This window comes from Populus nigra, chromosome 5 (assembly GCF_951802175.1).
Source record: "Populus nigra chromosome 5, ddPopNigr1.1, whole genome shotgun sequence".
In the NCBI taxonomy this organism is placed as follows: Eukaryota; Viridiplantae; Streptophyta; class Magnoliopsida; order Malpighiales; family Salicaceae; genus Populus; species Populus nigra.
In genome coordinates, this window is record NC_084856.1 from 6,070,559 (window position 1) to 6,137,584 (window position 67,026).

At 33.2% G+C, this 67,026-nt stretch overlaps 6 protein-coding genes across 10 annotated transcripts; 4 read left to right on the forward strand and 2 right to left on the reverse strand.

The window, feature by feature from the left end:
- The first annotated feature begins 14 nt into the window (after positions 1-14).
- Positions 15-2,664, forward strand: LOC133693681 (agamous-like MADS-box protein MADS9). Of its 2 annotated transcripts, XM_062114947.1 has the most exons (7): positions 15-388; positions 563-629; positions 1,250-1,311; positions 1,396-1,495; positions 1,641-1,670; positions 1,839-1,883; positions 2,393-2,664. In XM_062114947.1, the coding sequence occupies exons 1-7, from the start codon at positions 201-203 to the stop codon at positions 2,534-2,536; spliced, it is 636 nt and encodes a 211-aa protein (XP_061970931.1). In that variant the 5' UTR covers positions 15-200; the 3' UTR covers positions 2,537-2,664. The 2 variants fall into 2 exon arrangements, with proteins under 2 accessions (XP_061970931.1, XP_061970932.1); XM_062114948.1 differs by lacking the exon at positions 1,641-1,670 and having other exon boundaries at positions 1,396-1,525.
- An 11,480-nt stretch (positions 2,665-14,144) lies between these two features.
- Positions 14,145-31,841, forward strand: LOC133693923 (histone-lysine N-methyltransferase ASHH2). 2 transcript variants are annotated; one of them, XM_062115304.1, is made up of 19 exons: positions 14,145-14,380; positions 14,521-18,252; positions 18,378-18,570; positions 19,881-20,041; positions 20,166-20,245; positions 21,698-21,829; positions 21,927-22,043; positions 22,468-22,560; positions 23,216-23,293; positions 25,091-25,147; positions 26,036-26,822; positions 26,905-26,960; positions 27,348-27,427; positions 27,606-27,688; positions 27,807-27,886; positions 28,322-28,401; positions 29,655-29,700; positions 30,220-30,589; positions 30,626-31,841. In XM_062115304.1, exons 2-19 carry the CDS (start codon positions 14,775-14,777, stop codon positions 31,399-31,401), a joined length of 6,747 nt encoding a protein of 2,248 aa, XP_061971288.1. In that variant the 5' UTR covers positions 14,145-14,380; positions 14,521-14,774; the 3' UTR covers positions 31,402-31,841. The 2 variants fall into 2 exon arrangements, with proteins under 2 accessions (XP_061971288.1, XP_061971287.1); XM_062115303.1 differs by having other exon boundaries at positions 30,220-31,841.
- A 1,450-nt stretch (positions 31,842-33,291) lies between these two features.
- LOC133693925 (glutathione S-transferase TCHQD) lies at positions 33,292-36,099 on the reverse strand. Of its 2 annotated transcripts, none has more exons than XM_062115305.1 (3): positions 35,594-36,099; positions 34,376-34,707; positions 33,292-34,067 (listed from the first exon to the last, which is right to left on the reverse strand). In XM_062115305.1, exons 2-3 carry the CDS (start codon positions 34,582-34,584, stop codon positions 33,473-33,475), a joined length of 804 nt encoding a protein of 267 aa, XP_061971289.1. In that variant the 5' UTR covers positions 34,585-34,707; positions 35,594-36,099; the 3' UTR covers positions 33,292-33,472. The 2 variants fall into 2 exon arrangements, with proteins under 2 accessions (XP_061971289.1, XP_061971290.1); XM_062115306.1 differs by lacking the exon at positions 35,594-36,099 and adding an exon at positions 35,213-35,555.
- Positions 36,100-41,575: 5,476 nt separating this feature from the next.
- LOC133693494 (pentatricopeptide repeat-containing protein At1g77360, mitochondrial) lies at positions 41,576-44,847 on the forward strand. Its single transcript, XM_062114715.1, has 3 exons — positions 41,576-41,780; positions 41,959-43,516; positions 44,487-44,847. The coding sequence occupies exon 2, from the start codon at positions 41,981-41,983 to the stop codon at positions 43,415-43,417; it is 1,437 nt and encodes a 478-aa protein (XP_061970699.1). The 5' UTR covers positions 41,576-41,780; positions 41,959-41,980; the 3' UTR covers positions 43,418-43,516; positions 44,487-44,847.
- On the reverse strand, positions 44,797-46,886 carry LOC133693493 (probable receptor-like protein kinase At1g11050). Its single transcript, XM_062114714.1, has one exon. It carries the CDS (start codon positions 46,865-46,867, stop codon positions 44,996-44,998), a length of 1,872 nt encoding a protein of 623 aa, XP_061970698.1. The 5' UTR covers positions 46,868-46,886; the 3' UTR covers positions 44,797-44,995.
- A 4,885-nt stretch (positions 46,887-51,771) lies between these two features.
- Positions 51,772-56,884, forward strand: LOC133695066 (auxilin-related protein 2-like). Of its 2 annotated transcripts, XR_009842356.1 has the most exons (10): positions 51,772-52,811; positions 53,294-53,505; positions 53,610-53,800; positions 53,881-54,019; positions 54,118-54,215; positions 54,772-54,837; positions 55,188-55,277; positions 56,008-56,184; positions 56,341-56,451; positions 56,641-56,884. XR_009842356.1 is itself a non-coding variant. In XM_062116836.1 (9 exons), exons 1-9 carry the CDS (start codon positions 52,216-52,218, stop codon positions 56,377-56,379), a joined length of 1,608 nt encoding a protein of 535 aa, XP_061972820.1. In that variant the 5' UTR covers positions 51,773-52,215; the 3' UTR covers positions 56,380-56,884. The 2 variants fall into 2 exon arrangements, 1 of the variants encoding a protein (XP_061972820.1); XM_062116836.1 differs by having other exon boundaries at positions 51,773-52,811; positions 56,341-56,884.
- Positions 56,885-67,026: the final 10,142 nt, after the last annotated feature.

Below are 67,026 nucleotides of genomic sequence, written 5' to 3' on the forward strand. Positions count from 1 at the left end.
CTTATCGGGTTCTCCCTTCGTGCCACTCGAAAGTCTTGTATCCTCTAACTCGTAATAGTAAGCTCCTCTATTGCTTTGCCTTATTTCTGTGATCTCTCTTTAACTCCTAGCTCTACTCTACCTCCTCACACCTTCAATTTCAATTCAAGAAAAAGAAACAAAAAGAAGAGAAAGGGCTTCTCTGTGTGTGGTGGTGCGAAATGGGGAGAGGTAAGATTGAGATCAAGAGGATTGAGAACGCAAGCAACAGGCAGGTGACCTACTCTAAGAGGAAAAATGGGATTATAAAAAAAGCTAAGGAGATCACAGTTTTATGCGATGCTCAAGTTTCTCTTGTCATCTTTGCTAGTTCTGGAAGGATGCATGAGTACTGCAGCCCTTCCACTACGTATGTAGTTCCAGTTTGTTTCTTCCTCGTTTGTCTAGGTCTTTTGTGAATCTTACGGTTCTCATTTTTTCTCTCTTGTTTTTTTTTTGTTAACTTCTTACTGATTTTTTATATATATATTTTTTGTTAATTTTGACGTTTTCTCTGAGTTAAATTATATTTTTGATGGTGAAGGGTGGTCGATCTGTTGGACAAGTATCACAAGCAGTCTGGTAAGAGGCTGTGGGACGCTAAACATGAGGTGGTGTTTAATTCTCTTCTCTCCTCTTCTGTCTCTTTCCGCTTCCTAATATCCGATCCAATACCTTTTGTCCATTGTTTTTACCTTCGAAAGCATCTTGTTATTCCAATAGAAAATGAGATGAAGTCTATATATTTTGCTAAAATCATGACAAGCTAGAAACATGAACTTTGAATTCTATGAACAGATCTACAAAAGGGATATTGCAGTCTATTATAATATTGTTTTTATAAAAGAAAACTAAAAATCTATAGTATTATGAACAGATCTAGTAAAAATTGTTTTCTCAATGACTTCCTTTTCCTTGCTAAAATTGAAAGATCACTAAAAAGGTGTTAGCTAGACCACAAGGAAATGAAAATTGTTTCCAGAAATAGATCTAAGCAGTTGATCAAATTTACTCCTCGTTACAGGCTTCACAGGGACGCCACTAGAACACTTGTTTTTTGGAATATAAACCCATTTATCTGTCATGTAATACAAGTTTTGTGGGCCGATCTGCTCATTACCTGTCTCTCTTTTCGGTAATTTCTATCGTTTATGTTCATGTGCCGGTGAAGAAAATTTTAACACGTAGGGTTTCTATATATATATATATATCAAAAAAAAAAAAAAAACAGAACCTCAGCAAAGAGATTGACAGAATCAAGAAAGAGAATGACAGCATGCAGATTGAGCTGAGGTAAAATATCCTTCCTCTCTCTATGATCCTTGATTTCTCTTTCTGTCTCTCACTCTGATCATGTCAAAATATGTGAGTTTCCAGGCACCTGAAAGGGGAAGATATCTCATCCTTGCACCACACAGAGTTGATGGCCATAGAGGAAGCCCTCGATGCTGGCCTTGCCGCTGTCCGTAAAAAGCAGGCCAGTACAATATTTTATAGTAACAAAAATGTTTATATTTGTTTGCTAATTAGAAGCGATCCTGACATATATATATCTATAGAAGGATTAATCTTTCTGCACTCCTTTTTTTTTTAATGTTCATTTTTGGGTTTCCTTTCGGCAGATGGAGTACCACAGCATGTTGGAGCAAAATGTATGTAGATTACAAACTGTTTCTTCATATCGTGACTGACAGGATATTATTGCTTCGATTTTGTTGGCCTCTTCTTATCATCTTCGCTTCTTCTTTTTCCCCCAGAATAAAACTAGTGAAAGTCCTGCTTTATGTCTAACTATTTTCCTTCTTACTGAAAATTTTCAGGACAAGATGTTGGATGAGGAGTTCAAGCGCCTCCAGTTCGTTCTGGTATAATTAGCTATCACCTTCACTCTGAACTTTATGTGTGCTTGTGTGTTTCATGCATGGAGAATTGGCTATGCCATGCACCACACCAATGTTCAAGAACCAACTAATTGTCTATCCAAAAAGCTAAAAGAAAGCTCTAACAGAAAATCAAGTGCGTACAACATAAGAAGAAAAAAGCAAAAATTAAATTATATATCCTCACGGCAGGCAGGCCCTCTTAATTCATCTTTGTTAATATAAGTAAATTTTGTTACTGAACTCGAGTATGTATCCTGATACCACAAAGTGAAAAATAAAATAAAATTGTCAAAATCAATCCATATATATATCTTGATTAATTGGTTTGATCAGTCATCCCATCAAACAATTAAGTAGATCATGACGACCCCGCCCGGTTCTCAATCTTACTATATATATATATATATATATATATATATATATATATATATATATATATATTCCTTATAAGTTTGTCAACACATATTCTCTTTATCTATATGTATTTGCAGCAGCAACAAGAGATGGCTATGGGAGAGAATGCAATGGAGATGGAAAATGCTTATCATCAACAAAGGATGAGGGACTATAATTTCCAGGTGCCTTTCGCATTCCGCGTGCAGCCTATCCAGCCAAATTTGCAAGAGAGAATGTAATTAATAGGGTCTTAGTTGGTATCCATAACCCTCATCTTCCTTTCTTAACTAACGTTTTCTGCATTCCAGTACTGTTTGTATTAATCAGATAAGATCCTAAGCTTAGACTGTGGAAAACAAGTTACTTGTGTGTGACTGCGTGTGCATTCAAAACCCTATGTTTATTTATACGCCTATCTGCTTTATAAATCAAGGCCATGTTTACTCCTCAAACATTTTTTTTCTTCTTTCTAAACGCTGGTATCCGAAAGCCCATTGAATTTCGAGCTGCGTCGACCTACTAAGAAATAAAGCTCTCCATATACAAAACTTGAATTCAAAATCTTATTTTAAAAACATAGATGTTAAATCACTTGAACTGTTGGTTTTGATACGGGAGTACCGATGCTGTGCTCCTCAAACACATTTCATGATTGAAAATGTCTCTTTTTGATCCGGACTGATGATCCTCAAAAAATTAATTCATCTTGAGTCGTCATTCAGCTCAGAAATCGTGGGTTGATCATCTTAAACTCCACTTTCTTCTCCAAAACCAAAATCGTCACCTGACATGAATATTAAAAAAAAATGCCTAAAGAGTGTCTACCTAAGGTTCAGGCACATGTTTTGCCCAGCAAAAATGAAGTCGGCATGTGATTGAAAATCCATCGTGATGACCTCCTACCAGCGAACCCCCAATTTTGCTTTCCCATGGTCAACGTGGGTGTTTTTGTAGTGTTCTTAGTCAAACAATTCTCTAATGACACTTCATCCACCCTCCCATACGAGGTCTATGTTTCACATTGAGTGTCGGTAACCAATAACTCAGGGAACACCTCGCGGTCAATTTTAATGTCAAACCTAAAAAAAAACACCCACGTTGGCTTGAAATGTTTTTGTGAAGCTTAAAACCGTCTATGCCACAAAGAAGAGATACAAGATTATCTTACAAGTTTATATAGTAGAAAGTTGAAGAGTAATAAATCAACCTAAACAAAGTATTATGAATTTAAGTAATACATATGCACTTGGCTTGACTTAGGCCACGAGCCTAGGATTTATTTATTTTTTTGCCTATTTATTTTGAACTTAGATTTGAGTTTATTACAAAATAATTCTTTTGTGCGTAAATAATTTTTTTTATCATCCCACTTATATATATACAACCCATGAATAGAGATTTTGGGTAGTCTTCTTCCTTCCTTCTGGATAGTTTATTTTCAAAGAAAAATGTTTGTTAATTTTTTAAGGCAAAAAGTTATATGGTTTTTTTTATGATAGGCAATTAAGAAAAATAACAGGAATTAATTTTGATAATTACCTAGAATGCATGCTGAGTTTCTTGTTTAATTCTATTTGAAGATCAATTAACTTGGTTAGATATAATTGCATGTTTATCTAAACTAAATGAACTACAAGAAAAGTGCATGTTATATAAACTAAACAATTATTATTTCTAGTCTTATCTATATCTCAAAACAAATAATCCTAAGGCTTTATTATTTTTTTAGTTTATACATCTAATTATCTGCAACAAGTTTTTTTAAAGCTGTTAACACAATTAATTTCAAGTTAAGTTTACTTTTAATTTAGTTTGGTATGTTCAATCAATTTTATTAATCTATACGCATAGTATATTGATATGATGCATGAATATCTTTTGAACTAAAAATTGTTAAATAGTGATTTTTATATAATATTGCATAGTTATAAGACTTTTGTTTATTAGTTTGTTTAGTATCTTGTGGTTGTTTTATATATATTTGTTTTATACTTGTATTTGATAAGCTAATTTTTAATTATAAAGTTTTGGTTATTATTTATTTAGAAATATACTATGACTTTTACTTAAGAAATGGTTACCACAACTAATGTTGTTTCGACAAATACTACTTTGGTAAGGAGGACTCCGCCATCATATTTCGTAGTGCATTGTGAAAAACCTGAAAAATTCAATGGATTGAACTTTAAGAGATGATAGCAAAAGATATTATCCAATTTGACTACCTTTAACTTGGCAAAGTTTGTTATTGAAAAAGTGTTAATGTTGTCAAATAAAGAATATAATCCTATAAGTATGGTAGTTGTAGATGCATGGAATTGCAATAATTTCTTGTGTACGAACTACATCTTAAATGGATTGGATAATACACTATATGATGTGTATAGTTTAATCACGAGCGCATAGATAATATTAGATAAAACTACAGATGTTGGCATGAAAAAGTTCGCAATCAATAAATTTATAGGCTTTAAAATGGTCGACTCAAAGACTATTATAAGTCAAGTTTAAGACTTTCAGATCATCTTACATGATATTCATACTAAAGATATGACTTTGAGTGAATTCTTCTACATGGCTATAATTGAAAATTTATCACTATCTTGGAAAGACTTTAAGAATTACTTTAAGCATGCGTAAGGAAATGGAATTTGAAGACCTCATTTTGAGGTTAAGAACATAAAAGGATAATAAGTTGTTCAAAAATAAAAATTAACTCTTTTGACATGGCTCGAAGATAAATATTATGGAAAAAGTGGCAAAGACCCATAATAAAACTAAAAGAAAAGGGCATGTTGTTAAATGGAAAGGGATTGCTAAAAGGTTTAATGGTGCATGCTTAATCTGCAATAAAGCCAAGCACTAAGCCAATAATTACATAAATAAAGGTTAGCAAGGAAACCATAAGAAAAATCTTACTCAATCCAACATCACTGAGGTTGATTACCTAATAAATAAAGATTCATAAATGAATCTATTTGTTGTTATTTATGATGTCAAATTAATCAACAATTCCAAGTAGTGTTGGGTTAATACTTGTGCAACAAGACATATATACGTCGAAAAGATGATGTTTTTCGCATATAAAAAAATGAATGATGAATACTTGTAAATGAGAAACTCTTCAACCTCCAACATAATAAGTGTTGGAAATGTCATATTGAAGATGACTTTTAAAAAGCTTCTTACCTTCAACAATGTGATCCATATTGTTGATATAAGGAAGAACTTAGTGTCTATCTTATTGTTAAGCAAATATTATTGTTAGATGGTCTTTGAGTGTAATAAATTTGTATTCTAAAACGAGACTGTTTGTAAGAAAAGAGTATATTAGTGATGACCTTCTCAAAATGAATATAATGATCATTCCAATCAGGGATGATGATGATGATGACGACGACGGTGATGTTTGTCATTGTCATTGTCATAATAATAATAATAATAATAATAATAATAATTTTTCTTTTTATTTTCTTGAGTCTTGTGATATGTGGCATGCATAAAAGGTTAGAATATGTGAATTATAATTATATACAAAGGTTAATTAACCTTGAATTATTATCAAGTATGGTTTTTTAGGGAAAAAAAACATAAGCATGAAATTTGTGTAGAATTAAAATTCACAAAGCATTCTTTTTCAAAAATTGAAAAAAAGTAGTAAACCTCTAAACTTAATTCACTTGGATATCGGTTATTTAAAATTTATGCAAACTATATATGGAAAAAAGCATTACATTAGTTTTATAAATGATTGCATAAGGTGTTGTTTTACCTATTTTTTTATAAGAAAAAATGAGGCTCTTAGAATATTTAAACATTACAAGAATAAATTTGAAAATTAACTTAATAAAAAAATTATTGTAATAATAAATGGTATATGTGAATAATACAAAGCTCTTTTTGGTGAATTTTGTTTTTAAAATGGTATTACCCACCAAGTCACTACTCTTTATTAACCTTAATGAAATGTCATTACAGAACATAAAAATAAAAATTTAAAGAAATAAAGAATATCATGTTGAAAAGTTTATAAGCACCTTATAACTCATAAGGGGAGACAATTATAACTACTAATTATATACTTAACAAATTATCTCATAAAAAATTAGAGAATAAACTATATAAATTGTGAAAAGATAGAAGACCTTTCTATAAATATCTCAAAGTGTGAAGGTGTCATGAAAAAATGGTTGTACCCGATCCTAAAAAGGTCAAGACATGACTTAAAACTATGGAATGTGTTTTTATTATATATGTTTATAACAATAGTGCATATCAATTTCTTGTACATAAGTTAAGTATTAAGGATATTCATCACAATACTATAAATGAATGTTATATTATTTGAAGATGTATTTCTATTAAAAGAAGCATAAGAAAATTATTAACTTAAGAGAACAATTGGGGTTGGCTTACGTAGTCATCATAATTTAAAAGATGATGAAGTTTAGCCTAGAAGAAGTAAAAAGAAAAAAATAACCAAAATGTTTGGTCCTAATTTCCTAACATACTTGTTAGAAAATAAACTTTGGATATACTTCAAGGCAATGTCATGCCTCGAAGCTTTCTTTTGAAAAAGGTGGTCAATAGTGGAATAAAATCTATTGCGAATAATTATAAATGGAAACTAATAGGTCTTCCACCTATCAGTAAATTATTAAGTCATTAGTGGATCTTTAGAAAACAAAAGATGAAAGCTGATGGAACCATTGACAAATACAAAGCAAGACTTATGGTTAAAAGATTCAAACAATAAGAAAGTACTAAAAAATCTGACACACATTTGCCTATGTCAAAAATAATTTTTATATGAATATTAATAGTCATCACAACTATTAACAAGCTTGAAATATATCAAATAGATGTAAGAATAACTTTCTTAAATGATGACATTAATGATGAGGTTTATATAGAACAACCTGAAGGGTTTGCTGTTAATGAGAAATTAAAAAAAAGTCTATAAGTTTGTGAAATTATTATATAGTTTGAAACAAGTAATAAATAATAGTATGAAAATTTTGATGAGGTTATTTTATCAAACGAGTTTAAAATTAATTAAGTTGATAAATATGTTTGTGTGAAAAACACAAATAAAGATTATGATCAAGTTTGCTAAGATAATGATAACTAGTAGGTTTGACAAGAAAGACATGAGTGTTACAAATATCATACTAAGAATAAAAAATATTAGGACATTTGATGGGTTGATATTGTCTTAATGTTATATTGATAAAATTCTCAATAAATTTTCTAAATATGATAATAGCACAATCAAAACACCAATGGACGTAAGTGTGTTTCTATCTAAAAATAAAGGAAAAGAAATAAATCAATTGAAATATTCTTGAACTATTGAGAGCTTGGTGAAGTTATAAATTACACAATATCTGATATTGCATACTCATTTAGCAAATTAATTAGATTTATCAGTAATCCGAGTATGAATAATTTAAAAGCAATAAATAGATAACTCAAATATTTAAGGTGTTATTTGGATCATAGGTTACACTAAAATGGTTATTCGAAGATACTAGAAGGGTACAATGGTATAAATTGGATATCGAACACTAAAGATTTAAAATTTACTAATAAATATGTCTTCATACTTGATGGAACATCTATGTCATATATATCCTCTTAGCAAATGTGTATCATAATATCTATGATGAAATCAGAGTTTATTGTTATTGACAAAGCTGGAAAGGAAGTTGATGACTTTATAATTTTTTAAAGGAGATTCTATGTTAGCAAAAATCAATGTCAGTAATTTGTGTTCATTGCAACAATCAGTCTATAATTGGAAGGGCACAAAGTAGTATGTATACTGGTAAGTTTAGACATATATGCCATACATATAATGCCATTAAACACTAACTCAAATGGAATTACTTGCATTGTTTATCCAAAGAAAAATATTATGGATTTGCTAACTAAAAGTTTGTTGATAGAGCTTGTACATAATCCATTAAAGAGAATAGACTTGCAACCTTTAAAAATGAAAAAGGTTGATAAGTATACCCCTATCTAGTTGATTGAAGATTCCAAGATTTAGGTTCAAAGAAAAAATTAAGTCACACAACATTCTTAAGCACTTGAAAATCAATTAATTTCTTCATTGTTTTAATGATAATAGAGGTGTTAGCTGTTACGTGATGAAGGATAAGTTATGCTCTGAATGATTTTTTTATCTTTGTATACTAAATAGAGTATAACAAAATATTTTTAAAAAAAGATCACCTATATGAGTGAAAAATATAGTTATTTCTTTGAGAATTAAAAAAAATAGAAAATTCTCTAAAGCACTCATGAATATAAGGTTACTCAGGTTTAAAATAAACACAATCGTGAGAACCAAATGAAATATTTAAATAGAGAACTATGTGAGTATTGTTATCATGGTCTACATAGAAAGCTGAATAGTCCAAGATATTATGTTCACTATTTAACCAAATAAATTTGATAGTATTTTACTAAAAAAGATTCAAAGTCAAAAGCTATCTATTATCATATAGTGATCCACTAAATCACTATCTCTCTATAAATCTTAAAGGCTTTTTCAACTAGTCAGATAATTTTCATTTATATAGGGAATTGTTAGTAAATTTGTTTCAAAACCATGGTTAATTGACAAATTTAAGGTTAAATGTCAAGTGTTTTCCACCCACTTTAATGGTTAAAACTTTATTAAAAATTATTTTTCAACATAAGTTCTTTAACAAGAAATATTAACATAATTAAAAAAAATATGGGTGAATAAAAAATTATTCTCAAATAATTTTTGGTTTGCATGTTTTTGTAAAACTAAAACTCTCTATATATAAAAAGAAAAATACAAGATTGTCTTATATTTTATATAACAGGAAGTTGAAGAGTCATAAATTAGTTTAAGCAAAGTAGTATGAGTTTGCAATAACCCTAATTATATAAACTCAAATTATATGATATATATTCGTGGTTACCAATATATATATATATATATATATATATATATATATATATATTAGTGAAATTTCGGCAGAGTTTTCTCTGTATTTTTTCAATACCAAGTTATTGACTTAATTATTTCTCAACCTGTAATATCAATCACAATTTTTATCTCATCATTTGGACTTTCAAAACTCAAACATATATCAATATCTCATTTTTTTTGTATAGAACAATATTTAAAGCTAATTAATTCATAGCATGCATTATTTGTGTTTTTTTTTTTTACATAATTGTTCTCAAATATGCAAACAACCAACCATAATTCAACCTAATAATAACAACATCATAAATTATATCATACATAAGTTAAGTTAAACATTACAATTCTTAAACATGAAAATGTATTACAACAAAATATTAGTTCTTTCAATTGCATCAATCACTTGACAAAATTATTTATCCATGCATCTACTTTTCGGTACGAGGGTGCGAAGTACCTAAAAACATGATCACGTTAAACATGATTAAAATTACACATTTCAACAAATAATTGATTAAGGAATAACTATTCACGTACGTTGAAGTAAATCTCACATCATTGAATGAATTATCATATCCTTAGAAATTTAATAATTTCATAAATTCTTTTCCAGATTAAAAGATAAAATTTAGAAAAAAAATATTACGAGTGTCTCCAACAAATCCACATATTTAACTTCAATATAAATCAATTAAATTTTACAATTTATTTATTACATCAAATAATTATCCCATTAACCTGGAAGTTAATTCTCTTAACATGTTCATTCATCAGAACATTATTTTCAGTAATTAGGAAATAATCTTCTTAACTCACCCATTTAACAGGGCATTATTTCCAGTAACCAGAAAATAATCCTCTTGACTTGCTCATTTAACAGGGCATTATTCCCAGTAACCAGAAAATAATCTTCTCGACTTAGCCATTCAACAGGGCATTATTTTGCCTTTCTCTTCTTTTTTTTTTTTTTAACTTTATGCTAAAATTACAATCTACAAAAATTTCTTCTACAATCATTTAAAGTAAGCTATTTAATTACTTCAAGGTGTCAAACACCTACCTAGTGTGTGCGCGCGTGAAGAGGTCCTTTGTTACTGATTAGGTCTTGCGGCTTTTTCTGTACCAACACAATTTACTATGTTATTATTCATTCATTTGAACCGCTAAAATTCTAAAACCAATTACATATTTATTGATTAAATCCAACACCCTTAATTAAGCTTAATTAAACTTTTAATTTGAGGAGGATAAAACCCTCTTTTTGAATTATTTATTTCCTTATTACAAAAGTCATTATTCAATTTAACATATCAACATCAATTATCTTTAATTTGGCAAGATTTCTCAATAATATTATCAAGACTCAATTTTCTATTTTTCTTCTTCTTTTAGCCGAAATTAACCTAAGGAAGAAAGTGAAGATTTTTCTTTTCTCTTTGAAAAATTCTTACTCCTTTCATATAATAACACTTATAAACCTATATCTTCCCACATTTTCCAAACAATTGTATTAAAACAATTGAAAAATTACTTATGAATTCATGATCACTATTCTTAATATCCTTCAAGCTCCTCACCTTCTTTATCTAAGGAATCAAATTTGTAATCTATCTCTACTTGTCTTTTATCATCATTTTTTTTATCTTCTATTTTCAATTTTACAATTCATCTCTGCATGCTTTTCATCACTAGTTTTTAAATGTCTCTTTCTCGAAGAAAAACCACTTCATCCCCTCATATATAAACACATCTTATTTTGCTATCTCTTTCAATCATTGTTATTCAAGTACACAATAAGCAAATAACATCTGAGATCATTAGGCTTTTATACTAACTAACACAAATAGAAGCAATATAAGAAAACATCAAGCTAGAAAAGGCAAATTGAAGCCAAATAAGGTTGTCACGTAGAAGCCTAATTTATAATTTTATTATTGAATATTTCTTTTTCAGCAGTCTTCTATTTAAAACGTTTATAATTCCTTAGATAAAACTAAAACCCAACCTAAACAAATTAGGTCCTAAAAGTAAAGGAAAGCAATAAGAGTCCTAAACAATCTAGGAAAAATAAAATTATTAAGCATAATATTTAATTTTCTAAACTAATAGAAAAAAATAAAAATATCTAAGAAAAAAATAACTTTTTTTCTAAAATATCCTTATGCATCAATTTCTCTAATGTTGTCACTTCACAATTGTTTTTTCAAATGCATTTTATTTCCTTAAACCAAACAAACAATCAATATTCAAATAACATAAATAGAGTGATTTTTCATAACTATATTCAAAACTTTTAATTAAAAACCCACAAATCTAGACCATGTCATGCTCTTTTATGTATAATGTATTTGTTGGGATGAAGTTAAGAAATATATCATAAGCATTTTTTTATTAAAAAATCCATAGATTTATCAAGATTTTTTCCATACTTTTGGAAACTCATTCTTAACAACTTCAATTTAATTTTTTACATTAGAGAGACCATTGCGGATTCATATATTGATTTATTTATTTATTTATCTTATTTTTCATTTTGTTCCTTTAATTCTCTATTCTTTTTATTTAGTCCTCTAACATTGCATGATTTGAGATTGATCTTGGTGATTTGTCTTTTATACTTGTGTTGGGAATCTCATGATGTCGATAAAATGTTTGGTCGCTTGGTTAATGCTTGGTTTATAAAAAAAAAATTTGATTTCATTCATTTAAAAGAATTAGAGCTTCAAGGACCAAATTCAAAGCTTAAACAAATGCTCAATGTCTTTTTTTGTTGCTAAAACTAAGAAAAAAATAAAAAAGATCAGAAATCTCTTATAGATTATAAGACATATCACTATGAATTCGCATAATATTTTATCTCTCTTTTTTAATCTTATTTATTTTATCCCTCAATTCTATTTACTTTTTATTTGGTCCTTTAACACTACTTTGATTTAGGATTGATTTTGGTGTTTTGTCTTTTATGCCCATGTATGGAATATTATGGTGTTGAGGAAATATATTGTCATTTGTTTTGGTAAAATAAAATTTAATTTCATTAATTTAAAAGAATTATACTTTAAAGGACCAAATTTAGAGCTTAAATAAATGTCGAATCTCTCTCTCTTTTTTAATTGTAGCCAGGGAATGATTTGCTCATTTTGAGGCAAATTTAATGTCCTTTTTATTTTTTTTGGTTACTCAATCTTTTTTTAACTTGATCATTTCACATTATCTTTATTTGAAATTTCACTTGATAGTATGTTTTGGTTGCTTGGGTAAGGGGATCCTGCAATATAATAGGGGAATCTTGGCTCTCGGTTAATGCTTGATTTGTAAAAATAGAATAAAATTATGTTGATGTGAAATAATGCCAAAATTAAAACTAAAACTAAAACAAATATGACAGGCTGAAATCAATGGGTAGGGCAACTTTGCTAGTGCTTGCAATATATGCGCTAGCTTGTGGACGCAAACTGTCATGTTTTGGCAGCGTTTACAACTTCCTCTAGCAATCAAATACTGATTTTCTTGGTGGTGTTAGAAGCAGCACAACGAGGACTTTTGGGAGAGGTGTAACATATTAGTCGGGCTTTGACGACATTTGTTTCTTCTTCTCTCCCCGGGATTCACACTAGCCTACCCAAAATCAAAAGGTATCTTGTCATTTTGTTTTTATATCAAATTTGATCCTTATTCTTTTCATTGCTATTTTTTTTTTGCTTTGGGTCCTTTTTAAAATTATTTCTTTTCAACTTTATCATTCAATATTTGATTGGTTATGAATTGATTTTCATGATTTTTTTAAGGGATGATCACGGTTTTATGATCGAGGTCACAAGTTTGAAAGGTTAGCCTATATTGACTTAAGTCCCTTTTTATATATTTTTTACATTGATTTTCTTTTCCAATTTCATCATTCAATATTCAGTCTGTTCTAAAATTGAGCTTTGTGATTTCCTTTGTTTTCCTTTCTATAGAGTTATTCAGGACTCATAACCTAAATCATAAGTTTAATGGGTTAGCCTGATTTAAATCAGGTTTATGTTTTGGGTCGCTTTTGTAAGATTGGATATTTTTTTTTTTCAGTTTTAACATTGAGTTGGTTTAAGAATTGAATTTTATAATTTAACCCGTTTGCCTTTTATTAAGTTATCATGTTCAGGGTTTGACAAACTTACCCATGTTTTTACTAGTGTGTTTTTTGGTACTTTTTATTATTTTTTTTAGTTTTATCTTTCTATATTTGGATAGTTGGAAATTGGCCATCATATTTTTTATTTGTTTGTTTTTTTTATAAAATTATTATGACCTCACAATCCATGTTATTTTATCTAGCCCATGGTTTAGCATGAATCACCTATTTAATATATAAACTAATTTTTTATTGGATACACAAACACCTATATATCTATATTTTTTCAAAAAATCTTAAATTTTCAAAGATAAATTTACATGGAATTGATGTTCTCCTATCAAATCAAATCGCTCATAAAATTAAATCTTGTTCACCTGGAATGACCATGGTAAAATAAATAACAAAACTTAGAACATGTTTGGAGCTTGTTTTTGTTTTAATAATTATTTTTAATAGTTTTAAATTATTTTGATATATTAATATTAAAAATAAATTTTAAATAATAATAAAAAATATTATTTAAAAAAATAAACAGTAGTCAATACTATTGGAATATACGCACCTAATTAATTCTTACATGGAACTAAATAAAAGGCACATGAATTCATCGATCTAACAAAATGACAAAAAAGCCACTTTCAATGACAAGTGTCGAAAAATCTCCACATAATATCTCATTTGTCACCAAACGCAGGCGAGTAGGGGTGAAACGGTTACTGCCAAGCCATTACAAAGCCAAACCATTATAAAAGAGAGAGAGAAAAAAAAAAGAAAGGAAAATCGATAACATTTTTTCCTCTCTCTATATTTCTCTCTCCGGCTCCCCCTCGCTTTTCTTCCCTGTGCGTCCTATTCCTCCTTTGACAACTCCATTAGCAATTCTCTCTGTTTCTTTCTCTCTCCGAAAAAAAAATATTTTTATTAAATAAAATAAAACAAAAAAACAACCCTTCTCTTTCAGTTCTTCAACGGCCCGATACCTCTCTTCTTCACACAGAGGTTTTTTTCGCTTCTCTAATAATCCTTGTTTCTGTGCTTCAAAAAATATATGGGTGCTAAATATTTATATACTCGTTAATTGTTTTTTTTTTATATCTGCATTATCCTTGGACTTATTATACAGGCTTTTGCTTTTGCAGAGAAGGTGGATTCTAGGGTTTTTCTCTTCTAGATTTTGACCAAGGTATTGTTTTGCCGGTTTTTGCTGCTTTTGTTTTGAGGGAGATGGTGAGTGAATGAAACAGAGGCTAGGTTTCTTTTTTTCCTTTTTGATTTGGGGGCGATTAGGGTCGTGCATTGTGGTTGGTTGCAATTTGGTGTAATTTTGGTTTATTTTTATTGTTGTCTTGGAGATGGGTGCGTCTTAATTGGGTTAAAAGAATTGGTATACTGAATGGGGGCGTGTGAGAATTCGTTTGAGCCACACGAGCCCTTGACTCTTGCTGCCACCGAGCAGCATTCGTGCTTGGAATTTATCAAGGATTCTGAGCAGCTGCCAGTCTTGGAGACTGCTCACAGTCTAATTGATACTAATGTGGAACCCTCTAGTGCGACTGATGGGTTTGTGGACTTGTCTCAGAAAGATAATGTTGTTTGTGCCAGCCACAGTGATGTTAAGGCTGTGTCAGCTGATATGGGAATTGGGTTGACGGGTGAGGGGGAGAGTGTGGTTGGTTTGACAGCAGGGGAATTATTGGAGGATGAATCTGGGGTTATTGGGGGTTGTTTGGATGAGAGGCAAAGTGGGATAGATGATTTTAATGGGGAAACGGATAGATCCCGGGAAGAAAAAGCAGGGCTTGGAGTCCAGAATGGTGAACCACTAGACTGTGAAAGGTCTTTGGAATTGCTGGAGAGAAATTGTGATCAACAGGATGGCCGAGTGGATGATAAGAAAACTGGTGTTCAAGGTGTTACAGAAGAGGAAAGTGATGGTTTAGTTACAGTAGAGGCTGATACTTCCGATGAAGTAGTGCCTTCAACCTCACGTGAAACATCTGTAGAATCGATACTTGCGAATGATATGACTAGAAATTGTGATCAACAAGATGACCAGAATGATCATGAGAGTGGCAGTGTTCAAGGGGTTATGGAAGAGAAAAATGATGGTTTAGCTGCAATAAAGATTGTTAATTCTGATGAAATAGTTCTTTCACTGGGCAGTGAGATGCCAACAGAATTAATGCAAGCTAAGGATTGGAGCAGAAATGGTGATCAACAAGATGACCAGAGGGATGATAAGAATGTCAGTGTTCAAGGGGTCATGGAACAACATAGTAGTGGCTTAGCTCCGATAGAGTTTGATGATATACATGATGAAATAGTGCTTTCATCGGGTCAAGGAATGCCTGCAGAACTACTACCAGAAAAAGGTTTGCCTAGTGATGGCAATGAACAGTACAAGCATGATTGTGGTACCTCTCAAGAAGCAGATATGGAAGAGAAAATTGACAATTTAACTGGGCTAGAGAATAGCGACCTTCAAGCTGTGATGGAACAGAAAAGAGATGGTTTAGTGGCAACAAAGACTGCTGATACTTGTGAAAACATATTGCCTTCATTGGGATATGAAATGCCCGCTGAGCGTTTGCCTAGAAATGGTGTTGAGAAGGACAAGCAGGACAGGAGCACCTCTATGGTGCTGACCATGGAAGAGAGAAACAATGATTTAGCTGGGATAGAGAGTATTAGTATGGAAGGGTTCATGGAAGAAAAAAGTGATGGTTTAGCTGCAATAGAGACTGCTACTCTTAATGAAATAGGACCTTTGTCAGGCTGTGAAATCCCTGCTGGATTAATTTCAGTGAATGGTTATGGTGTTGAACTGGACAAGCAGTATGATGGTACGTCTCCTACTGTGGTTCCAAAAGAAAGAAGTGTTCTTTTAACTAGGTTAGAGACTGATAATCAAGACCAAATATTGCCTTCACTTGATCATGGAATGCATTTGGAATCAACAACTGTTACATGTCCAACAAGCAAGTGTCTTCAGCCAGATGACCAGAAGGGTGATCAGATCATTAGCTGTCTCATTGCAGGAGGGGTTATGGAGGAAACAAGTGATGCTTTAGATGTGACAGATACTACTACTTCCAATTGGTTGTTGTCATCACAGGGCCTCGAGAGGACCTTGAAATTAGTGCCCATGACTGGTTTGCCAGAAGAAAGTGTTTATCATGATGAGCAGGAGCTGATACCAAGTGAACTAGATTCTAAGGTTGTCAATGTTCTAGCTATAGAGAGGGTTCCAGAGCAGGAAAGCGATGCCTCAGCCAGGATAGGAGCTGATATATATGCCCAGGTATCACCACATGGTGCTATTGACTCTAACAGTGCAGGTGACTGTTCTGGAGAGACGGTCAATGAAGCAAAGAATCATGTCAGCATTGATAGTGTTTCTGAAACCAAGTGTCATGACATTGCATCACCATCTTCACAAAGGAGCAATGGAGTACGGAAATCAAACCGGAAGGCCCAGACAAAAAGAGCTGCAAGGAAATCTAGAAATACAACCAAAGTCCCAAACCTTCATCTAGGTATTGAGACTGTCTTCAAAAGTGTGACAAGGAAGCGAAGCTGTCTCTCCAAACCAGCTCGGTCTTCTGCTTGGGGATTGTTGGGGAATATTACACATGCATTTACAATGATTGATGGTCCCAGACTTGATGAAATTGAGAATAATGGATCACAAAAAGCAAGGGGTGGCAGAGGAAGCAGAAAGCGGAATAATCATGCTGGTGGAAGGTCACAAAGGTCTAGCAAGAAAGGCTATGCTTCAGCTAGTTGCATTCGTTTGAAAGTTAAAGTGGGAAAAGAAGCTTGTCAAACTGAAGCTAATCCAAAGATTATGATCCCAGAGGTAATTGATACAAAAGCATCTGCTGAACTTGTAAGCAATTATGGGGTTGAGTCATATCAGGAAACCAGTTTTGAAATGTCAAAGTTAGTCCATTATGCTGAAGATAATGTGGCTGAAGAGGGAGCTGGAAAACAGCTTCAGTCTTTTGATATTAAGTTGAAGAAGGCAGAGTTACATTGCGATCCTTATGGCATGGATGTAAATCTTGCAAACAAAGATATGGAGGGCATGGTGATTTTTGAAAAGTCACCTGGAGATACTGTGGAAGATTATATTGGGGTTCCTCTTCATACAGAGGTTGAAGCACTGGTAGCAACAACTGAGAAGAGGTATACAGATCCTGGAACTTCACCAGATTCAGAAGTTATCAATTTAGTTGCCGAGGGCCAAGTGGATGCACGATGTCCAGAAGATTTTCATGATGCTGTTCTGTCTTCTTCTAAGGCTTTTGCTACAGATCAAGGGGGTAATGGTAAAAGGAGGGGAAAAAAGAAAGAAAGGCTCCCTCAAGCTGCTAACTGTTCACCTGCTGCGGCAAGCTTAAACAAAGTTAAATTGGCAAAGAAACGTGGGGGCAGGCAGAGAAAGGCTGATGGCCTTTCCTCTACTGAGATTCTTACTTCATCCAGCAGTGTGAATGGTTTGATCAACACACCAAGCAGTAAAGAATGTTCTGCAGAACAGGTACCTTTGTCAAGAGAGAATGAACTTGAAGTCTCTGGAGAGGTTTTGACAGAAGAAATCAGTGTGGAAACTAAAATATGTGTTGGTGGACTGGATGCTGAGCTTAGGTCATCAGGATCACAGATTTCAAAGAATCCTCTTCCTTCAACTAAATCCAGGGGAAATGGTGTGAACAAGGGAAGGTCCAAAGTCTCCGACTCTGCAAAAAGCCGGAGGGCAAATGGTTGCAAGGATAGAGGAAATGATAGGAAGTCAGTTAAAAAGAACAAAGCCAAGGGGAAGAGTGTTTGTGATCATGTTTTTTACAAAGTTGATGATCCAGAAATAGGTACTGAATTGTTTATGTTGCATGATTTGATTTTTTTATGCTTTTGCTCAATATACCCTTTTGCTATACCAAAGGTCAAGAAGCATTCTGCTCTGACATGAAGTATCGCTGTTATCATACTGCAGATGAAAATGGAAAAATTGATGCTGGCGAGGATACTGCTGTAGAAGAGGTAGCTGATTTGGACACGCCGTCAAGTGGTGTAATGGAGCAAAATTTATCCCCAGATAATGCTTGGGTTCGCTGTGATGATTGTCTTAAATGGCGGCGTATTCCAGTTCGACTTGTAGAATCTATTAGTCAAACACATTGCCAATGGTACTTTATCTTTCACCATACAAGTCATTTTATTTATCTTGCAGTTTTTTATCCTTTTCTGCTGCATGCACACCACTTTACATATCTATTCCTTTTATTTGCTTAAGAATTTTTTTTTATTAGCACGAGTTTAGGTTCAATGAAGAGGTTAAGAGCTCTTCCAAATTAGCATGAGAATCTTAATCCACAGGAGCCATCAAATCATTCTGAAAAAGAACTAAGGGTATTTAAATGTTCCAGAGCAGAACACCATGCAGAGGGCATGATTACCCTGTGATCCCAAAGACAATTGGTTGAATAATTGAAAAATTCTCTTGTTGACTCTTGCTGATTGTTTTTTTTGCATTTCTCTTCATTTGAGCTTCAATACAAACGCTGTACAAGTTCAAAAATCTTGCCATTTTTATCTCTTCCCTCAAACCTAGAAAACATATATATACAACAGCATTTCCATGGTTTTTGGACATACACAGTAATCGCTAATCGCAAAAGTCCTATTCCATGAACTCCTTGGGACAAAGCAGTGCAAAAAAAAAAAAAACCGGTGGACTGATGTTTTGCCACTACTAGGACACACAATACAGACATTCAAATGCAACTTTTATCAACTTTCATGCTTGCGACATGTATCTTCTGAAGGACAGTTGACCGAAAATGGCTTGACCTTACGGGCTCTTTAGCCTCTCAAATAGGGTTAGTTGTACAGGTAAAACAGATAAAAAAAGGACTTCTGAAATTTCCAAGGATATACAAGTATCAAATATCTTGGCTTGAGTCTCAACTATATGTTTCTTACCTGCTTGATTAAGTTTGCTTTGGTCAAGGGGAAAGATGGCCACTCTTTCAATCAATTTATTTCACCTTTTTGGGCATGAATCAACTATGCAATAATCCCATGGACCTTGTACTCAATCTTGCTTGACTAGGCTAGGAGTCCGTGTGTGCTCCAAACTTTCTTTTCTCAGCTTTGGTTCCAATGAAATTGATATTTGGGTACTGCTTCTTGAGGATGAATAGCTTCCATATTTCTTTTAAGGCCATGCAACTTACTGAGCTGGCAAGAATTAATGATATGTATGGTTTCTCTTATGATCTCAATTTGAAAGCTCAAGTCATCTTGTTTTGGTGTGAGTGCAAGAGGGAGCTGCCTTCCAGCATTACAAACATTTCTGCCAACTCCCTCCTTCCTCACTGCTTCCCTCTTCTGTTCCCTCCTTTCTAATTGTTTCCTTCTTCTGTTCCCTCCTTTCTCAGTCTCCTTTTCGATTCTCTAACATTGTCATCTGTTCTTTTTTCCTTTGATTTCTTAGGATCTGCAAGGACAACATGAATAAAGCCTTTGCTGATTGCTCCTTCCCCCAAGAGAAGTCAAATGCAGAAATAAATGCAGAGTTGGGCATATCAGATGTTGATGAGGATGGTTGCGATGCCCCTTCAAATTATATGGAATTGGAATGTAGACAGACATCAGGTATGAAGCATTTGGTAGGCATAGAAGAGAAGCAAGATCAAACACAAGCTTGAAGCCGGGCCTGTGCTTTGATTCATAAGGATTTCACCTTTTCACCTAACATGATATTTTACTTCTTTTATAGTTTCCAAGGAGTATGAATTTACACGCATCACTACCAATCAGTTTCTGCACCGTAGCCGTAAAACTCAAACTATTGATGAGGTCTGAATTTGAATCAATTTTATTTTTGCCTATCAATGTTACAATAATTATGCATTGCTGTGATCTGACTCACATTAGATTTTGAGAATTGAATCTTTTTGTTAAGTGGTAGCTGGCAGGAAGGACATGTGCTTTGTCTTTAGCAGCATGTGTGCACCTAATGTTGAGTTATGGCAAGTCAAACTCTATCTCAGATGTCTATGGGCTTGGTTTCTGGGATGTCTTGATGGCTATCATACATAATGGCTCACATTTAGACCTGGCTAGTTTAGTACTGTAACATGAAAGTGGTAATATTAGCAAGAAAATATGTTTATGAACTTGGTAGCGTTGGTTCTCATATAGATCTAGATTAGTGTATGTCTCAAGGAATTGTGTTACTCTGGGAAAAGTGTCATGAATTAGAAAATATTTTGAAAAGTGCCAGAGTATGAGAGGGTGATAGTTTGCTGTTGCAATCTGAATAAAAAATTTGCAAATGTTATTGTGTCATGCAACATATTTGATCAACACATACATTCATCCATGAAGTGTGCTATCCTAGGTCAAAACCACACCCCTTTGAGGATGATTGTTACTGACGATGATTAATCTTAATCATGGCTTAGGCTATCCACAATCACTAACATGACAATTGTACTATCCTTTTCTTTTAGAAATCTGCTTTATACTTCTAATGCTACAAAGAAACGATCTTCCTTGATAATTAATTTATTTTCTTATGATGCTGACATCTGTGTGCCTTTGGTTTTGCCCTTGGATGCTGTTGTTGTTCTGTACCAATCTATAATGTTCCAACTGTGCTAGTGCCTCTGCTATTCATGGTGTTTTTTCATTCCTAGTTTTAGTAGGTGTGATTGTGCTGAACTGTCTGCATCCATGTATCTTCCTGTGGTTTCCTTCAAGAGTAAATGATATCACTAGTTTTAGGATAAGTGTCAATCCATTGTTTTTTAGATTTTTTTTTTTGAAGAAGCATAATTGACATGATTCTCTCCCCACTATAAAGTTGTTTGTATTCTTGTTTGCGATTTGTCTGTCATTGTAATTATTCTCCCTCTCTGACGTGTACAAAATGGCAAACTTAAGGCCAAAAATATTTGGACCTCCTGTTTTCTCTACCAAAATCCCTTCAAGAGTTTTTTATTACTAGAGACTTCCTGTATTTATTTAGTAGCATGGACACACCTAGGTATTGTAGGTATCAATCCTTGACTCTTACATTCTAGTATACCCCGTGGGCACAGATTTTTTTTTAAAATCTTTAACATGTATTTTGCTCAAATTGTCAACCCCCCTCATTCCACCATTTCTGATCTTTAAAAATCTAGTGTGTAAATAGAGATATTTCTTTTTTAACACTCATTAGGTTGGTAAAAAGAGCAACTTTTTTGGAATGTTTGTTTAGGCCATGGCCTCTCTAAATTTTAATTTTCCATATTTTTTAAACAGATTATGGTTTGTTACTGCAAAGCACCTGTGGCCGGTCGGTTAGGTTGTGGAGATGAATGCTTGAATCGAATGCTTAATATTGAGTGTGTTCAAGGAACCTGTCCATGTGGGGACCATTGCTCAAATCAACAGGTTACATAGCTTACCTTTCGCATATTGTAATAATTATTTCACTTCTCATAATAGTATTTGTTTTTCTAAAAAAATTAGTCTAAGTATCATTTTGCAGTTCCAAAAGCGCAATTATGCCAGAATGACATGGGAGCGATGTGGGAAGAAAGGTTTTGGACTGCGATTGGATGAGGATATATCCAGAGGGCAATTCCTTATTGAATACGTTGGAGAGGTAACTTCTTTTAATTTTTTGTAGGCTGCTGATCAGATATGAACTTTGTCATGAGTTGGGCTTTGAGCCAATGTTGGAAGTCATAGGCATACCGGGTTTTCTCTGATGCTAGTTTACTTGCATATAATATGTTTGATGCATGATCATATTAGGTGAGTGGTACTAGATCACTTCAAAACTTTCTATGGATGTATACTTTCCTGGCCAACTCTGAGATCAGCTTAATTCAATTCACATTTGGAGTTAACTTTATCCAACTAGTGCTCAATAATTGAAGTTAATATGCCTTTTTGTGATAGTTTGATCTCTCTCGCACTCACATGCATACATGGCTATTCCACCAAAAGAAAGATTTAGTTCAAAATGCGTATGCAAATTTCTTTCTATTTTCTTTCCTCCAAATTTCTAATATAGGTTCATTCAGGTGCTTGATGTGCATGCTTATGAAGCAAGGCAAAAAGATTATGCTTCCAAGGGTCACAAACATTTCTACTTCATGACATTGGATGGCAGTGAGGTTTGCTGAAGGCTCTTCTTCTTCTTTAATAATATTTCTTTCATTATTTACAATTTAATTTGCTTTAATCAACACTAAAACACTGGAATTGAAAGCCAATGATCCACGGCATATGCATCTGATTCTGAGGCAGCTTCTAAATGCTGTGATGAAAGTACTGGTGGTAGTTTCCAGGTCTTTATATCTAACTTGTCACCAGACAGAACTTTTGGCATTATTTACACTATTTAGTATCTACTGCCTTAACAACTTTTCAGTTTATATGTTTGGTTAAAATTGCCAAGAGGTATCCATGCACCTGGGCCCTCTAATTGTTAGATTTGTAGAGATTATTTATAAATGTGTTAGGTGTCCTTTGATTGCTGACATCATCGCTTGAAAGTTCACTAAAATAACAATCATTTTATGATTTCAAATATTAACTTCTAACTTCTGCTTGGTACTAATGATGCACCTTTAACCAGATGTACCATATAATTTTCTTGCAATGACTTGTTTTATTTTTTGTCTCATTTCTCTATGTTGAATGGATTTATAGTTTTGTTTGATCTCCGCTGGTTTTTTTTATATATATATATATATATATATATATATCTAATTATCTCGCCACAATTGTTTCATGCTGTTTTGTAATCCACATTTTCCCTCCTTTCAGGTAATTGACGCATGTGCGAAGGGAAATTTGGGGCGTTTCATTAATCATAGTTGTGATCCTAATTGTCGTACTGAAAAGGTGATTAATTTTGATACATGCCTCCATTTTTTTTCATTTATTTAATGAGATTCATATTTTACACTTCGTTGCACATTGTTATGGTTGGATGATGCACTTTGAATATGCATTCTTGAGCTTTGAGTCATTGATGGAGATTTTTATTTCTTCAATTTCTCACGCACTGTTTCTTCAGGACTATATTCCCAAGTCTACTGCTGAAGTTCTGTTTTTTTTTCACTTCTCTCTATTGCACCTCTTTCTCTGGATCTTTTCATCTTTTCCTTATAGCTGGGTTGGCACAGGCCAAGAACCCCCATTGATGTCAATCCAGAAACCTGTGAGCCAAAATGATGAAGAGCTTAACTATTTTTTAGTATTTGAAAAATTTTAAGAATTAAAAAATGATTAATGAGTTGACTTTAGTCATGGGGATGCATGGCAGCAGCTCACAAAACCTTTGCTTACGAGGCACTTGAATCATGCCAAACAGGATACCTACTAAATTGGAAAAATCAATGTCACAAATACCTACTTCTGTCAGTTTTGAATAAATGTCAGACAATTTGTCTGGTGTAAGGTAATGCAATTTCCCACATTTGGGATGCATAGCACCATCTTACAGAGACATATTCCGTGAGGCAATGACAGCATACCAACTGCAATAGCCATTACCTTAAATTTGATCTATGTGGGACTAATTTATACAGATGTTTAATGCAATTATTCACTTTGGACAAACAGGAAGATGTTTTAATCTTTAGATCCCAGAGTTCCTACTAGCCACCCCCTAATTATCTTGGGTGTAGAATTGACATCACTTTTCGAAGAGGAGACCACAGTCTTTGGACCCTCTTTTCACAAGTTATTAATTAGTTTTAAAGTATAATCTGGTTTCAGAAGGCTGGTAGGAAACCACTGAGAGGGCTATTGGCCATGTTTTGGATACATGTCCATGCTTCTTTTGTGCCCAGACTTCCGAGGCTTAGGCTTTGTGCTATGGACATTGTGTACATTCACTGTCCCCTTGCACCATCTTTTTGGATTTCAGGATTTCCCACAATATATGTTAATATATGTAGAAATCAAATTTTGAATTTCGCTTCTTTCTCTAAACTATCCATTTTTCTGATTGGTTACATATTAAACATGATATATGTTCTCCACTCAAAAGAACAGGAAAGAATTTACTTTAAATATTATCTGTGATTGGAGCAATTGGAAAGGTTAAGTCAAATTAATTTTGTCGCATTCTTCGTCAACAAAGAGGCTTTATTATTATTATTTATCTAAGGGTCTATTTTTATGGGACAATGGAACTAAATTATATTATTTATTTTTAAATTTAAGAGATTATAGTGTTTAGAAACCTTGAACAGAAATCTTTAAAATATTCTTTGTACAACATGCCCTGTTTGTTTGGATCTCAATGGTTTTGGTCCATTTCTTTTTTGTTCAAGTATGTCCCACTTCCGTTTGGGTCCATCTGTGTACATAATCTTTATCAAACATAGGGTTGATAACTATGTACCAACAGATAAAAATTCGAGTCAAAACTTTGACCTGCCACATGTTTCTGTTGGTTAATTTCCCTCAAGCACTCGTTGCACTTTGGAGTGACATATAAATGTTCATATTCGATCGATGATTTATGTAGTGTTTTGGCTTACTCAATGACCTTCTATCCTTGCACAAGTATCCTTTTAATGTTATTATGTATGGTGCCAATTGCGTGACCTTTAAATTCCAAACTTTCAAATCCATTATAACATTTCTCAATTAATTTATTTGCTTAACTTTGTAAATTTTTGTTTACAGTGGGTGGTAAATGGAGAAATCTGTATTGGATTATTTGCGTTGAGGGACATTAAGAAGGTATGCTCACACCTTAAATTAATTAATCTTGTGCTTTTCCATCTGAGCCACAGTTGTCATAGTTTTTTCTTTTTTCAATCTCCGGTTACTTTCTACTTACCATAGAAGCACATTGTATCATGGAATGCAACTGTTGATGATCAAGGGGATTTTCTGATTGAAAGTTTGCATACGTGCTTTTATTTTCACTTTGCCTTTCTTATTGTTTTATTTTGTTAGTGTTTAGGTTTACTTCAACTGGCGACCACTTGCTCATCTCTGCTAAACATTTAAAGGGATGGAAATGGTTGAGCAGATAATCTATATGAATATTATATTCCATGATTGTCTGGATTGCCACACAAAATTGATTGGTCATTGTGGGAATTTACATATTTATTTTACGTTGTAGATTTGTGGGGAGTTCATAAATTGTGGCATTACCAACTTGATTGATCATGTTGTTACCTTTGTGTTTGGCTAATAGAAAGAGGTTACATTGGCTCCTTTAATCATTATGAAACAAGCTTCTTCCTTGAAGGGTGGAATTTGTATATTTAAACGCCTCCTCTTCTTTGTTTCCTTTTGAAGATTAAGCAACGTTCCTAGTTTGTTTATGCTAAATCACTTTCTTGCAAATCAATTGATTGAAGATTGCCCAGCACAACTAGCCTTCAACAATACAATAGTTTAGCTTAGTAACTATCCTTGGCTCAATTAAACAACAGATGAAAAAAAGAAATTCAGTGATGCTTGGCGGAAGTTTCTGAGAAAGCATCAGAGGTTGCAGTGCCTCACTACATGTTTACCATAAAAGGCATCACTTGTCGCAGCCACACACACCTGCCTTTTCATTTTCACATACATGCATGATTATCTTATATTTTCATAACCATAGGTTTTTGGCAGGGCGAAGAGGTGACATTTGACTATAACTATGTAAGAGTTGTTGGGGCTGCTGCTAAAAGATGCTATTGTGGTTCGCCTCAATGTCGAGGCTATATTGGTGGTGATCCAACTAGCACCGAAGTAGTTGATCAAGTTGATTCGGATGAAGAATTTCCTGAACCTGTAATGCTTGAAGATGGAAGAGTGGGAGGTGGCTTAAAAAATAAAATATCCAAAAGCAATTTCTTTGGTTTGTCAAAAGACAGGGAAATAGAATTCAAAACAGCTGTTGGAAACTTGGAGGTTGCAACTGAAATTAAGGACTTGGCAAGCCAATTAACCCCTGCCATGTCTCTATCACCCAGTGCATCAGAAATGAATGGTTTACCTGGAGATTTTTCTTCTTCCAGTCAACAAGTAGAAACCTCCCCAAAGGCTGAAGATGTAATGAGCCAACCCACACCTGCTGTTCAGCAAGAGATTTCCATAGAAGAGACTATGAACAAATCCTTGTATTCCAGTCAAAAGTTGAGGACCTCTCCAACTTCAACTCCCACCAAAATATTGCCTGATGATGTTATGATTAACAGGAAGTCTAAGTCTGCCGCAGCTGAAAACAAGAGGGTTTTTGTGAAATCTCGTTTTATTATTAAAACTCCACACCAATCTAGTTTAATCAAGAAAGGAAAGTCTGCTGGTAATCTCATAAACATAAACAAGGTTCAGACAATAGCCAGCAAACCTCAGTTTCCACTTATCAAACCCAAAAAATTAATAGAGAGTACATCGAATGGCCATTTTGAAGCAGGTTAGGATCCTCATACTGATCTTTTTGTCAAGATGGTATTGTCTGCAATACTTCAATGATTAATGCCTTGTAATGTTTTCAGTTCAGGAGAAACTTAATGAGTTGTTGGATTCCGAGGGTGGCATAAGCAAACGGAAAGTAAGTAACTCCTTGAATAATGTTTTTCAAGTTTTTGGCCGTTTCTTAATGTTGGTTAATAGCCTAAAACACAGTGTAGCCTTTGGAGGTAGCTGATGTTTGCCTTGTGAGCTTTATCCCCCCCCCCCCCCTTCTAACTCTTTCCTGTTTTATTCTTATTAGATTTTTAACTGTTAGTTCTTGCATCTGCCATACTTTTGTGTGGCTGTGCATGTCTGCTTTTAATTTTCTGTAATAAAGATTCTTCAGTATCGAGATATTTCTTTTCTTTATTTACCAAAATTACTTGCAATGATGTGGAGTTGTTTCTAAAATTATTGAAAACTTTATCTGTTTTATACATTTCTTCTCCAATGTCCATGTAAATTATTTTATTTTTTTTGACAGGATGCGCCTAAAGGCTACCTGAAACTTCTCCTCCTTACTGCAGCTTCTGGTGCTATTAGAAGTGGTGAAGCAATTCAGAGGTAATTTACATTGTTTTTATCTATTATTTCTGATATCTATTGTGCATCAAGATCACCACCACCCTGTGCTTTAGGTACAGAACATTCCTTTTCATATGTGAGATGAATCCTGAAAAGGACTCATGCTAGATGATTGTATGAGGTCTTGATTTAATAATTTAGCTTTTTTGTTTCGCAGTAATCGGGAGCTTTCAATGATACTCGATGCACTCTTGAAAACTAGATCACGAGTGGTACTGATGGATATAATTAACAAAAATGGTAGATTTCCCTCTTCCTCTTGCATGGCATACAAACCAATCTTGCTTAGGAATTAGTAAATTTGTTGATGTTGCACCTTTATTTGCTTAAAGAATAACCGGTGGTTGGTTTCTTTCAGGTTTAAGAATGCTTCACAACATAATGAAGCAGTACAGAAGCGACTTTAAAAAGATTCCAATTCTCAGGAAGCTTTTAAAGGTGCACATGTTGATTTAAGAATGCTCTGTTATATAGACATACCACACCCCAACTTGTGTCAAATTTCATATCCTAGTACTCAGTTGATTTATCTATAGAAACAGATTATTATACATTTTTTTTCCAGATAGATACTCTTAGTCCTTAATGGCTCAAAATTGTAAAATTGTTAAAAATAGATGCTTTATTAAGCGTGGTGGCTATTGAAGGAGAAACTATAAACTATAATAGTACAAGTTAGTGGTATTCCTTTTGAGTTTTGTGGATAAAATCATTTTTTAACCTCTAAACTCTTTCCATAATTTCTCATCTGCTCATCTTCAGAAATATTCTTGCAACTTGATTTATTTCATTTAGACTATCTTTTAGAACATGACAAGCAAAGTTTTCTAGAATTTTGAGACTAAAGTGTGCTATTAACTGACTTTTCTGCAGGTTTTAGAGCATTTGGCAGTCAGGGAGATACTTACATTGGAACATATAAGTGGAGGTCCTCCTTGTCCTGGAATGGAGAGGTTAGATTATTCGTTTAGTTTTTATTTAGTATATGTATTGTCCTACTTTGCTGATGAAATAGGGGTCGTACCTTTCTTTTCTTCAAACAAGGAATGCATGGTGGATAACTAGTGATATATTTAGTTTGCTTTGGGATCATTTGTGTGGTGGTCATATTTCTTCTCTAGTGCATTTTAGCTGTAGGAAATCATCATGAGGGGCTGCTGATTCAATTTTGGTGGTCTGTAACTAATTATATATGGAAGTGAAAAGGTTGATAGGATTTTCTTAGGATGGACTGCTGATTCAATTTTGGTGGTCTGTAACTAATTATATATGGAAGTGAAAAGGTTGATAGGATTTTCTTAAGATGGACTGCTGATTTTGTGAATTGAAAATGAACAGAGGAATAATATTGTTTGATGTAGAGTAATGAGAAAATAGTATGACTCTTTTGATTCACCAAGGGAATTGACCACCATCTGGAAGCAAAATAATAAGTTAGAAAGACAAGCTTATTCTGTGGTTCTTTTCCCGAACAAGCAAGTCTATAAAATGACTAAAAAAGAGAAGCAACCTTGGGATGAATGAAGCTTGCATTACCCAGGAAAGATGCCCGTTATACAATTGAAACTTCATGGAATAGATGAAGGTGAGTTTGATTAGAGTGAGTAATTCACAGGCCTTGTTTTTAAGGTTTATGTTTGGGAGGGTGGACGATAGGTGGAAAGTATTCTTACTTGTTTGGGAGAGGAAAGGAGTAGAGGGGGAGAAATCATGTGGAAAGTGGGTTTTTCTCTTTCCTTTTTTTTTTTGGTGCTGGGGGGTTGATTTTAGTTAAAACTTATGTTTTACTCATAACTGAAATGTATTGTGGTATTAAATTCAAAGGACATAATTATAATTGCAACACAAATAATATTTTCCTTTGCTTTTGTGTACCAAACAAAGGAAAAAAAATCCTTTCCTTTGATTCCATTCATTTTTACTCCTCTCTAACAAATGATAGAAAATACATTCCTTTCCGATTATTTTCTCCTCTTCTATGTTCATTTCCTCCATTTTCTTTCTTCCCCCATTTTACCCCTAGACATAGCCTAAAGGACGTTGCCAACTTGCCATTGCTACAGTTAACCTTCTGGTTTCCTGTTTTATCTCTCAAGACAGCCAAATTCTTGCAGCTGTTGACTCATTGCATGCAATATGAAAATGCTGGTTTTTCTTGTCATTTATTTTACTGGCATGTGTTCCCTGATAAGTTTTATTTATGCAGCTTTACAGAATCCATGTTGTCCCTGACAGAGCATGATGACAAACAGGTATTGTCTCTGACTCTTTCCTTTATAACCTGGTTCTAAATTCACATTTAATACTTGTGTTATGTGCCTCTTCTGTACCAAAATTTACACTTCAGATTGGGGTGATTGCTTTCAGCCCCACAAGGATACATGGTTTAAGACTGTCCCCAAGCTCTCTTGAAAGTTTTCTTCAATTCGATGATAATTGAGCTTTGGTTTCTTTTACAAGTATTGGAAATGCCAATGCTGACCTTGTATTTTAACATGCTGAGTAAAAAAAGTTTCCAACTATATGATAAGGCTTAATTTGTTTAAAAAAAAACTGTTGTCCATTAAATTTTGACAGTGGACAAATACTGCTGGATCAAACCAAAATAGAAAGGACTTTGGACAGGAGGCCTTTTCTGACTTCATGATTTTGAATGTTGCTTGCAAATTTTATTGTGAGTCTGTATTAGAGATAAAGCAACGAGTATTGACTAATTGCTGTCCTTGGGTATGGAATTTGAGCCTTAATGATTGTGGTGCATGTGTGCATAGGTTCATCAAATTGCACGAAGTTTTCGAGATAGATGGATCCCTAGACATATCAGAAAGCATAGCTATATGGATAGGGATGATGGGAGGATGGAGATTCACAGAGGTTCAAACTGCAATAGGGTTTCAGCTTCTCATAATCATTGGCATGATCAGGGTGTAAGACACACAGAAGCACTTAATGGTGTTGTGGAATCAAACCTCGCAATGACTTCAGGGGGCACTGCTGTCCATGAGGACAACTCTGTGAATCGTGTAGGCAGCGGTACAAGAACTCGCAAGCGTAAAACTAGATGGGATCAACCCGCTGTGGGAAATATAGCTTCCAGCTCTCTTCAGCATATTAAACAGAATGTTAATTCTGGGTTGGTACAACAATATGAATCTAACCCATTACTCGAGTTAAGTAAAGAAGTGCCGGTTCATGTGGACAAGGCAGGTAGAGAGTACAGTTATTGCCCTCATTGTGTTCGCAATTATCGCTGGCAAGATGAATCTAGTAGTGCTGATGACAGAAAGCAGAATATTCATGAGGATGTTCCACCTGGATTCTCATCTCCGATTAATGCTGCTCTTGCATCCAATGCTTCTTCCACTGTTGCTGACCCCCCTCAACAAAATGTTTTCCATTTGAAGTTTCCTGTTGGTATGGTTGTCGGTCTTCCACATAAGAAATTCAATTCCCGCTTTCCTGTCTCGTATGGAATTCCCTTGTCTGTTATGCAGCAATTAGGATCACCCCTGGCTGAAACTGTAGAGAGTTGGGTTATTGCTCCTGGCATGCCTTTCCATCCTTTTCCACCATTACCACCACTTCCCTCCTGTAAGAAAGGGACTCAACCTTCTTGTGCTGTGAGCTCTATGGAGGTTGATGGTGATGCAGATCGAGGGCAACAGGACAGCCATGATCCTACCACTTGTCCAAATGAAAATAGTCCAAGCATGAGTGGTGCTAACCAACCAGATGTGAATAGCCCTTGTCTAAATGACCATCAAACATTTAAACGTGCGAGGGGATTTTCATATGATTTGGGAAGGAGGTACTTTAAGCAACAGAAGTGGAATAAAGTGTCTCCTCCATGGGTTCGGAATAGGAATGGGTGGGGATGTGTAGGAGACAACTCGAGAGGTGGAATGTGCAGCACTGACATGGGAAGTCTAACAAATGAACAGAGGAACTCATAGTGTTGACAGGTTGTAAGCTGTAGACTGGAGAAATCTGGCAAGTACTTGATCAGCATGCGCAGCGTCTAAATGAGCATTGATTTTTTAGGAAATGCTCTGAAGAGCTACTGATTATTCACCATACTCTTAATGTATTCTCGATTCTTTTTTCGGGTTTTTATTTTCAATGGGAAATTCATTCATTTCAGAATGCCAATCCTCATGCTCAAAGTTGTGATGCTATAGCTGGAGGGAAAGCATTCTTATTATCCGGCAATGTCTTCTGTTGGATGTTGATCCATTTTCTCACACCTCGAAGAGGTAGGTAGTCTTGTTTATCCAAAATTTTCTCATAGGAGTAATATTGTTTATCATTGGAATTGATAACCAATTTATTGGCATCTTGCATTGGAAAAAAAAAATTCTTTGATGATATGGAAGGTGAAAGATGATTGTGTTTCTTCGATGGTTTCTCGATTCTTTTAAATTAGTTTTTGTACTTGGCTGGTGCAATTTCTCCATCGATTAGTTTCATGGATTTTGGAGTTTGGGTCTCCAGATGAACTGTAGTGCTACAGTAATTCGTTGATTTAATCAAGTCAATGGCTTGCAGTTACAATCAAGTGAATGCCTCGTTATTACAAAAATAGCAAATTCTAATTGTTCTTGCCTTGACTTTTGTGATTTTGGAAGAACTTTTATGCATGTCAGGTTTCCACGTTGATTTTGGAGAATCTGAGTGCACATCCACAACACATACGTTCATAGCAAAAGATTAGTGGTGTGCAGTGTGAAACTAACTTCTCTGTTAATTCATGCTGGCTATCCTTGTTTCCTTTCCATCTTATGCAAGAACACCGAGCTCGTAATCATTAACAAATAGAATGTGTTGTTTTATTTTGTCTCATAGATTGCAGTTATTTATTAGCAGCAGAAAAGGAAAGCATTAATAGGACTGTAAGATTGAAGTCTCGTAAAAGATAATATGTTGTCTGGTGATACAATCGGGCACAAATGCTTGATTTCTTATGAAAAGGCCTGTTTATGTCGTTTGGTGTTCATATACTTTGTAGTATGCTGTGGTTGACATTTATGGTATGTCGTGATTTATTCTATAAGATTTTCAGTCTCACCAATTGTTTAGGTTTCGTCTGGTGTGATCAACAGTTTTTGTATTACTGCCATCATGATGTTGGATCTTTATCATGGATTTTGTTGGATCGCTAATTAGATTTTATCAACTATGATCCATGAGATGGTACCAAAACATGAAGAACATGAAATTTGTGTGAAAATGAATTTCCTTTTGTTGGATGTTAGTTTGGGATTTGTCAAGGACAGGCGGCAAGAAAGAACAATTATTATAGTTGCCATGATTGAGATCCTTCACATTTTACTACACAAGCAGCTGAATTGGATGCCGTTCCACCGACTACATGCAGGAGTAAAATCACCTTGTTTTCTTCGCATGCTGATAGCCAGGAGGACATTAGGTCATTCTTGGTCTCCACTGAACTGCTGATTGCCATCCTTGTGCACCTGTAAAGATTTCCTTCCAAAAAATAATCCATACATTTGTCGAGGTCATGGACATTGACAACAAAATCCGATTTAATTTGGTCAGGGAGACATTATAGGAGCCACAACTCATGTCCATGTTAATTCTACCAGATCGTCTCGTCAGCTTTTCTCGGTCCATTGAGTTGCTTGTGGTTTGGGGGGGTGTATTTTTTTTTTTTGGTAACAGGTGATGTCAATTTAATGACCATAACATGGCATGATCCTTCCTGTTTCCTAGCCCAAGTGCCTGCCCCCACACGCTTTTAGACCTAGATGAGTGTTCTTTTCTTGCACCTCCACATGAGAATAAAAATAAAAATAAACACACACACACACACACAAAGTCAAAAATTATAATACAGTTTCTCTCAACCTCATTAACATTCGGATCAAAACAAATTCCCATTTCTATGAAAGAAAACAAACCACATCTTCTATTTCATTTTGCTAATACAAAAATCTCTTCCTAATGCACAGACATTACCTTGATATTTACTGCGTCCATTATGTCACTTCCCGTCTGTTTTTCTTACTAATACCTCCTCAACAAACTTCTGAAACGAACAAAGCACCAGGTTTTCACTAGTGTTTTGTATCTTCTCCAGCCATTGAAATACTTTCCAATCACCTTTTTATAACTAGGCCTTTGCTGCATCAAAACCCAGTACTCAGCAATATTTGGCCTGCTACTTATGTACTCATCTTCCAGTTTCAAGAGGACTAAGCGAGCCAGCACTGGGATCAGCATTACATCTGCCATTGAGAATTCCTCCCCTGCTAAATATGCTGTTTCTTTTAGCTTGGTCTCAACTTCATCAAGAAGTCTAACAAGATGCTCTTTGCTCCGTTTCAAAACTTCAGGGTTTCCCAGCCTGTCCTCCGTTTCATATGCATCTTTTAGCTTACGGTGGTAAGCACTGGCTAGTTCAGGAGATTCAGCCATCCGTGCTATGATCACTTGTCTAATGAATTTGGAAACAGAGATGCGGTACTTCTCAGGGACGTGGGAAAGTGTGAAGTACTTGGGGTTCCACTCCTGTATCTTGCACATCCATTCAACAACCTCTCTGCTGCTAAAGGATGAGTCACCACCACCCAAAGAGACGACTACAATTCTTTCGATATACCTACAGAGTAGTGTTCATCATTTTAACAACTGCCTGAAAATATGGTGTATTTGAAAGAACTTCAAAAAAAAAAAAACTATTGGCCTTTTGGTACCACTGAAAATGCTGAAAGCTTATTGATGTATCATAATACGTGAGTCAACTCAAACTTGATTCTTAAATACTTCTGAGCATATGCGTTAGGATGAGAAATAACTAAGGGAAAAAAGACGTCCATGGATTGTGTCAAATTTGAAATAGCTTCCAAACACAACTCATACACTCGATAGAACAGTGGTAGAAAAGGAAATGCGAAGGATGAGACATACTGGATTATTTCAATAGTATCGAAAATGATGTGAGAGCCGTTCTGGAAAACTGGGAGTTTTGCGCTTTGATTTATCCCGAAGAATGAGGCGTCCATATTCTTGCCCGTTATAGGATTGACATGGTTTGATGTGTAATCAATGCCCTTCTCTTCCAAAGCTAGTCTGACCTTCTGGCTATCCAGGGAGTATGGATGGTGATATAGCTGCATGATTCGATTAACACCGGATCACACAGTTTACTGGTCGGTTGAAAAGTCGAAAGCTTTCACTTCAGCTTTTATCCTCCAACGATCGTTCAGCAACAGAGAGTTATGTCAAGGTCTGGGCTTGAACTGCATCAAGAGATCAGCTTAACATCATTCACTTTGTGTACTAGAAGAAACTATAATGGATAAATACCACTCTCATAACCCATTAGAAAACTAAACAACACTCCAGCAATAATATTTTTATCAAGCAATCAAATAACAGGGTTTTTATGACTGTTACATTGGATAATTCTTATGTCAACCCTGTACTATGGGAAATGGATCCGATAAATTCATTCAAAGGAAGTGAACAAAGATGGAGTCTCAACTTAATTGAGACATGTAGCTGCATGTATACAAGCAGAGAGGCATGTAATAAAGAGGAATATCAGTATTCATTTTCTGAAACCAAACTTTAAATTCAAGAATCAGGGATATGCTCATATGCACATGCGCAGGCATCCGTAAATTTCTGAATAAATTGAAAATCATAAATAATCCATGTTCTTCATGCAACCCAGATATGTATTGTTTACTGTTGATGATTCAAAAAAGAAGCCATGGCTGAGTTTCCCACGACAGGGATTACCATAGGAAACCTGTAGAAAAAAGAACGTTTTTGGCCGGATTGATATGCTAAAAACTGTAACTGTCCCCTCCAACCTAACTTAGCACTCGCAGTTTTTCCAACCAAATTCGTCAGCCAGCAAACAACCCATATCAAGTATACCATGCAAAGACCAAGGAATCGCAGTATAGAGGTTTTACAGTGGAAAGATAATAAAAAACAAATTAGAAGAAGAAGGAAACTCAGAGCTCAAATAGCAATAAAGGATGAGTTAAGGCTTAAAGCCAAAAAAGAGAAAAAAAAAAACAATTAAAACCAAGAAACTGAAAGAATAGACCTAACAAGAAAGAATTAATGACAAGTGAGAAAGAAAGAAGAAACGGTTGACTGAGACTGACTTACCAAGAAGAGAAGACTGTCAGAGTTATTGGGTTTTTTTGAGATTTGCGTGTGTGGTGGTGTGGGCACATGTTGATGCAAGAAGAATCTCTCTCTCTCTCTCTCTCTCTCTCTCTCTCTCTCTCTCTCTCTCTCTCTCTCTCACACTCACTGCTTTCTCAATTTTGGTGGACTAGAAGAATAAAACTAGAACAAAGAAGAATTAGCTTAAAAGGCTAGAGGGGGATTCAGAAAAGAATATTAACAGCTGCCATGGAGAGAAGATGGCTTGGTGCTTTCCAACTTCCATTCGGTAACCGCCCATAACAGGACCTCTTACACGCCACTCGCTTGGGAGTTTGCAGAACCACCGGACACGCGCTGGAGCGAGCGAGCCATGTACTATATAAAAAAAGCGATGCCATCCTTCATATACATACAAATAGAACATTCACCGAGTTTCTCCCTGCTTCCTACCATGTGGAATGAGTTCTTGATAAAAGATTTAATCTAGGGCTACAAGATGTGAAATTAATTAATTCACTTTTGTGATTTATTTTTATATGTCTATATAGATTATGTTAATAGAATGTAATATATCATGTTCTTTCATATGAAAATTAAAAATTTCATTTCGAACCCTAAAAAAAAAGTATTTACTTATGATTACTTAGCTTAAGTTCAATATTATGTTCTAAAGATTGTTATAGCTCATTTAATGTTGATGATGTATATAATTCGGCTAACAATATTTATCCCATAGATTTAATGTTGATGATGTATACAATTCAATATTATGTCCTCAAGCATTAATGATTCAGTACGGAATGTTAAGCCAATTTAATACCATGGGTATGTAAAATATAATTTATAAAAATTTAATAATCAAAGTGTTTCTAATCTTTTAAAAAATAATTTTTTCTTATTATTTAAATAATAAAAAAGTTATTAAAATATAAAATCACGTTTTGTCATTCTTCACAATAATTCTCTTTTATTTTATGCCGGTAAACCTTTCAATATCTTTTAAAACTTGTTGTCAAAACAATTATTTTCTTATAAATAACTAAGGGTGCGATGTTTTTTTTTTACTGTAGATTGTGAGGATAATCATGTTTTTTTTTTTAATTCTGTTTCTTTTTTATCTCCTAGAAATTTTTACACTTTGGTCTTTTAGTTTCTTTATCTTCTTATTTGGTCCTTTAAAATTGATTTGATTTCCGCTTGTTTTCGGTGATTTATTTTTCATGCATGCTTATAGATATCTCGAGGTGTTGAGGAAACATTTTGTCGCTCGGTTAATTCTTAATTTGAAAAACAAAACTTAATTTCATTGATTTAAAATAATTAGAGATTCAATGATTGAATTTGAAGCTTAAAGAAATCTATTTTTTTTTTGCCAATATCGATAATTGATTTGATCCTCGTTCTTTTAATTGTTATTTTATTTTTCTTATCAATCTCATCCCTCAACGTTTAATTTCATTTAATTTTTACATCAAATTTGATCTTCATTTCTTCTTCTTTTTTATCCTTTTGTTAATTAATTTTTTTATCACACCCCTTATCATTTGGTTTCAATTTATTTTTATGTTAAATTTGATCCTTATTTTTTTAATTGTTATTTATTTTGTTTTATATCCTTGTTTGGTTGAATTCTTTTCTTCAATCTTATTTATCAACATTTGGTTGACTGAGAACTTGACTTTGTGATTTTTCTGGGTTTGCCTTTTATGATATCAGTCTCAGCCTCATGATCTAAGTCATGAGTTTCATAGATTAACTCAAGTTAACTTATGTTTTTTAGGTTCTTTTTAAAAAAAAATAATTATTTTTTCAATTTTATCATTCAACATTGAGTTAGTAAGAGATTGAGCTTCATGAATTTTTTTCTAATTTTCTTTATATAGGGGTCTCGATCTCATATCTCGAGTCGCTGCTTTGGTAGGTTAATCCAAGTTGGTTTGGGTTTTTTTTTTGTTTTTTTTTTATAAATTTAATTTTTTTTAGTTTCACTCTTCAATATTGAATTGTTTGAGAATTGAGCTTCGTAGCTTTATTCAATTTGCTTTCTATGAGGTTATCACAATCTCACAACCAAAATGTAGATTTAGCAAGCTAGCTCAGGTCGAGTTTTTTTCCATGGTTTTTTATTTTTTTTTAATTTCTTCCTTAAACATTTGATTTGATGAGAATTAAGCTTCAAACGTTTTTCATTTTGATTTTTTATGGGGCTATCACATTCTCATTTAATTTTTTACTTTGTTTTCAAATAAGATTATTGAAACCTTTTAAGAATATTGAGAGCATATATTTCCATAACATTGACAAGCATTTATTTTTTAAGTTGATTATTGTTAATTTTTCAGTTTAGTTTGATTTATTTACTGTTATTTTTTTAATCTTCTTATTAAATTAGCCAAATTTATTGCATTTAGTTGAGTCAATGACCATAATTTTAATTTTTTTTTACTTTTTAAAAAATTACTAACATCACTTGAATATTGTTTTTACATTGAAAATTATCTAGCTCAACCCGCCATGTATCACAAGCGAAAATCTAGTAAAATCTACTAGGTGCCAAATGCTTATCGCATACAAATTATTTATTAATATTAAATATTAACGGAGAAATGATAGATATAAAGACCCATATTTCATAAATAAATAATGATTATTATGAGAAACATTTTTTATTCAATAATAAACACAAAGAAAAAAGAATATTTAACTCATACCATCAAAACTCTAATACAAAAATTACAAAATATAAAATTTGAAACACAAAATGAGAAGGACCTTTAATTATTGTTTGGTTTTGTGGTTATCAATGACAAAGTGTTAAAAAGGCTGGGTTTTATATATATATATATATATATATATATATATATATATATATAGCAGAAGTTATGAAACAAAATTATTCGAAAGTCTATAGGATTTTGTTAGATAGATCTAGAGTTTTTTAGAAATTTATTACCTGAAGATCTGATCTTTTTTAACTTTGAATAATTCTTTAAATGTTGGATTGTCGTGAACCACATGTCGTTCAATTATTCGGCCTCCAACGATAATTCACACAAACCACCTGTGAGAACTCTTCTAAATTCCTATTTAGGAGAGAAATATTGTTATGCTTAGAGTATTAGTTCTAATTTTTTGTTTACGTATTTTTCTGTCTAACAGACAAAAACTCATAAAAATAAGAGGCATAACTTTTTATTTATAGAGAAATCTAAAAAACCTTATACATTGATAAAATATCAATTTGCTCCATGAATCATATCCATATATTAATTCAGGATAATTTTAAAAATTAACTCAATCAAATCCCTACTTGATTTTTCTAGGTCTAGAAATATAATTCATGTATTAATTATATTATAGTCTTTATTTTTTAAAATATATTTTAATCAAGTCATACTTAATTAAATCATCTCAGTTTAATTTCTTATTAATGGTTCTTAATGTGTTAACTCATTAGATTCCTAATATATTGGCCTAAAAATAAATTCTAATTCTAATTAAATAGAATTAAATAAATTTAACAATTTAACTTTTTATCAATTAAAAAATTAATTAATTTATATTTGAAGATCAGTTATATTGTCTAACAGCACAAAATTTTATGATCCTCGTATATTCATCGGGTAGTTAAGAGAATTATATATATATATAGGTATTAAAATAGATTTTAGGCCATGTGTGCAATTGAAAAGGTGATTTGGCTAAGCAAATTACTACCATTGAAAAGGTTAAATTATAGTGGTAGCCAATAAGAAAAGGGAATTTAAGAATTTGGAGAATTAACTCTATGATATTGAAAATCCTAAAAATCTAAAGAATTATGTTCCTAGAGATCTGAATTATTAATATATATATATATATATAGAGAGAGAGAGAGAGAGAGAGATATTTTTTTATTATTTTAAATTGCCATTGACTGAGCAGGCAAGATATGATTTATGAAGAGTTTACGTATTCTCGCGTTAAAAAAAATATCGAGATTCTAAGGGATTTTTTTATATAAATAATAATCCATTAAGAAAAGAGTAAACTTCTCTCTCGAGCAAAAGCCAGCGCCAGCGAGCATCCATGACGGGCGGAAGAAAAGGCGACAGAGACTTTCGATGACAAGTCAGGGAACATATGGCCACCCGCAGCACGTCACTGTGTGGGTTGCTAACGTGCGGTTTCCATGGGTTGTAGAAAGAGTTTCGTCCTTTTCTTTCTTTCTTTATGAATGCCATGACATGATGGTTTGACCATCTTCCTTCACTAGGCCTGGCTGCAGCCGTTTTCTCCCAATTGTCAAAAAATGGTAGGCGAGTTGGACCACAAATTCCAATAACCAGGCTTGCCTTATTTTCAAGGGGCGCTGTGTGATTGATCATCACCACTGATTCACCATACCAGTAGCTTCCTTTTCTTGATCATGAGAGGGGCTTAACTTAAGATGTTCATGTCAAGCTTTGGAATGAATAGGTAGCCGAATATGTACAGAGAATGAGGGCTATAAGAGTTCGTTACAGATGGTATAAACTAGGAGGATTTCACCTGAAGATATACAGTTAAGAAAGTTTAAATAATAAGAAACAAGAATGAATCATAACATATTCCTAAAATTAGGGATATATCACATAATAATAAACAACACATTTTAAAATTGAAAAGGCTGGATGTCGAGTCCGTTTGTTTACGCGGCTGCGGCTGCGTTTTAATTAAAACACAGTTGGCAGCCGTTTAGTAATGAAAAAACTTGATTTATTGTGCTTGGGTCCCACGTGTTTTTCGCGGCTGAAACGTTAAAAATAAAAAGCAGGAAAATCATGCTTTTCATTTACTGTGCATGCTAATTGCACTGGAACAGTGCAATTAGCATGCACAGTGTACACGGTACACTGTTGAAGTGAACAATGCAGGGGAATTACACTGTTCACGTGAACAGTGCAATTCACTTGCACTGTTAGAACAGTTTTTTTTTTTATTTATTTTAGTGTGTGTATTAATTTTATTAATATTTTTTTAAACAAAAATAGTTTAAAGTAAATTAAATTTATTTGCACTGTGATATGAACAATATATTTTTACCGAAAAATTAGTATAGAGTAAATTAAATTTACTCGCACTGTAATATCAATTTTATACATGATAATATTTTATTTAATTGTATTATTAAATAGTTTAATGGAATAATAAAAAATATTTTATATAAAGTATTATTTATTTCATAATTTAATATGAGTAATTAATTCTACAATATTTAAATTTAAAACTATCAATATTAATATATATTTTTTAAAATTATTTTATAACCTCAATTTTAAAAGCATTTTTATCCAAACACATTAAACTACTTTTTTTCAACCTCAATTTCAACCACAGTTTTAACCAAACACCTATTTTTTCAAACCAACTTCAATTAAAAGTACTTTTTATAAAATTATTTTTTTCAAACCACAGTCACAATCACTACCGCAATACCAAACACACACATCATCTAAGCCATTATATGGAGCGTGTAGGGAGAGGTTGGTGAAATCATAGGTAACATGATGAGATGTTCTAATATCCAGAATCCATGTTAAAGAGAGAGATGAATTCGTTTCATAGAGTGGTCGTGGTTGCCAGGGTACAATTAAAATACATATTTGACCTTAGAAAAAACAAAAAAAAAATTGTATTTAGAAATACTTTTATACTTTCACAAAGATTTTTTAGTAATTATTAAGGTTACAAAGGAATTTCATAATTTTTATATTCTCATATCATCCCAAAACCTAATAGGTTTGGATTTGAGCATGTAAAATTTATATTTATAGGGTTTTAAATTGGATAAAAATAATAATTTTTAGTTGTACATGTAAATTAGAAAACTCAATCCGTGGTATTGTGACGGGATGTCTCGCGCGAACTCAATCGAAAGATAAAAGTCCAAATTGAACTCTCTCTCTCTCCTTTTCTCTCTCTCTCTCTCTTAATTTTCTTATCGGGGAAGCCCAAACAAAATCAAGGCCCGGGTGAATTTTTCCTATGGGCCTCGTTTAAGTTGATGAACAGAGAACGAAATGCCCTTAAATGTAAGTAAATATGACGTATATAGCAGTACCAGATTCATTCATCTCCTCTTCCGTTGAGAGTGATTCAGTGGCGGAAATAAACAACAGCTAGCTTAGCAGCAGTCACAGAGCTTTAGCTGTCCCCAAGCACGGTAAATCTTATCGTTTGCTAATTTCATAATTACTTACGTTAATTATAGTTTCTTCTCTTAATTGCTTGTTTAAAAATCTTTTCTTACCCATAAAAACATATGCTTACACTCCATTGAATGACAGATGTATCAGATAAAGAAAAAAAATTAATTACAGTTTTGTGGGTGTTTGCTTCAGGTAGATTTTGGGTTTAACAGAGATGAGCAGAATTTATAATAACTCGAATAAATTATATTCGGGATTTAATAAAATGCTAAAGAGAAGATACATGTCAAGTGAAACAAGTGATACAACGAAAACAATATGTAAAATTATGATGTCTTCGTCGGTAGTCACGCTTGATACTGCCCTTGATCAAAGTGGGGTTAGGGTTTCAGAACAGATAGTGGAGGATGTCCTTAAGAAGTTTGAAAATGCTGGGATGGTGGCTTATCGATTCTTCGAATGGGCCGGGAAACAACGGCATTATAACCATAGTGTTAAGGCTTTCCATACTGTGATTGATTCTCTAGCTAAGATAAGGCAGTATCAGCTAATGTGGGATGTTGTGAAGATTATGAAGAGTAAGAGAATGGTAAATGTTGAGACCTTTTGTATTATTATGAGAAAGTATGCTAGAGCTCAGAAGGTGGAGGAGGCTGTTTACACGTTTAATATCATGGATAAGTATGATGTGCCTCCAAATTTAGCGGCGTTTAATGGGTTGCTTAGTGCTTTATGTAAGTCTAAGAATGTGAGGAAGGCTCAAGAGATCTTTGACAGTATCAAGGACCGGTTTGTTCCGGACTCAAAAACTTATAGTATATTGCTTGAAGGATGGGGAAAGGATCCAAATCTGCCTAAAGCAAGGGAGATTTTCAGAGAAATGGTCAGCAATGGTTGTAGACCTGATATCGTGACTTATGGTATCATGGTAGATGTGCTTTGCAAGGCTGGGAGGGTTGATGAAGCCCTGGGAATTGTCAATGAAATGGACTCTACAGTTTGCAAGCCAACTCCTTTCATATATAGTGTTCTGGTTCATACATACGGAATAGAGAATCGGATTGAGGATGCTGTCAGCACCTTCCTAGAGATGGAAAATAATGGAATCGAGGCTGATGTTGCAGTTTATAATGCTTTGATCGGTGCTTTTTGTAAAGCAAACAGGCTTAAAAACGTCTATAGAGTCTTAAATGAGATGGATTGCAAGGGTGTGACGCCCAATTCAAGGACCTTCAATATCATTCTGAGCAGTTTGATTGGCCGTGGAGAGACTGATGAGGCTTATAGGGTATTTCTCAGGATGATCAAGGTATGCGAGCCAGATGCAGATACATATACTATGATGATAAAAATGTTTTGTGAGAGGGATGAGCTAGAAAAGGCACTTAAAGTGTGGAAGTACATGAAGTTGAAGCGGTTTATGCCAAGCATGCACACTTTTCAAGTTCTTATAAATGGACTCTGCGAGAAGGGTGATGTCACTCAGGCTTGTGTCTTATTGGAAGAGATGATAGAAAAGGGAATTAGGCCTTCGGGTGTGACATTTGGGAGGTTAAGACAATTGCTTATAAAAGAAGGCAGAGAAGATGTACTAAAATTTCTTCAGAAGAAAATAAATGTCCTCGTCAATGACCCTTTATGGGAGTGGTGAACCATTTCGGATGAGCTTAAATCTGTTTGTTATGTTTATCCATCAACAATGAGATTCAGAGTTGAAATGCCTGTATGCTGCTTGGTATCAAATGCATAGGTCAGTTTTCGCAGATGGGTTTACTCTTTTCCTTTCTTTCTTTTTTCCTTTTTTTTTTTTTGTGGCAATGCTGCAGTTCTGCATATTATTAATGTCCTGTTTTTGCTTCTTTATTTCTTTTTGCCCCCTAAAATTTTCTGAGTAAAACTGAACCTTCTTTAGCGGAACTGGACTGAGTAACATCAGCAACGCCTGTAAAGAGAGAATAGAACATATGCCCGCGGAGGGCTCAATCACTAAATATTGCGAGAGAGAAGAGGATTGTAACTTCTGCTCAAAAATGGAAACAGTAGAAAGCCATTAGATAGATTGACAATCTTAGTTCTCCATGACTTGGGCAGTTGAGATGAATTTAATGTTTATACCCAAGTGCCTTAAGATAGAAGGGAATTTTCCTATTAGACAATCTCTGCGTTGAATTTCACATGCATGTACTGCATCCCTATCTATCGGCAGCTCTACTTTAGAACTTTTTTAAAGTTCTTTGGTATTGGTTAATTTCATGCAATTTTTTGAAAGCACACTATTTATCTAAACAATGTCAAAATGCTCACAATTTGGGACATGCTTAACTAAAGTATAAAAACATTGAGATGGGTCACTGTTGTCCGGCACTTATGGAATGCCTCGAGATTTTTTTTAAGGCTTTGGTAAAAGGCATGCCTCTTGGTTTGCTTGAATGTTGGAACTAATGTTAAATTATTTTCCTTGCATCCATGACCAACAATGTTTTGTTACAGCCTGTTTTTTGTCATGTGCACACGCAAGTGCAAGTTGTTTAAGATTTATGATATTGCTTGTTAATGACAGATTGTATGGTTTTGTTTCTGGTGGTATGACTATGGGATCAGAACCTATATGATTTTTATTCCATTTGGGCCTAACATGATGTTATTAGTCAGCACTCTGAGCTGCTGAAATTTTAATCGATAGTCTCTAGTAGTTCTCTAAATGTGGCATGACTTTGCAGAGCCAAAGAAGGAAACTGGTGAAATGAAGCAGGTGAGTCAAAAAGTTATACTCTGATCTTCAGTCAGGGAACATGCTGCTGCTGGAAGTTTTGCGAGGAAAGCTCTTATGCTGCTGTTTGGAGTGGCAGAAATCACGCTCAACCCTCGGCCATGACAGCTATCAGGAACACAATATGAGATGTTAATTTTTCCTTGATAGAACGAAGGTATATTGCAACAAGTAATGTAGAAAGCACGCATGAGGTTGGAAAAAAGAAGCATTTCCCCAGTACTTATTTTCCCCCATGAGGGAAAAAGGAAAGGGATCCATAAATGAAACCACATTCTGTTTTGATATAGAAAAAAGAAATGTTTTAATTACATTTGCAGTGATGTAAAATTAAGTAGAATGATAAGGTATTCCAAGATGCAAAAGAGCAGCCACATTTGAAGGGCCTGAGTTGAAAATTCCAAGGTTGGCGGGGATTAAAAAACAATGTCCTTGCTGACCTAACCAATGTAGGAAAATCTACATTAATCTCCTGCTTGAGCTGCTGGTTCTTGATCTCTCGGTTGTATACGAACTTTCCTTCCATAAAGGTCTGAATGACTCGTGACCGAGTGGCAATGGCCTTTCTGGTAATCTGGGGATGTCAATGTCGCCCTCTAACATTCTTAGAGCATCAGCAATGGTAGGTCTGAAAGCTACCATCACGTGAGCACAGAGAATTCCAACAAGAACAAATCTCTCCATTACCCCTTTTGGTCCCTGATCCCTTATTGACTCATCGAGAATTTCCTGAAACTTCCCTGATTTCGCTAGCGTCCATGCCCAATCTGTAATCAAAAGGAATGATGAGTTTGATGTATCAATCACCTTCCTGCCGCTCATGATTTCAAGAATCACAATTCCAAAACTGTAAACATCACTTTTCTCCGTCAGTTGCCCATATAGAGCATATTCAGGTGCCAAGTAACCGTGTGTGCCGGCTACTCTTGTGGTGAGATGAGACTGGCCATCTAAACTTTGCTTAGCTAACCCAAAATCTGCAACTTTTGCTTTCATTTCCAAGTCCAAGAGTATGTTAGTGGCCTTAATGTCACGGTGATAAATGGCAGGTTTGATACCATAATGCAAGTAAGCAAGTCCTTTGGCCACGTCCAGAATGATATTCTTACGCTGAGGCCAAGTTAATTGCTTCCTGCTATGGTCATTGGATAAATGGTCACCGAGGCTACCATTAGACATGAAATCATAAACAATGTATCTCCTTTTACCTTTCGAGTTATCACTTGTAACACAGCATCCTCGCAGAGAGAGAAGATTCCTGTGCCTTATTTTGCTTATGATCTCAACCTCATTGGAGAAGTCTTCATCACCCTGTGAATCCAAATCATGCATTTGTTTCACTGCAACCAAGGTGCCATCAGCTAGAGTTCCTTTGTACACAACCCCATAAGCTCCTTGGCCGATGAAATTCCTTTGAGAGAACCCTTGTGTGGCTCGCTCAAGTTCTGATAAATGAAACCATTTTGCACCAGAGTTAGGCAGCATGCTGGCCTTGAAACTGCTGACAAATCTTTCATGTGAAGCACTGACCTTCCTCTTCCTGTCCCATTTTCTATACATGGTGATCAGTCCAAAAGCAAGCAAGACACCAATCAGAGAGCCCAATAGCCCAAATACGAGCTTGAGTAACTTATCTTTGCTCTTGGCTGGCTTTTTAGTACCTGAGTTAGCCAATGGCAAGGCTAGGGTGCAGGCAGCTGTTTTGGCATCCAGGGGACCAAGCTCGCTCACAATCCCAGCAGCATATAAACAAGTATAGTAGAAGCACTTGGAGGTGGCGGTGGCATTTGGGTCTAGACTCGTTAACCGAGAATTTATCTTCTGCCCTGCATCAAGACATGAGCTGCACCTCGTTAGTTCTGAAAAATCGCCTCTGCAAGCCGTGTTTAATGGGGTCATTGGACCAACCTTCTCAATCCAATCCTGTGTAGTAACGATTCCAACACAACTAGAAGTGCTGCTAACAAATTGACTCGAGTCCTTGAAGCAAGAAGGGACTAATGATGGGTCTATCGACAAGGTGGCAAGTTTGGCTTGAAAATCAGATAAACAAGCAGATGAAGCATTTGAATTAGGAAATTGAAACATGGAGGTCTCTCTTAAGTGTTGGGCAAGTCCCATGCCAAAGAGACTGAGAAGAGTCTGGCAGCAATGCTCTAATCCATCAGGTTGGCGACACAGCGATGTGTCCCACGGCACAGTTTGGACGTAGCTGAGATCTACGGGACATGAAGAAGCGGCTGAAACTGGATGAATGGATACAATGGTGAAGAAGAAGAAGAAGAAGAAGCAGTGGCAGAGAGAGGAAGAGAAGAGCAGGTTGTTTCCCATTTTTGTGTGCGGCTTTCAAAACCACCTTTGTTCAAATCACATGTTGGACTTATATAACGTTAGTTATTTGTTGCGCTTTGAACAGAACAATCAATCAATGTTGGCTGGCTGTGGCTGTGGTCGTGGTCAAAACTCACGTTTTGGTTTTGGACACGGAATACACGCACGCGCGGAAACACACAAGTATAGGTACTTTATTCTTACTTTTATTACTCGGCAGGTAAGTGAAAGATCTTCTTTTCTTTTCAATTCAAAAATATTTTAAAATAAATCTAAAAAGTTTTAAATTTTTTATTTCAGATTAATTTTTTATATATTTTTTCAAATCATTTTATACAGTAATGTTAAAAATAAATTTTAAAAATCAAAAAATATTTTGAAACATTGCTAAAAACAATACTACAAGTTTTGGAACAATAATATAAATTAAAAAATATTTAAAAAATAATATATTTTGAATATAACTGCATTTAAAAATATCATTTCTATATACAACCGTTATTTGAAATAATAGGCAAGTTTCAGAATATATTTTTGCACGCATCTACTTTTTGAAATAACAGTTGTTTAGTCATGTTTCAAGATATGTTTTTATTTTACAAATTAATTAACCTAAATAAAAATAAATTTAAAATCTTATAAAGAACTAATAGTTAAAAGATAAGATTCAAGATTCAATGGTTAAGAAATAAAGATGATATAAAATGATATGACAGGAGAGAAAACTGAAAAAAATAGATCTCTAAAGACACATCGGGCTTTATATTCAACACACCTAATATCATTATAAGAATTTTGACGAGAAGATTCTAACAACGTATTGAAAAAGTATCAAATAAGGTCATAATTAACCTTAAACAAAGCTCTTAACAAATTATGACCATGTTTGATGGTCTTTTATAGTATGGTTAAAATCATTTCATTAAAATCTTTTTAACAATACTAAATATATTGAAAATAAAGCTTTAGTGTGTCCCTGATGATCTATTTTTTATTGATATTGAATCTTGAATCTCATTTTCTATTCATTGAATTTTCGTTTGTTTTTGGATTGATTTTTTTATATTTATTAATTAAATCAAATCAAATCAAGAGTGACATGATTTTTAAACACAACTCCTATTCTCGATAATAGTTGTGTTTAAATTGTCTTACTTTCCATAGACTTTTATCAAACTACCTTAGAATTCTAAAATACCCCTTATTGATTTAATTTCATCTCAGGCGTCTCATAAACCTCCCGTCCGCCGCCCCCTCAATTAGACCACCGTAATGTCTTTGGTTTGCATTAAAAATATTGTTGTTGGTTTGGTAAAATTATAAAGTATTGCGTATAGGCATTGAAGACGTTTCGTTTTTCAACTGTCTGTTGCAAATTTGTTTAGAAAACACAACTGATAACGTCCAATTGAAGTGGCTGTAGTCAACTGCATGTTGCTTATTAAAATTAAATTAAAAATGAATCTAAATGAACTCTTGATTTTACTGTTGATCATGAGATAAATTACTATAGATTAACATCAGTTATTTGGTTTTTTTTATTTTTTATTTTTTCAATTTCATCCTCCAATATTATATTTATTAAAAATTAAACTTTAAATTTAATTCAATTTATTTTTTATAAAGTTATTGCTTTCTCAACAACAAAAAAAACTTGACATTAAAGAAGTGCTTAATTTTGCAAAAAAAAAAAACAATGATTTCATTATTTTTAATAGAATGAAAATTAAAAGATCAAAATTTTTTTTTAAAAAAAATGACAACCCTTTTGTTTTTCTTTCTTTTTTTTTTTTAAAAAACCACTATAGTCTTATTGCTTTTTCAGAGAGTCTAGTCTTAGAATTTTTTCAATTTTTTTTATCTTTCTAATTTAGTGATGAAACATTTTAGTCTAAAAAATTATTTTATTCATATTTTAATATTTAAGTTTAAAAAAGAAGAAAAAGAGTTGTCAAAAAACAATGAAGAAAATATAAATTTATCGGTTAATCACATCCAACAATAAACATGATTGTTTTTGTGTTCATAAGTTTGTTTTCTTGAGAGAAATTTAATAAGAGGATGTTTCCCTGTAAACATGTTAGAAAAAAATAGATTGGGATCCCTTTGGTTTTTTTTAATTCAACTGATTAATTTTTTTTTACGTGATTTTGTTTTGGAGAGGAGGGGGGGTTGAGAATGAGTCTATCAAATACACAATACTAGGTACAACCAACATTAGACATTAAGTTACTTTTATACGAGTGTTAATTTTTATTATCATATAATTAAATAAAAATAAATAAAAAAGTTATTAGGCTTAATCAAATTCATAACAGGAATAGTAAGTTTAACAAGTTAGCCAGGGTTAACCTAAATCGATCCAAGATACTTTCATATCAATATATAAAAAAGATTTCATCTTGAATTCTCTTAAGTCAAACCAGATTTTTATCAGTTATCTAGATAATCAATGATCTGTTAAGTCATCCAGGTCAAAGTCATCCAGGTCAAATTTATATGATTTAATTTGAAATCTGATGTAGTCAAGAATTCAGGTTGGGGGTTTCAAAATTGATTCTCTGGACCAAGTCTAATAATACTGCTAAAGAGTTTTATGCGGGAATACACAAGTGTTGTATTGTTATTATATTTGTTCATGCACTGGCATCAAAATTGTTAAGATATATATATATATATATATATATATATATATATATATATATATATATATATATATAATTAAAACTTGCTTTTAAAACAATGATATAATTTTTCCTAACAAGCAAATATTATGTTGAAAAAATTCGTTAAAAGTTCAACCCGTTAATGAGACAAAGGAGTTTTGGTGTGGGAGATATTTTTTTATTTTTATATATGTTGTGATTGCTTTTTATTTTTATTAAATGAATGTAATAGAACAAAAGGTTAGATTTGTTTTTGAAATTAAAGATATTAATAGAAAAAAAACTTACACTATCAAATTATTTGTTTCGATAGAATTTAATTATTAGTCTTCTTGTAAAAAAACTGTGTTGTAATCAAGTGAAAATAAAATAAAATTAAAGGGCTTGCCACAACATAAAATCAAACATTTTGATTTGTGTTTATTTCTTAACTTCATGATTTAATTTTTGTTAGCAACAAGATATATTTTTAACATTTTTTAACACATCATTCTTAATCTCTTTTATTAAAATTATGCATCAAATTTTAAATCTATAATTAATATTTTTTCTATAAAATACGCATATATATATATATATATATATATATATTACATTGAAAAAGATTTTAATCCAACTGATAGCGAAACACCAGCTAATTATCTAGTTTTATTACGATGAAAATGGAGTCCTCCAAAAGTCAATAGCCAACGAAAGGCATGGCGGAGACCTGGGAGACGACAGTGGAAGACCAATCTTCGGTTGACGAGGGTGATTGGTTTGATTTATTTTTATATTTTAAAAAATTAAATAAATTCAATTTAATCCTTAAATTTTTTAATTAAGGTAGAACTTCTAATCTAAAACGAGCTTTTAGTTTTTTGTAAGTTTTTTTTTCTTAGGTTTGATTTTGGCTTTTTCAGTTTTGATTTTTGAAACTGAAATAATTTTTACTTTTTAATTTCCTAACTAAAATTATAAAATAAAATAAAAGCATTATATTTAATTAATTTTAAATTAATTTTTCATGAATATTTTAAATAATCCAATTAATTGTCTCACCCTCCTAGCGGCTTCATTGTCCAAGTTTGTACGAGTGGAGACCATGAGCTTTCAACACTTAGCGAACTTACAATTTTAAAGTTCTAAAAGGGTTTAATAATAGGATAGTAGTTGTTTTTTTAAATATTTTTTTATTTAAAAATATATTAAAATAATATTTTATTATCAAAATAATAACATTTTCATCTCAGTAGAAATTCCATCGCATGATAAGCTCAAACAAAAGCTGATTTATTTAAAAAAACAAATATTAAAAGGAAAAACAAATTTTAGCACAAAGTGGCAAATTCTTTTTTTTTTCTTAATATAAATTAATTTTTTTAAATAAATTAAATTAGATTTAAGTTTTTTATATGAGGATTATTTTATCATTTTATATAAAAATATTTAATAAAATAATTTATTGAAAAATAGATTAAATTATAAAGATAATTTTTATAATTTATTTTTATTTTATTTTTATCCAACTGTATTGTTTAGAATTTTTATTTTCATTTATTTTAAATTAATTTTTTAATGTTTTTAGATCATTTTAAAATGTTAATATTAAAAATATTTATTAATATATTTTCTAAAAAAAAATATTTTAAAAAATAATCCATTCACAATTCCAAACAATATCTAAATAACAATTATAAAATCACAAAAAAATAAAAATTCACTGCTTAAAGTTAATGAGGTGATCACAGTTTTTTGTTCTTATAATTGGTAATTCTTAGTGAATTTCTAACTAATTCAAGACAAATTTCTTATTTATCAATGAATTTTTTTAGTCTCTATATAAATTTCTTGGATTCTATTTATGAAAATAAACTACCTCGCATATTGTTTTTTGAATTAAGGTCATTTCCTTCTCTTATTTTATTATATTCATTAAATTTAAATTGCGAGTATAAATTAAATAAATATAATTTGAAGCATAATAAGAATGGCAGAAATTTAATTATATATTATTTTTTTATTTAATTCAAACCATTAAATTTAAAAATAATAGAATGATTTAAAAACATGATTAATCATATTTAATGAGAGGATCCAAAATTCCTTTTCGATGAAAAGAAAAGAAAAGAAAATCCATTTGAAGTGTGTGTGTGTATATATATATATATATATCAATTTTTTTTTTGGAGACGTCAGGGAGAGATTTATAAATGATAATAATAAAGAAGATGAAGGATTTATATAATAAACTTAGAAGTCAAAATGGAGCTGCTTCCACGTTTCCACCCACCGCCTAGGCAGTTCTCAGAAGCACAGACAGACAGGCACTAATCAGAAAATGTTAGAGAGAGAGAGAGAGAGGGAGTGAAGCAGACGGACCCCTGAAATCTAAAATTTCTCTTACAAATCCCGGAAAATTTTCTCCTCTCTGTTTCTATTTATCACCCAACTCCCGCCATTTTGTCTACACCACCTGATACCCTCTTTCACCTTTTAATTCTTTCTCCTCTTTTTTTTTTTTTTTCACACAAGAAAAAGAAAAAGAAAAGGAAAAAAGAAAAATTCCCCTGTTTCCAAGATCCTCCTTTCTTTTGCTTCAATTCCACTCCAATTTCATCCAATTCTTTGTCTTTTCTTATAGATCAAAAAACCCATTTCTCAGAACTGATTAAAAATAATAGCTCAATTTTTTTTTTCAAAATGGACGAGTTTGGTGTGTTAACAGAACGTTTTGGGTTAAAACCGCAAGGAAAATCGGCTCCAATGTCTGCATCGAGAGGAACCAATAACGCCCAAACTCGAGATTTCCCTTCTTCAAATCCGAAATCCAACTCATATTCTTCTAAATCAACTTACAACTCCAATTCATATAATGGGTCTTTCATGGATGATCGCGAAACTCTCTTTAGCAATTCAAAATCCCAGAATTTTGGTGATGATTTTGACATTTTTGGTGGTTTTCAAAAGAATTCAAAACAGACGAGTACTGGGTTTGGTTTCGATATTGATTCTGTGTTTTCAAGTACTAAAAGTTCGAGTGTGCAATCGTCTTTTGTTGATGATATATTTGGTGGGTTAAATGGGTCTAGTTCATCAGTTAATAACAATAACAACAACAACGAGGATGATGATATTTTTGGGGCGTTTACTTCTTCAAAGGCCGCCAAGCAAAGTGCACCAGTCAAAGATTTGTTGGGGGGTTTCGGCACAAAATTGAAGCCTCCGAGCCGTAATGGATCTGTTGGTTTTGATGATTTGATACCTGGGTTTGGTCCCAGCAACTCATCAAGGAAAGAGTATGTGTCTCTTTATGGGGAAGTTGACGCTTTCATTGATTACATGCTTAATTGATCCTTTCATCGATTACTTGCTTAGTTGTTTGGTTAACTAAATGCCAATGCTTTAGTTTATATTTACTGTTATTGGTTTGTATATGTAGGGAAATATTTGCATGCTATAATAAATCTTGTGCTTTATGTATGAATACTGGTGGGCATGACAAGTTATTTTACTTGTCACACATTCTCAAGAAAATGATGAGATGGTAGTTTAATGGCCTAAAAGTTGGGACAGGATGATATACCTCAAAGTGATTCTTGTAATCGAGCATTAGATTTCTTGTTTAGTATGGATTTAGTTAAATTTTTCGAAGCCTTTTATAGTGATTTACCAGTCTATTTATAATCTTTTTTATTGGACCTATATAGTGTTACCCCATTTTCTGTATGATGTAATGGCATGGCCATGAACGTTTCTTGTTATCATACTTTTGGTGCAGAAAAAATATGCATACAATTACACCAGCATTCACTTCATCAGAGGACCCTTTTGCAGTACTTGAACAAACTTCAACCACAACAAAATCGTTTACAGACCCACTGGAGGAATTTGGTAAGTTTAATCATTCTGGAAGAACAGAACCTGCTGTTTCATCAAATTGTTCCCCACCATTGAGACCCCCTCCAAAACCAGGACAAGTTTTGAAGACAGGTAAAAATTAGTCTGTGTACTTAAATTGAAACAATAGGTCAACTTGATTTCTTTACTTGTCTGTTCTCATAAACTTAATAATATTACAATGCTCCATGATGCAGGAAAAGTTTTGGATGTTTCTGCCATAGATGAACTGGAAGACTTTGCTATGGGTAGGAAGCAAAACAATGCTCGTAGTGTCTCTAATGGTCACCATGCTGGGGAAGTAAAGCAGAGCACGGATGATCTAGAATCATTTTTTGGCAGGGTTTCTCAGTCCAGCAGTGTACCAAAGTTAAGGTCTGGAGTTCTGGTAAGAACTACTGATACCAGAGTAAAGGTTTCTGTAACACTAGTAGCTTGTTTTTATTTGACTCTGGATGGACTTGTTAGGACCCTCTATTTGATGCAAAGATAAATGGAAAGGGAAAGCCCGAATTCCCTTTTAAAAAGGCTTCAAGCCCCTCACCTGGCATAAGGAAGACTTCTTCTACAACAAATGCACTTGGTGACCTTTCTTTGATTTTTGGAGGTAGTTTGTTATTGAAATTAGATTTCAGTGGTAGCAGTAGAAATGTTCTTTTGATGCATTGTTTTTTCTAATATGATGACACCTTTACTCTGCCAAAGATGCCACATTATCTGGAGAATTTGAGGAAGTTGAAGGGGAAAGTGAAGAAAGAAGAAGAGCCAGATGGGATCGTCACCAGAGGACCAGGGATCGTATGGTCTGTTTTCCTTCTTGTCATTTCTCTACTCTTTGTTACTCAAACATGACCAGAGTTATAATATTGACTGGATGAACTTATTTTTTTCTCTTGGATTATAGTAATACTGCGTGTTTGTTTATATAGAGGGTGAAAAGAAATCAGTGGATGTATGAAATAAGAATAGAAAAGGAGTATCTAAGAGCTCTTGTACTTGATGAATTAGTGACTGTACCTTGATGAATTAGTGGCTATAGTCATAAATTAATGACCTTCATCTTGCACAAAATTCCTTCCAGCAGCAGTGGAAGAAGTGATTTGTCCTTCTCTGGTTTTTGTCAGTATTTCTCACCCTGGCTTCATCTTGTGCACCTTTTCTTAGTAAGAGCCTGCATAGAGTAATAATGATAACTTGCCATTGAGTCATATCTGTGACTCCTTGCTTGCGGATTTAAAGCACATAGCTGATGTTCCTAGTTCACAGCATGAAATTGAATGCATCCTTACTTTGTAGATTGAATTTGTATTTGTCACCATAGATGAAGATTTCTACAATTTTGGATTGTTTTATATACAGGAACAAGCAGTTGCTGATATGAACCAGCGTGACCTTCAAACTTTGCATGAGCAAGAGGAGAGACGTGTAAGTAAATTCAGAGTTGCCTTGACTTGCAATGCATTTAGTGGGATCTTTGTGTACTGGCTCTACAAGTTATTGGTTTTTATGCACCATATGCACAATGTAAGGATGCTTGTGGTGCTTCTTTTGGGGTTGAAGACGAGTTGTAAAGAACTCACTCTATATGCTAATGTGTATGTACATATGGTACATTCATAAATTATCATATCTATTCATTTCTTTGTTGCTCTCTCTTTGTGAGGCTGGGATTAACAGGGTGATGGCTATTATCTTCCAATATTTATTTTTTTTCTTCGCACTGTAACCTCTTAATTTTGAGTAATATTTTGGTGATATTTGATATTAATTTGCAGAGGATAGCTGACAAAATGGATGTTCAGATAAAGCACTGGGCTGCAGGGAAGGAAGGCAATATGCGTGCACTGCTATCATCATTGCAACATGTGAGTTTTACAACAGCCTTTTTAATTTGTAAAACTTTTTGCTTAACTTTTAGCACTTTACTAGGCAAGAAAGTATTGCATCTATTCTCTTATATTTGTTACTTTTTATATCTGAATTGCTTGTTAGTCTCTGACCAAACTGTGGTCTTGCATCTTAGAAGTGAGAATTTGGAACCAGTCTTCGAAGCGAGCTTCTGGATTGATGATCACAACTGCTTTTTCTGGCTCTGAATGAATGCCATGAAACATTAATATGTTGATATGCTCCATTAAAATAGTCTTGTGCCTTGCTACAACTTTTTATTTGTTCTGCTTCTGGAAGTGTTGGGTTATCTGTATTTATGATGGTGAAGTTAAAATTATTGTTGGAGTTTTGATGTGATGATAGTGCCTCCACACTCCATGCATGCCTATTTTTGCGGTACCTTTATAGGCACTGCTCTAATGGTGTAAAGTCCATGCTTTTTCACCACCAACCATACTATCAAGAAAACATTTTGAGGGCCACTGGCAGCATCATTGGACTCGCTAGAACTTGTGTATTTGTTGTGTTTTCTGTTTAAGAGGTCGCTTGAAGCGATGGGTTCAGTTCAAAGGAAAATGAAGTGTCAATCTCATGTTTTGAAGCTATTATTGAATGTTCAATGATTTCTTTTTTTTTTCTTGCTTGGTTTAATTAAGCATAAAGTAATTACCAACATGTTTATTTTATATGTGGAATGATGAGCAGGTGCTTTGGCCTGAGTGTGATTGGAAACCAGTTTCACTGACAGATTTGATCACCTCTACCTCAGTGAAAAAAGTCTATAGAAAGGCAACTTTATGCGTCCATCCTGACAAGGTTCAACAGAAAGGTGCCACTATTCAACAAAAATATACTTCTGAGAAGGTTTTTGATATCCTCAAGGTACAGCATGAATTTCCTAGTATCAAAATTAGGTACCTACATTGCTGGGTAGTGGATTATTTTCGACTGTGGTTCATTTGCTACATCTAGCCTTTAGTTGCTTTTCTACTTTGTTTCTCATTTGCTTGAGGGTGTCTTTTGCTTTTCATTAAACAGGAAGCTTGGAACAAGTTCAGTAAGGAGGAGCTCTCTTGAATGCCTTTGATGATGCGTCCTCTGATTATTTTGAGCCCCACCATTTGGCAGTTGTACGACTTCCATTTTGAGGTAAATCTTCTTGCATGCTGTGTCGATCTTACACCCTTTAGGTGCAATATCTCCATTACAACATGAATCCCGAGTCTCATAACTGAGAGATATGCTAATTGAAGATCACTTCTGTTGTATTTGATGGTGTAAATTAACGCTTCTTCTAGAAACATCAGGTTTTACAACATTTATATAATCCTTCCCCAGGAAAAGTTTCAACTACCATTCGGCAATTGCATTGATGGTGAGAATTTCAACTTGCTCTCATTTTTTATTCTTTATTAGCATTTAGTATTTGAGTTATGGGGAAGGCGTGGGGGATTTTCTTCTTTATTGTAATAATGATATTCCATGAGCCTGTGAATTTAATCTACTAAACAATCAGAAAGGTGTGGTTGTTTTGCTGTGCATTGAGCAGGCGCAATTAATTAATGATTCTTGAGTTACAAAAGCTGATTTTTCAGCACTCGCTGATATTCAACATCACAGCATTTTTTTCTTACCATAATTATTGTTCTTGAATGCACCCATTTGCTTTCTCAAAATGGGGCGATGGTTTATTTGGTGGGATGTGATATCTGCGTCAGTGCCATCGATTTGTCAAGGCTCTTGCAGTGATACACACAGAATTTCATCCTACCAGTGTGAAGTTACATTCTAAAGTCTTAATTATTTGAATTTGATCCTCACAAACGTTGAAATTGAAGAGGCCACTTTTGACAGTAGTTGATTCCACTGCCGGTGAAGTAAAAGAGGGGCAGTTAAGACTTTTTGAAGATCAATGTACAAAATACGTAAAAAATAAATATATACATAAATGCGTTTTACAAGTGCCTTAAATTTGCACTTGTTAAACGCTGATATATGCCATCAATTACGTGAACGACTAGCAAGTAGCATGATGGTAAATACAAGAGGCATGATTCACAGATAGGTAATTTTCCATATCATTTTAGGCTTTTCTCAGTAGTTTTGGGGGACAGAACATGATTGTTGGTCTCTGTGCTGATAGCAGCTTTTGCTGTGCAAATAGCTATTGAGGCTACTATTCTTTAAAAAAATCGGCCTAAATGCCCTCCGGACCTGTTGCAGCTTTTCGGAGGGGAGCATTGCCTTCTATGTGAACTGCCAGGCATAGGGGAACCTATCCCTAAAGGAGTTTTTAGGCAACATCCGAACAGTGTGTGTAGGTGTTCGGATGGATAAGGTTGCAGAGAAGCTCAAGGAGGAGAATGGTTTGGTGGCCACCGGCAGAGCAAAGGGTTTTGGCATCATCTGTAGAGGTTGGTGAGTGTTTGGAGGGTAAGGATGGTGGTTGGATGAATTTGCGGAAGTTGGTAAAGATGGTGTTGGGAGAAGAGAAGGATGTATCCAAAGCCTAAAGCATTATAATGGTATAATGAATCGTGTGATAAATTTTCAATGGATAAGATTAAAGGTGTTATTTGAGTATATTGTTTTGTTGTGTTTACATTAAAAATAATTTTTTAAAAAATAAAAAAAAATATTATTTTAATATATTTTTAAAACAAAAAGTATTTTTAAAAATAACAATTACTAACACTGTAAATAATTTATCAATATTTTTTTATTCTCGGGTTTGCAAAGAAACTTTTGAATTCAGGATTTAGGGTCAATTGTTCGTGATATATATAGATTCCTTGAATTTTAGTGAAAAATGATGACGGATTAGCGTTTGACAATTGACTGGGAATCATGGTGGTATGTGGTAACGATGACGTGGTCTTTTGATATTTGTGCGCATACAAACCCGACACGATTAAAATTAGAGATGAAATTGAAGTTATAAGATAGCTCAAGAAGGAAAAAAAATATTATTTGAAAATTGTTGGACTGCATTAAAATTTACATACATCTTTAGTAGGGTGATTATTTTTGGTTTGGTTCGGTTTTATCAAAAAAAAATAATCAAACCGAATTAAAAAAAAAAACCAAACCGAACCGAAATCAGCTCAAACCGACCGGTTTTGGTTTGGTTTGGTTTTTTAGGATAAAAACTGGTTCAAACCGATTTGGCTTGGTTTTTTTACTGGTTTGGCTTGGTTTTTTTGTTTTTTTTGGTTTGCATTCGGTTCGATTCAGTTTTTTCGGCTTTAGGCTTATAAAATCAAAACCGAACCAAACTGACTGTTTTTTTCAAAATTTTAATCGGTTCAATGAGTTTTTTTTACGGTTAGGTTTTTTTTTTATTTTTTTCTGATTTTTTCAAATTTTCAATTTCTTTCTCACCCTAGTAGGTTTGTAAATTTTAAATCCTCCATTCCTTATTCCCTTCATACTTGTATTCTGGCTGGATACGTAATTAATCCGACACCTTTACAAACATGGGCTTTTTGTAGTACCATTGTGTATATTATTCTAACAAAAAAAAAATAGCTAAAGATGTTTTTACTGTATTTATTAAAATAATTTTTTAATTTATTTTTTTTAATTTTAATTTAATTATTTAATATTAGATTTATCTGGGATTGATTTTTAATTTTTTCTCAATTCAAAACTCAAAACCTAGATTGCAAATTTGATGAGTAAACTGAATTAACTCTAATTTTTTTTAATTAACTTTTTTTTTCAATCTCCTTGATTGAAAATTATATTTCATGATTTTTTCAGTTTGTTTTCTATGAAGTTATCCCCATCTTATGATTCATGTCATGGGTTTGATGAGTTAAACTTGGGTGACTCGAGTTGTTTTTAGTGTTATTTTCTTAATTTTTTAATTTTATCTTTTAATACCATATTGATTGAGAATTGAACTTTATAATTTATTTTAATTTGTTTTTTATTGGGTTATTCTGATCTTATGAACCGGGTTGTGGGTTTGACAAGTTAATCCAGGTTGACTATGATCATTTTCTTGGATCCTTTTTTTAATTGTTTTTTTTCTCAATTTCATCATTCAACATTTGATTTATTTGAAATTGAGTTTCATAATTTGTTTTGATTTGCTTTCTATAAGGTTATGATCTGGTATGTAGATTGACAGATTAATTCAGATTGACTTGAATTGATCCAATATGCTGTTATCTTAATATTTATTAAAAAAAGGTTCATGTTAAATATTTATTTTGAGTCAAACTAAATTTTTATTGGTAATCTAGTTTGTATTTGAACCGGTTAAGACAATCGAGTCACATTATTTTAATTTTTATATAATTTTTTTTTTTACTAAAAAAAATTTGATTTCAACCCCAAACATTTGCCAAATGATGAATATGCATATACACTCCCTTAGTGACCATAAACCAAACCTTTTCCAAGCCAAAGAGAAAAGGGTAGGGATGAAATAGACTAGGCATGGAGGTTACTGCCACCAAATAGAAAAAAGAAGAATGAGAGAACTCTCCTGATTTCAGTATCGGAAACAAATATTTCATAACTAGCATGCGAAGTTCAAATGACTCCCAAGTCAGGAAGTGGGTGAAAAAAAGCACACTAGGCAGGAAGGGCATTCCTGTTGGTCTCAAAACAATGCTTTGTCGTAGCATCGGTTATACCAACAACGGATGCTATAAACCAGAGGGTAACATCTTTATGCAAGCCAGATCTACGCCTAACTTCTTCTTTTTTCCCTTGCAATTTCATGCCTTCTTCTAATTCTACTAGAAGTATTTCTTACGATGTGGTGTTAGATTTGATTTTAAGGGCACAAGAAAAATGTGATAAAGGTTGTTTTTCAAAGTGTTTAATGTCCTTAATATGAGCTAATTAATCCTATGTTTCACTTTTTTTTTTTTAAATTCAACCATATGATAAATCATTTTTCTTGGATAGTTTTAAGGACATTAAACACCATTGGATGCTTTAATATTTCTCCAAAAAAGAGGATAACGAACGGTGTGACTAAATAACTTAATTGGCAGGTATTGTCCGCCCCTGCGGAATCCTTTTGGCACTTTATATGATGTTACTGTTAGGGTGGATGGGATTGTCTATTAATCAAGAGTTTAAAATAGATTTGTATTATTTTAAAATAGAAAATTGTATTTTTTATTTTAAAAAAATTAAATTAACTGAATTAATGGTTAGAATTGTCTTTTTAAATAGACAATTATAAAAAGGTTTTCAACTTTCAAAAATTATTGTATCATGTTTTTTTTTTAATTTTTTTTCTATCAAATACTCTTAACATTTATTTTTACATGGTTACTTTTATAAGTTTATTTTTCTTTTACTCTTGTTTGTCCTACTAAGAATAAATGATTGAATAGACTTGAAAAATAAAATTGCAATAAAATTTCAAACACCATATAACAAACAATAAATTTTTTTAAAGTGGAGGATTGATTTCCATCTCAATTTACATCTTAAAATTTATATTCTATTAATAAAATTGTAAGTTGATTCTCTTTTATACATTGATTCATGAGTGTTTTTCTATATGTATATAGAAACTAAATTATTATAAAGAAACAACAACTATTTTTTTATATATAAAAAACTAGGTATTTCTTTTATTTGTACATGTGTGATGTCTTATATGTTAATGGATTGACATTTTTTCTTTTTCCTGAGTCCTCTCTTTTAAACAAATGAACAAAGTTTAGGGTGATAATCATTTATCTCTATGCTCAACCAAGCTTTGAGTGTAGATATGTGTTGGTCTGGTGAACTGTTAGACTCACTATCTTCAGCAAACTACGACATCCACCATCTCTAGACTCAGCCAACCGTTGAGCCCAAACATTTGTGGGTCTACTGAACCATTAAACCCGTCATTTTTGAGCTCAACATAGTGTTAAGCCCAAGCATGTGTGGGTTGGGCAAATTACCAAACCCACCATCTTCAGGCTCAACCAAGTGCTAAGCCTAGGTTTGTGTGAGTTTGATGAACTGCTAGACTTATAGTAAGAGATATTTTACTATGATGAGTTAGAGGTAATTTATCCTAAGAAATCAAAGATATTTGGTTGATAGGTAAAACTTTTCCCCTTCCATGAAGCAGGGGGACATAAGGAGCTATAAAAGGAATCAATGTAACCTCAATTGGTCAGGTTCAATTTTTTCTCTACTACAAATGATATATATATATATATATATATATATATATATATATATATATTTCTTTTAAAAGAGGATTGATTTCTCTTATATATGACATTGACTTAATCATTAAAGAGTCTCCAAACTCAAAGGAGGGAACCTTTTGTATGTATTAAGCATAATCCATCAACCATCTCGCTAAGAAAGATTAATCAAATTGTCAAAATCAAGAGATTAACAATTTTATCCTAGACCTTAGCTTGACCTTCAAGCCCATGTGATTGAATTAGATTTCATTAATGACGTTATCTGTGGGAAAATCATAAAAAAAAGCCATCGATCGCTCCTTCAGGAGCCAGACCATTATCATTCATAATTACCATTAGACTTGGAGCCTCAAAGTCTTGGAAGATTTTTAACAGGTACCAGTGAGATATTGATTCAAATCATGTAACTTTGGAAGCTATTGCAAACTAGTGGCTTTATTGTCATTATCATCCCTAATTACTATCATAGTTGGAACTTCGAGGTCTCGAAAAGCTTTCAATGGATACCAACAAATTGTTGGTTCAATCCGCACAACTTCAAGAGTTATTGTTAACCAAGGACTCCTACCAAGTTTGTGGACCTGACAGGGTAGATGATCCCTAACTAACAAGGTTACCTTTTCTTTCGCCATTCATATTTTCACAATAACTGAAAGAAATATGTGAAGAGTTTTTTTTAATGACTACACAAAAAACTTTAATGGGAGAAACTCCATTTCCTCTTTTCTTTAGGACTAATACTATAATTGTAACAAAGTTTTTTTTAGTAGATGGCATAAGTTTCTTATATATGAATTATATTGTTCAAAATAACACATGTTTTATACTTTTTAAGTCTTAAATCTTTCAAAGAAAGGATTAGTTTACTCTCCTTAGTATGATAATGCATTTACTTTGGAAGTAATGAAAATCTCCTTAGTGCTATAACATACTTTATCTTAGAAGGGATTAACATATTCTTCCTAGTGTAATCACACTTTTCTCCAAAGATGAGATAGACACTGCATCAATAATAAGAATGGATACAATCTTTCTAGGATGAAAACCTCTCAAATCTTCCAAATATGGAATGGATTTACTTTCTCTAGTTTGATAGCACATTTACTTTGGAAGTAATAAATATTCTTCCAATACTACAACACATTTTACCTTGAAAAGGATTAACATGTTCTCCATAATGCGATCACACTTTTCTTCAAGAATAGGATAAACATTGAATCATCATCGATGATGGATACAGTTTCCTCAGGGCGCAAGCCTCTTAAATCTTCCAAATATGGGATGCATTTACTCTCCCTAGTATGATAATACATTTACTTTGAAAGTAATGAACATGTCCTTATTGCTATAACACATTTTACATTGGAATGGATTGATATGTTCCTCCTAGTGTGATCACGCTTTTCTCCCAGGATAGGAGAAACATTGCATTAACAATAAGCAAATGCCTGGAAATGATATCCCTTCTCGGTTTATAGAAGGCAGAACTATCTTAAACTCTTATAGAGTTAGATGATTCGCTACTCACCATTAGAAATGATTTTCTAAGTATGAAAATTAGACTCATAAATGATTTTTTAAGTATGGATATTGGAACAAAAAATGATCTCTTAAGTATGGGTGTTAGACTCAAAATGATTTTCTAAATATAGGCATTGGACCTAGAAATAATCTCTTAAATATAAGCATTGGATCTAGACAAAAACTCTAAGTTTGGGAAAACAATATGAAGATAAAAAAATTATATTATAAAATAAATGATATACATGAAAGAAGAATGGATACATATATACATGTACATAGGGGATCTAAAAGTCCTGACTAGGCTCCTCAGCTAGATATTTCCCTCACTAGGTTGCAGTGGCCCTAACCAAGAATATGACTATAACAACCCTAAAATTTTGGTTGATATATATATATTTTTTAAATAAAAAATCTAATAGATTTTCTCATGTATTTTTAGGTATCAAGTTATTGACTCTTCATCCACATTTCTCAATTATCAAAATTTCACATTCGTTTTATCATCCAGGACTTTCCCATCTTATCACGATACCATTTCTTAACAATCAATTTCACATATCCCATTGTATACATATAAATGAGGGCGGTAATTCTGGAATAACCCTCAGAGATGTCCAGGGTCAGTTTTGGGCCACGTACTCGCCAGGTAGGTGACGGGCCATGAATTCCACGCCTACAACACATGTTACCGGGGACATCATTTTCAAGAGTCTTAAACAACCTCCCTCTCTCCCGAAAGTCTTTGGAAGGGGCATAAGATGTGACTCCTACAAGGGGATCTTATCTCCTCTTTCTCACTAGAAAAGGCTGCCAATATAACACCCATTCTTACCCCGAGTCCTAATTTGAGGGACCCGTGTCCCCTATCATTTTTTTCAGGTTTTGATTGAAACCTGAACTCCTCGTTAAGGGATGAAGTGCTTCCTTTTTTAGGAATGGATTTGATGTTCATGGTATCCCTTTTTGTTCTGATTAAAGAAAGATAGGGAAAAAAATTCTGATGAAAGAGATGCCTGAAATAGTTTTTTTTTCTTGTTTTGGATCTGATGTTCATGCGAAGAGAATCTGAGGTCTTGCTATAGTAGTAAGTTTTTAAAAAGTACAAAGAATGAAAGTAAAAGAAAAGTCACAAGCAATAAGGACTAGAGTTATGAAGAAAAAATCTTTTTACTCCCAACATCGGATGAATAACTTTTCATATCATCACATATCTTTAGAAGTCAACTCAAATACCGTATTTAATGCAAGCCGATGTTTTGTTTTCTAATGGATACCTTCTCCTAGTAAAAACAAGCCATTTAAGCTTCCTAACAGTGCTGTATAAGACACGTAAAATCTGTTGAACAAGATAAAATGACTCTCATCTGTTATTGACAAGAGATTTTCAAGATCTTTATGTGTAATGCATAAATATTTGGAGGGCTACTGATGGATTAATATTTTTTTTTTGTTTTCCTTAAGTCCTCCCTTTCTAATAAATGAATAAAAGTTAAGGCAATAATCCATCTTTTCTAGGTTTAGTTAAGTATTAAGTCTAAATATACGTGGAGTAGACTCAATCAAGTGCTGAGCTTAAATTTATGTGGATATGAAAGAATACTAAAAATACTGGAGTGTTGCCGTTTTGAATTTTCACACTTTTTATTGAAACAACAATCACTATATTGAAATCACAATTTATTTAAATCCCTTCTGACTGTTGCTGGCTTTGCAAACAAAAGAAAATCAATAAAAGTTATGCGTAGCACTACTGGGAATCAAAAAAAGGGTTTTAAAGTTCAGAAAGCAGACTTGCAGCCACTGCACCACAGCCATTTTAACAGAAGTTGTCATTTATAAATATAATAAAGTATATTTTCTGCATGATAAAGTCTATCACCTATACTTTTTACGGATTTTGTGCTAAGTAAATCACTTATCACTTAGCTACTACATGTTTTTTTATATATATATATATAGTATACACATTAATAATATATATGATTAATTTGTTTTAATTAACTATCACCCAAGTGTACTTTAATTTTCAGATTATATAAATGTGATATATATATTCATAAAGTTAATCTTATTAATTTTTTATTAACGTGGATGTCCAGGCCAGCTTGCGCGCACCTCGACTAATCTTATGGGCCCTGAAGTTAACGACTATGTAAGTCTCTAGTGACCATCATATTAGCAACCACAAGACTCGAATTGAGACCACATGAGGAGCAAATTTTTTGGTTCCAAGTTCTTACCACTGGACTACCTTCTAAATGATTGTTAATCTTATTATTGTTATTGTACTAAAAAATAGCTAAACATAATGTTAATAACAATAATACACTCGTTATTCTGGTTGTTTTTTAAAATATTTTTTATTTGGATATGTATTAAAATAATATTTTTTTTAAATTTATTTTTAACTTCAACACATCAAAATAATAATAATAAAAAATTAATTTTAAATAAAAAATTAAAATTTTAACAAACATGCAACTAAACACGTACCAAATAAGTTCTTGGAATATTGCTACAGCTTGTTGAAGATTGACATTTGTTACAGTTGCCGTTGGTAAGATTTAACATCAAACATTTTCTTTTCAAATCATTTGTATAAAATCACATCCTGGTTTTTACTAATTCGTTCCAGGAACTAGCTAGGCATTGCTTCTCCTCCTCCGAATCAATCGTAGCCATTGAGCATCCGAATTAATTTTAAGAACATCAAACACTTGTGAAAAAAGAAGAAGAAGCACATTTATTGAGGATTAAGGGCCTGCAAGTGATCTGATTAACTGGCCTTTTTAACCTAGGGGCCATACCTGATAGGTTTTAGAAAACATCAAATCATTTGACCCCTCGATACAAGGGAAGGCCTTGGTAACTCCGACGTCCGCTTAGGAAGAAAAACCTCGCCGAAATCTGAACTCGAAACTCAATCACGACGTTGAGTTAGTTCAAGCCTCCTTCAGTCCCCTTCCCACTGGTTCTTGATTCTCAAAATTCCACCGCAATAAATTGGTGGCAGATTTGCGTTTTGACAGCAAGATTGATTAGAGGCTCAACAACTCATCATTGTTTCTTGAACCCAAACCACGACTTCAATTTGTCAAAAACTGAGTCGACAATTGGACGGCAAACATCGAACCACATGCATGCTCCTTGTGCGGTAACACCACAACCGTCAGTTTCAGCATTTTGGCCACCCATAAATTCATTGAATCATCAATAAATTCAACTGCATCCTCCGATTACCTCTTGCTCATTGATTTCAAGAAATAAATTAAACAATGTTATCTCAGTCAGTGAATAATATTAAAGTATTTCTGTAACTTACGTTATATTTTAAATTATTAAATTAAATTGATAATGCAATATGATAATTTTATTAATTGAATGGTTATGAATTTGAATCTTATTATTATTATTATTATTTTTTTGTATAAAAATAAAATATAAGATAATTTGAGTAATATGATTTCTTAATAAGTTTAAACTCCATTTATTTTTGTATTTCAAAAATATTTTTGAAAATTTTTTGATTTGATTTGATTTTCTTTATTTTAAATTTTTATATTGTTGTAATATGTCAATGTCAAAAATATTTTTTAAAAATAAAAAAAATATTATTTTAATATATTTCTAAATAAAAAATAATTTAAAAAATAACCATTACCATACTCATAAACACTCCCACGCCTGCTTCGATCCCCAAAACCACCAGAATTCTTCGTCAATGCTCCACTAAATCTTTACATAGTCAAATTCTAAATCCCACCACAGCTAGGAGAAAAAGAATCTTGAAATCTCCTTGAACCTTGGAAAATCTTCCTCCATTCTCTCCGGTACTAGCTAATTGGAAGTAATTATGATAAACGAGCACAAGTAAGGAGCGCTTTTTATGTTTCATCAATGAACGGCAGGGAAACGGAGTGATAGGTGGTGGTAAACTTCACGATACTTGCCCACTAAAAAGCACATCAACTTAGACCTTAAGAAAAGTTCAGTAAAAATTCCATGCCGGCAAAAAATTAGA

Coding starts and splice junctions, on each gene's coding strand:
- LOC133693681 (XM_062114948.1), top strand. CDS start 201: ATGGGGAGAGGTAAGATTGAGATCAAGAGGATTGAGAACGCAAGCAAC. Junction 389..562: donor TACTGCAGCCCTTCCACTAC/GTATGTAGTTCC, acceptor TTGATGGTGAAG/GGTGGTCGATCTGTTGGACA. Junction 1,884..2,392: donor AGCGCCTCCAGTTCGTTCTG/GTATAATTAGCT, acceptor ATGTATTTGCAG/CAGCAACAAGAGATGGCTAT.
- LOC133693923 (XM_062115303.1), top strand. CDS start 14,775: ATGGGGGCGTGTGAGAATTCGTTTGAGCCACACGAGCCCTTGACTCTT. Junction 22,561..23,215: donor TGACATTGGATGGCAGTGAG/GTTTGCTGAAGG, acceptor CCCTCCTTTCAG/GTAATTGACGCATGTGCGAA. Junction 26,961..27,347: donor GTGGCATAAGCAAACGGAAA/GTAAGTAACTCC, acceptor TTTTTTTGACAG/GATGCGCCTAAAGGCTACCT.
- LOC133693925 (XM_062115305.1), bottom strand. CDS start 34,584: ATGCAGCTATATCACCATCCATACTCCCTGGATAGCCAGAAGGTCAGA. Junction 34,068..34,375: donor GATACTATTGAAATAATCCA/GTATGTCTCATC, acceptor ACTACTCTGTAG/GTATATCGAAAGAATTGTAG.
- LOC133693494 (XM_062114715.1), top strand. CDS start 41,981: ATGAGCAGAATTTATAATAACTCGAATAAATTATATTCGGGATTTAAT.
- LOC133693493 (XM_062114714.1), bottom strand. CDS start 46,867: ATGGGAAACAACCTGCTCTTCTCTTCCTCTCTCTGCCACTGCTTCTTC.
- LOC133695066 (XM_062116836.1), top strand. CDS start 52,216: ATGGACGAGTTTGGTGTGTTAACAGAACGTTTTGGGTTAAAACCGCAA. Junction 54,216..54,771: donor AGAGGACCAGGGATCGTATG/GTCTGTTTTCCT, acceptor TTTTATATACAG/GAACAAGCAGTTGCTGATAT. Junction 55,278..56,007: donor TGCTATCATCATTGCAACAT/GTGAGTTTTACA, acceptor AATGATGAGCAG/GTGCTTTGGCCTGAGTGTGA.